At 38.5% G+C, this 72,089-nt stretch overlaps 1 protein-coding gene across 2 annotated transcripts; it reads right to left on the reverse strand.

The window, feature by feature from the left end:
• Window positions 1–24,251: 24,251 nt before the first annotated feature.
• LOC105036506 (B3 domain-containing protein Os04g0386900) lies at window positions 24,252–41,862 on the reverse strand. 2 transcript variants are annotated; one of them, XM_073247074.1, is made up of 5 exons: window positions 41,685–41,862; window positions 29,231–29,285; window positions 25,533–25,632; window positions 25,112–25,293; window positions 24,252–24,667 (listed from the first exon to the last, which is right to left on the reverse strand). In XM_073247074.1, exons 2-5 carry the CDS (start codon window positions 29,270–29,272, stop codon window positions 24,374–24,376), a joined length of 618 nt encoding a protein of 205 aa, XP_073103175.1. In that variant the 5' UTR covers window positions 29,273–29,285; window positions 41,685–41,862; the 3' UTR covers window positions 24,252–24,373. The 2 variants fall into 2 exon arrangements, with proteins under 2 accessions (XP_073103175.1, XP_073103176.1); XM_073247075.1 differs by lacking the exon at window positions 29,231–29,285 and having other exon boundaries at window positions 41,685–41,855.
• Between the last annotated feature and the right edge of the window lie 30,227 nt (window positions 41,863–72,089).

A 72,089-nucleotide genomic window follows, 5' to 3' on the forward strand; every position in this document is an offset into this window, starting at 1 on the left:
TGTAGTTGGTCAAGTCTATGTCTTTAACGAGAACTAAATGGATTTGATTCTTGGCTAAGCGATCTAGTACGAACTGTTAGGTTGATCTAATCGAAACTAATTAAACCAGTTGATGTCTAAGGTAAACCAGACCGGTGGTTTTTAATTGGGAGCCCACTTATCTGACCATTTCTGATGGTGTCTAAGGCAAGCTTTGGCCGACCTCCCACTGATCGAACTTACCTGGCCTCTTGATGAAATTATGTTTTGATCGGATGACTTGACTATTCGAGCTGACCCATGTCAGCTAGGTAAATCCGTATGACTGATTTAGGTGCTTTTAGACCAGCCCTTTTAATGGTCTCCCTTAAGCTGACTTAAGCCTACTGATTAGGTTTCTGGGGCAAAATAAAATTACTAAAAATTATTTAAAAAATAATTGATTATGAACCTATCCTTAGATGTACATGGGTTGGCCAACCAAAGTTGGACTTGTGTGCAGTCTAAGTGAATTCTAGTACCCACTAAGAAATTAGGATAATTCTTCGAATTGGAGGTAGAGGCTATCAATTCGAATAAAATATGGAGAAACCTTTTGATTAAAGTCCAAATCTTTAGATTTAATAAATCAATTACTAATTAGGTTATGATTTTCTTTGTGCAAGATATGGCCACTTCCCTATCACTCCGATCATTGTTGAACAATGATAAGTTGGTGGGACCCAACTTCGATAGCTAGTACCGAAAGTTGAAGATAGTCCTGGAGCATGAATGGATCCTATATGTGATAATGGATCCTGCACCTGAGGAGCAACTGCCAATGCATGTAGAACAGTCAGAGACACTTACCAGAAGTGGCTCAATGACCGGACCATGGTGTGCTGTATCATGCTGGTTGCCATGAGCGACAAGTTCAGTCACAGATTCGAGACGGCTCAGTCATAGGATATGCTTCAAGTGTTGAAGGATACCTTTGGCACATCCGATGATGTGGAGAGGCACAAGACTAGTTGTGCCATCTTCAATGCCAAAATGTGGGATGGTGCCTCTGGCACTGATCATGTATTGTACATGATCGAGCTGATGGAACGATTGAGTAAGCTTGGCTTTTCCTTGCATGAGCAGCTTGGAAAAGATGTAATACTGAACTCGCTGCCCAAGTCCTATCTCCTATTCCTCACTCATTATAGAATGATAAAGTCTGAAGTAAACTACCACGGGTTACTGGGGTTGCTTCAGAACTTTGAGAAGGATCACCAACTCCACAAGGAGTCGGTGAACTTAGTGGGAGGTTCATCTTCTGGTTCTCGACCCTTTGAAAAGAAAGAAGAACAAGAAGAAGAAAATGAAGAAGGTGCAAGTTCAGGCTGGGACATCAGTGCTGGCCAAACCAAAAAGATCAAGCCTGATAAGAGTCTATTCTACTGGCAAGCACCCTAGATTAGATAGTGTGTCAGATATCTACTTATGGCACTGTAGGCTAGGTCATTTAAACAAGAACAGAATAAATAGGTTGACTCAAGAGAAAATCTCAAGTTAGTGATTGTGAATCACTTCCAACCTGTGAGTCATGTTTCTTAGTAAAATGACCAAGTCACCTTTTACTGGAAAAGGTGAGAGCTACTGAGCTCTTGGGCCTAGTACATACTGATGTATGTGGGCCCATGAGCAAAGTGCTAGAGGTGGATATTTCTACTTCATAACTTTCACGGATGATCTATCCAATATGATATGTCTATCTGATGAAACATAAGTCAGATTCATTTAAAATGTTCAAACGATTCCGAAGTGAAGTAGAAAAATAAACTGAGAAGAGTATTAAAACTCTTCGATCTGACTGAAGAGAAGAATATCTTTTTAGTGAGTTTCTCACATATCTAGGAGAGAATGGATTCTCTCCAATGACTCCTCCAGGAACACCACAGCATAATGGTGTGTCTGAAAGGAGAAATCAAACTCTGTTAGACATAGTCCGATCCATGATGATTTTGCCAGCTTACCGATATCCTTCTGAGGATATCACTCGAATAGCCTGTTATCTGTTAAATAGGGTTTCAAGTAAGTCTGTAATTAAGACTCCATATGAGATATAGACAGGGCGTAAGCCAACACTTTCACACCTTAGGGTCTGGGCTGATCTATGTCAAACGATTAGTCACAGACAAACTTGGATCTAGATCTGACAAATGCACATTCATAGGATACCCCAAAAAGACCAAAGGATATTTTTTCTACCATGCTGATGAACAAAAGGTGTTCGTCAGCCTTAAGGCAATCTTTTTAGAAAAGTTTCTTGGTGAAGGAATCGTTGCCTCTAAGGTTGAACTTGATGAAGTTCAACAGGTAGAAGGACCGACACTAATAGCTGAACCTGAGTCGGATTTGATTGGATCAGATCTGGAGCTCAATGTACCTGCACCATTAAGGCGATTCGGTAGAGTACCACATCAGCCGGACAGATACTATAGTTTCTTGGTCCGGAACGGTGATCCCATCGAACTCAATGAGAACGATGAAGATCCGATCACCTATATAGATGCAATGCAGAGATCTGATTCTGAGAAATGACTTGAAGTCATGAAATCTGAAATGGAGTCCATGAAGGTCAATGATGTATGGACATTTGTTGACCCACTTGAAGGGGTTAAACCCATTGGGTGTAAATGTGTGTTCAAAAGGAAAAGGGGCACAGACGGAAATGTGGAGATCTATAAAGCCCGTCTGATTGTCAAGGGGTATCGTCAACATTATGGTATTGACTATGACGAGATGTTTTCCCTTATGGAAATGCTCAAATCTATTCAGATAATGCTTGCAATAGCTGTCCATCTGGATTATGAGATCTGGCAAATGGATGTAAAAACAGCTTTCCAGAATGGAGAGCTGACCGAAGAGGTATATATGATACAACCTGAGAGATTTACATCCACAGATGAGTCCAAGGTGTGCAAGCTTCAAAGATCTATTTATAGATTGAAGCAAGCTTCTCGAAGTTGGAATATGCGTTTTGATAAAGTGATTAAAACCTATGGCTTCATAAAGAACGGAGAAAAGCCATGCATCTATAAATGGGCAAATGATCCAGTTGTGATATTTCTTGTCTTGTACGTGGATGATATTCTCTTAATTGAGAATGACATCCTCGCACTATAGGGAATAAAAGTTTGGTTGTCATCGCAGTTCTCCATGAAGGACTTGGGTGAAGCATCCTACATCTTAGAGATGAAGATCTATAGGGATAGATCTAAAAAGATGCTTGGGTTATCCCAGTCCACGTATATAGACACTGTGCTGAAGAGATTCAGCATGAAAAATTTCAAGAAGGGCTATCTACCGATAGGCCATGAAATTTCTCTCTCTAAGAAAGATTGTCCGACAACTCCTGAAGAGAGAGAGCGTATGAGTAGAGTCCCATATGCTTCGACTGTGGGATCTATCATGTACGTCATGACATGTACAAGACCAGATGTGGCATACTCACTAGGAGTAGTGAGTAGATACCAATCTGATCCTGGAGAAAACCACTAAAAATGATTAAAGCCATCCTTAAGTATTTAAGAAATACTAAGGATCAATGGTTGGTTTATGGTGAGTCGGATCTGAAACTTGTGGGGTTCACAGACTCCAGCTTTCAATCTGACCATGATGACAGTAGAAGCGTGTCGGGTTATATCTTTACTCTGAATGGTGGAGCTATCTGCTGGAAGAGTTTCAAGCAGCATACTGTGGCAGACTTTGTTTGTGAAGTGGAGTACATCGCAGCATCGGATGCTGTGAAGGAAGCTGTATGGCTGAGAAAATTCATCACTGAGCTCGGAGTAGCACCCTCCCTCGATGGTCCGGTCCTGCTCTACTGTGACAGCACTGATGCCATAGCTCAGGTGAAGGAACCCAAAGCACACCAGCGGACGAAGCATATTTTGTGCCACTTCCACCTGATCCGGGAGATCATGGATCGAGGTTACGTCGACCTTCAGAAGATCGACAGAAAGAGGAACCTGACCAACCCCTTCACTAAAGCCCTGACGATAAAGGAGTTCGACAACCACAAGTCGAAGATGGGTATTAGATACTATGCTGAGTGGCTTTAGGACAAGTGGGAGTTGTTGGAAAATGTATCCCAAAAGTCAATCGTCAAGTTGTTGACGGTTGAGCAACCAAGTATTGTAATTAATTTGTTAATAAATAAAATATATTTTTGATATTTTCATCATAAGTTTTCATCTTCTAATGAACTCCAATGTTATGATGAAGTCTTTAGGACTATTTAAGTTCGATAAAGAGAGGATTTATCGATTAGTCCTTAAAACTGTTCACGATCAAATGATAAGCTGTTAATAAGGACGACAGCTTCTATCGAGCATAGATCACTGTAGGCCATATGGGTTGGTTATCCTCTTAACCAAAGAGTGTGGAGACACTGGTATGGCATACAGGTGAGATGTAAGGATACATCATCATTGAATGTGACCAACTCCAAAGCATTTTGCTGTCGAGAATGTCTCTGATGGGATATAGGTATAAGTGTCCTTTAGACTTGAGATCGCCTTAGTGACTTGTAAGCAACTCATTGTGCTTTGGTACTGGACTAACTGAATTTCTAATTCAGCGACGGAAAGTTTCTGGGCACAGTCAAGTACTTGCGAAGTCAGAGTGTGATTGAGATGGAATTGACCACTCCAAGAGTTAGAAAAGAATGAGTCACTGTATTTCAATTTAGCAAAACTTTGGCCAGGATAATCCATCAGATGGATTTGATATTTTGAAATATAATGTGGACAACCTGATCAATGTTGATAATTGAACTCTGAGGTGTCCTATGATCATTTTGGTCAAGGAGATGAATTATATGAAAACTATATCCGTATGGGTTCTAAGGATGTTGTTCTACACATTCGACCTATCCGATCATCAGGTACCATTGCTAGATGATCACTTCGATTGGTACAAAAATTTATTCCTATGCTACCTGCTTAGGTTCGGACCTATGAGGTCACACATATTAGAGTTTATGATCCGATCGGATGGTTGATCAATGATTAGGAATCGTTCTAGGGTTAAATGATCAATACGATTGATATTTAACCTAATGCAAGTGTTGCAGGATGATCGATTAGCAATTTGATTGCTAATTGACTTAATTTGATTAAGTCAATGAGCTGAGATTAAGTCTAATTGAATATGATTTAATTAGATTTAGTTTGAACTTGATTGGATCAAGTCCAATTGATTTATTGGATAAGCCAAGTGCAAGAAAAAATTAGTCCTAGTTCAATTAGGACTTGGATCAACCTAATTTTTAATTTGATTAAAAAATTAAATCAGATTTAAATCTAATTTAATTTGATTAAATTAGATTTTTAATTGGGTTAAGATCTATTTTAATTGGGTTGATCTAATTTTGGTTTGATTTGATTTGAGAAACCAAATTAAAACAAGTCATAAGATAGAATCCTAATAAGACTAGGATTCCATCTTGCGCCACATAAGCCCCCCCACGCTCTCTCTCTTATTCCACATCAATCGCCTCTTATTTTGTGTGACAAAAGCCCTCTCCCAGGTCTTTTCCACATCCAAAAGATTTTCTCTCTTCTTTCTTATATGGAAAGTGGTTGTGGATCAAATCAAAGTAGGAATAAGTTTAGATTTCAAATTCTATGAGATAGAGTTTTAGAAATTCAAAACTCTTTTCTTTTTGCACCGATTTTACTCAAATTTTTTTTGAAATTTTTGTGACTTTTAGGGTGCACATTGTGCACCCTTTGCTGGTGGTCCATGCATGAAAATAAGGAGGAGGCGCTCAAGAGTTGGGTGCCCCTTATCTTATCATGTTTGGATAAGCCTTGACTAGATATTTGACCTAGACAAGAATTCTATCATATCTCTCTCTATAAAATGAGTTTCTTCATGAAATTTTTGTATATTATAGATATTTGAGATATCTTTGGGGCATCCAAAAATCAGAGAGAAATACCTTTGGATCATGGATATATAATAGACACAAGACAGGGTATCTAGGAGAGAGAAAAGAGAAGAAGAAGAGGGTCTTCTTCTGGGGTTGTTAGTTTCATCTCTTTCCTTCCTCCATCTTGAGTTTTCTGAGAGCGTCTTAGATCTAAAACTTCTTCTCCTACTTTTTATCTTTGAAAGAGTTCAAATCAAAAAGAAAGAGGCACCTGATCAACCATCGAAGAAGGATCAACGTAATACTAGCATACTGTGTTGATTTCCTAAAGCAGGACTTCTGATCAAGATTCGTGGGCTCGTATGGACGACTCCCAGAGATCAGACGTATGTGCGATTTACAACATCATCATCAAGCTCGGATCAGCAAAGTTAGAACGTCTAACTTGCAAGGTAATAGATATGATCTATTGTTTAATATATATATTAGATGTAGTATAGAAACATGTTGATATGATCAACATGTAGTTCATTCTCTATATGTTTTAATTTTTGATTTAATTCTATGTAATAATCATATAATAAGATCTTAGATTTATGGATTCTCTGATTTTAGAAAATAAATTTTGATTTATTTTAGTCTTCCGTTGCCTAATCTTGAAAAAGTTTCAAGATCTAACCCTGAAATCCTAGATCTGGTTCCTACAGAAAGATCTGGGAGTACATGTGGATCTGAAAAAGTGAAGGTAGACAATGGTGGTCTGCCAGAGGTAGATGGCATGCAGTCTACATCCACTTACAAAAGTATACCTATTGAGATAGAGTTGGGTAGGAGATGTCTTACTCAGGTGGAGGACCAGCATAGAGAGTCAGCTGTTCAGATAGAGATGCAGGAGGAGCCACAGACATCAGATGGGAGGAATGCACCAGTGGGAGTGGCACTGCACAAGCCCCAGCATACTATCAGAAGATCTATCAGATATGGGATTGATGAGGCTATCTCTTATGCTCTCATCACTGCAAATAGAGATCCAAAAAACTATGTAGAGGCCATGAAGAGTGAAGATCAGGAGTCATGGATGGAGGCCATGATGGAGGAGATGGAATCACTAAGGAAAAATCAGACATGGTAGCTGGTGGATCTTCCAAGAGGTGCTCGATCGATTGGCTCAAAGTTGGTCTTTACTAGGAAAGAAGCACCTTCAGAATGAGGTGGAGTCAGATTCAAGATAAGGCTGGTAGCAAAGGGATACTCACAGAGAAAAGGGATAGACTACACTGAGATTTTCTTTCCTGTGGTGTGCCATACTTCAATTCGGATATTGCTGTCTTTGGTGGTACAGCAAAACATGGAGTTAGAGCAGATGGACGTGAAGACAGCTTTCCTTCATGGGACTTTAGAGGAAAGAATCTACATAAGGCAGCTGGATGGCTTCATGGAGGTTGGACAGGAGGAGAAGGTGTATCTTCTTAGGAGGTCATTGTATGGACTGAAGCAGTCACCTCATCAGTGGTATCACAGATCTAATAGCTTTATACTGAGTCTGTGATTTATAAGGTGTGAACATGACTGCTGGATCTACGTCAAGGATGTACAGGAGGAGGATGCCCTGTACCTGCTACTATATGTAGATGATATGCTCATAACTAACAAGAGTATAGAGGCTGTGAAAGGACTGAAAAGAGCATTATTAGTAGAATTTTAGATGAAGGATCTAGGTCTAGCAAAGAAGATCCTTGGAATAAAGATTTGCAGGGATAGAAATAAAGGAATACTCTATTTGTCATAAGGAAGATATATCCAAAAAGTTTTGAAAAAGTTTGGAATGGAGAAGGCCAAACCTGTATGGACACCATTGTCTAGCCACATATATCTCTCCAAGACTCAAAGCCCTCAGTCAGAAGAAGAGAGTATGTAGATAGAGTCCCTTATGCAAATGTTATAGGCACTGTTATGTATATCATGGTATGCTGTAGACCAGATATAGTACATGCAGTGAGCTTGGTTAGCAGGTATATGGCTAACCCTGGAAAAGAGCATTGGAAGGCATTAAAGTGCGTACTGAGATATCTGCAGGGGACAAGAAACTATGGTCTGGTATTTGGTGGGCAGCCAAGAGGATTTGAGGAAAACCCCAGGGAGTCATATGGAGGTTTGGATCCTCTAGAAGGATTTGTGGATGCAAACTATGCAGACGATCTTGATACAAGAAGGTCTACTACTGGATATTTCTTCTACATGTTTGGTAGACCAGTGTTTTAGAGATCAACCCTTCAACTTATTACAGCCTTGTCTACCACAGAGGCTGAGTATATAGATATTACAGAGGCTGCAAAGGAAGCTCTTTGACTAAAGAGGCTTGTAGTTGAGATGGGGTGGAGCAGAGCAAAATTACACTATACAGTGGCAATCAGAGTGCTCTGTAACTGGCATTGAATCCGATCTACCATGCTAGGACAAAGTATATAGACGTGCGATACCACAGGATCAGGAAGCTAGTGGAAGAAGGTGAAGTGGAGCTGGTGAAGGTCCATATCAAGAAGAACCAGTCGGATGCACTCACGAAGGTACTTCTCTGAGAATTTTTAGATGTGTATGGCATGGATGGATCTGTGGGATAAAGCTGAGTTCACAAGGACTTGGGAGCACCAAGATAGAGATTATGAGCTCAGGTGTGGTACTACCAAGTTTTGGAAACACATAGAAAGAGGCCAAAGAAAGAAGGGAGCAAGCCAGCGGAAGTATCAACCAGGATAGGAGCTGCATCAACAATTTAGTCGACTCACCCTGAGATTGGGTCAACTAAGTTCAAGGTGAGTCGACCCAGTCCAGAGATAGGTCACCTATGTCTCAGGTGGAGGGCCAGACAGAAATGGAGAGTTTTAGCATTTCAAATTGCCACACTTTTTGAGTCGACTAAGTCATCAATGAGTTGACTCAGTGACAGGTGAGTCGACTTAGTCCCAACTGAGTCGACTAAGTATCGCGGGTTCAGAACTATATGTGGATCTATTTGGGTTAGGAGTTTTTTTTGAGCTTGAGGTTGACCTTATTATATACATACATATACATGTAAAATAGGTCAAGGATTGTAAGCTGAATACAGATTGAAAGAAAGCTTTTTCTTCCAAAAACTCTCTCATTCTCTTTTCTCTCTTACAATTCTCGATCTACAAATTCTTAGCTTTTGCATCTAGGCGATCTCCTTTTGGGTTGCTAGCTGATTATCAGATTTTCACGCACGGTCTAGTGCGAATCCCAACATAGAGCTACAATTGACTTCTGTAAGAAAAAACTCGTAAATTCTAAAATTAATACATATGTAAAGTTGAGACAAAAATCTATCAAATGGTAACAAAAGCATGATATTATAGTATTAAATTTTATAAGATCTAATCAAAATCTTGTTGATTGTTTTACTAAAGACTTGAATAGCACTAAGGTCTTTGAGACATCTTAGGGGATGGGACTTTGCCCACAATGGATCTTCCAATAGTGGGAACCTAATCTCTATGATAGGATATCTCTTGAAGAAGGTTCAATATGATAACAATAAGCTAATTGGTTAGTCAAATACCACATCTTAAATTGATATAAATCCTATCCCTATAGTGTTTAGTACTCTAATGTAGTGGTTAAAGAAGAACTATAGCTCTGAATAAGATCCGAGAAGGTATTTTTCATGAGATATAACTCTACACACATTCTTCGAGAGGCTCACTTATATGAGAGTATCCGTACATAGCCACGAATATGAGATCTAAGCTATCTCTACTAACTCTCACAAAAAATTAAGATATATGTGCAGGATATCACTAATGCACAGACTTACGATGAAAAATTCTGTACTATGTGTGTGGTAGTTGAAATCAAGATCAAAGAAATATAATTCAAGATCTAGTTCACTTTGATTCCTTTAGATGAAAATTATTCATACTAAGTAAGGTTAAGTTTTGTAAAGACGTCTTACCCATTGTATAGTATAAATATCCAAAAATTTATATTTTATTTTATTTTACTATTATTTAAAAATTTTAAGTTTTGTAGAGAATTATTGAAGAAAAATTTAAATTTAAAAACTCAAAATTTTCTAAATAAGTTTCCCTCCAAATGTGCTTTTCCTTTTGACTACCTTGATTGAGATCTTTTAGTCCCACATCGAGAGTGAAAAATTTTTTTGAGCCCTTCATATGAGAAAAGGATTTGCCTAAGCCTTTAGGATTATTTGAGAAGGTTTGAAAGAAAATCTTTAATACACACACGTGCGAACTGAAATGAGCTGGGCTGAGCAGGGCGCGGGTGCGGGCTTAACACCGTGACAACCTAAAAACTTTATTTTTTTTATTTTATTTGACTGTTTAAATTTTAATTATCATTTTAATTTTTTGAATGTATGGGCTTTTAATATTTTCATTGCCCAAACAGTTAGAACTGGTTGGCTATATGAAGGCCCTCTTAGGACCTAATCTAGCAAGCCAACCAAGAGCCTTCCAAGCTTCTTCTCTATTCTCCAATCAATTATAATATTTTTTTTTCTCTTCATCTCCCTAGGTGCCAAAAGAGTCTTCATCAACCTCTTCCAAAATCGTGCTCAAAAATAGAGGATATCGATCGTATCTTAGGATGGTATTTTTGGATATTTTCTACGTGAGGGATGGAAATACATCTTAAGACAGTGCTGCACAGGGTTCCAATTTTTTTCAATTTTGGTTTTGCCATGTTCTGTAAGTCAATTTTTTTAAAAATTTTTTATAAACAAGAAAATAAATTTTGTTAGCTTTCTCATATTATATCCAGCATATTTCATAAATTGTATTCCAACAGGAACGAGGGTAGGTATCCAAGGATCTGTATACACTACTTTTGTATCATAGTTCAATACCTTAAGTCAATCCTTTAAGTCCTTGATAATTAAAATAACTTCTAAACAAAGTCAAATAATACGAAGATAGATAGATGCTCTATTTTGAAATATTTTTGAGGTGGTATTTTTGAAATAATAAAATATCCAGCACATCTTGCAGGCTATATGCAAGTTATTATATATGATTTTACTTTCACATAGGTTCACCTTATGGCTTTTTTTTTTTTTTTTTTTAAAGATGGTGCTGGGATTAAGCATCCCCGGCTTCGCTTGCGTAAGCCAAGCATGAATCTAAAAGTCTAGCATGAAAGTAGTCTAAAGCCAATTCAACTTATCTTAAAAACATAACACTTGTCCCAGGAGTGTGATAACTTCTCTCGGAATATGTGAGGGTAAAGAACGATGCTACTCAGCTCGCATCTAACCGGATACCACTAAACTACTATTTATGACATTCTGTGGAATTTGATGTTGAGTGTCACATCATGCATCTGAATATCAAAGCATAACATAAAAATTCACGATGATAACTGCATTGCAACATTCTCACAACTGCACAAGTGTATCTTTACCCCCTCAAAAAAAAAAAAACTGCACAAATGTATGCATGAGTAGAGCTTCCGTTGCCAAAATTTTCAAAAAATTTTATATCAAAGTACAGCTATCACTTTTTTCCCTTTTTTTTCTTAAGAGGGAGGCACAATCACCTGCTTTTATTATGGAAGCTTTAAACTAAATGAAAATAATATACATGATGGCTTACAAAATAAAATAAAGAGTGAAAAGGTAATGAGAACATGGTAAGCTAGGAACAAGGTAGCCTAATCTTGAATGAAGAACAGGGGATCCCGACCTCAAAGGGAAGGGATAAGCGAATGGTGTGACAGTATGGACTCAAGGATAGGCGTCGTAACGAAAAGTGCAAGAAGATTCCCACTAAAGTTATAGAAATGTTGGAAAAAACATATGGTAACCTGTTCGAACCAAGCCTTTTGTCACGGTCAAAATCGAAGATAGCTATTTTAATTTTCTCTAGAAGAAAAGAAGCATCAAAACAGCTAAGATTCGGATACAGTGGAAAGTAAAGTTTATTCTCGTCAAGATCAAGAGGCACCTCTTTTGATTTGTCAAAGATCTTATGGAAGAATGATGAGATGGCTCTTTTAATCTCTTCCCAGTTTGTAATTTCCTACCTAATCCACTCGATAGAAGAAATCCAATTTATTTTTTGAAATAATTTGTGATCCTATGAAAGAATTCAATATTGTTATTCCTCTCTTTGAACCATTTTATGTTGAATTATTGTTTCCTAATTAATCTCCTCCGAGCCTTTTTTTTTGGGAAGCGGTACAAATCTCTCTCTTTTTTAATAGAAGAAAGAGCCAATTTTCTGCTTTTCTATCAACCTCCAAAATTTTCTCTAGCAACAACAATTTCTTGTCTGGTAGATTCCTTGAATTATGTACTTCAAGATTTAAGCATCATCCTGGTTGCTCCAAGTTTCAAAATCAAATCTATAGCTACATCACTAGGAGACCTAACTGAGTTCCATGCATTGAACAACATTATTGATAAAGTCATGAGATAATCAACTTCTTTCAAATTTAAAGTAATTCTTCATCTACAGGGGCATGGTCATAGAAGGAATTGGCTAAGGCAGCTTGGAAAGAGCACGGGAGTGTGCATCCCATTATGTAGAAATAAAAAACAATCAAGTTTAGCCATAATGAGGTCGTCTCTATAGTTGCCCTATCACGTCCTCATCTCGAGATCATGAGTTAGAGATCAAGGCAACTACCGCATGCTCATAAAAATTCTTTCCATAAGTATGCAAGACATCTCATTATGATATCATAAATAGATAGTAGAATAAAATTAAATGATTAATATTCAAATCTTAACTCAAGTAACTTAATCAAAACTTTATGTCAATAAGAGGAAAATAAATATTTGACAAAGTCAACATTAAATAAAGCCTTGTATCAACTCTGATAAATCCTAAAACAAATAAAGTAGGCTAATTCTATCTCTAATCGCACTCCAAATTGAAAACACCACATCAAGCTAATTTTTTTGAATCTGTAAAAAAATTAAAAAATTTATCATGAGCCAAACAGTCCAGTAAACAGTGGATACCTTTAACTAAATAAATCAGACAATAATTATATATATATATATATATTAACCATGATAACATTATAAATATGTCAATTTCAAATTCATATCTTGATGTAACGTGGTCTCAAGCATTCATTCACAAGATTTCAATTCATATAACTTAAGTTCATAAATCTCAATTTCATCAAATTCTCAAGTTCTTCTTATCAACCTTAAACTATGACCATATTTTTTCTGTGACAAAGTTATGACACCATGTATCCTCTTACGGTGGGCCACATATCATCTTACGGTAGGCCGCATGTCAACTTACGACCGGCTACGTGTTATCTTGTAGCCTACTGTGTATCATCTTGCAGCGTGTTTATATGTCATCTTAGAGCAAATCCTTAAGAACCACGAATCTGCTGGCAGTTTGTCGCATATCTGCTGGTGATATGTCACATATCCGCTTTGTAAAATAATCTTTTATATAGCTAGTTGACAATTCATATCATCATCTAATTCTATATCTTATTCGACATTCATATCAATATCTAGTTTCATATCTTGTTTGATAATAGTATAAGCATAAAACAATAAAATATCAAATCAATTTATCAGATCATTTGTTACGATCAGACATCACAATTATTTCAAAGAAAATAGAATATTTTCAATGCCTTTCATCATATCCACATCATGAATTAATATAATTCAAAATTTATCAATTTATTTATTGATAAATTATCAGATAAATTTAATAAAGATAAAACACTATTTATCTCATACGCATTCCAACAAATCTATATAATTCTAAATTTTTTTTCAAAATCTTCAATTAACAAATTGTCATAGTATCCCACTATCGAATACCTTTTTGTCAAGACGATCACACCCCTATATAGAATCGAGTCCAATATTAGAAAGAGTACAAATAATTATGAAAGGACAGGTTAACGGTAGTCACATCCAACAGTCTAGATCAGTCCGATCATCCTTATTTCATTAATCAAGATTAGACTAGTAGATAGATGGCTCAATAAAGATCAAAGATGATCAAATCAATAGTGTTCAACAAGAACTAAGATGGAGGTCGATATGTCGTTCAGCGAACAAGGATCAATTCGATCAAGTAACATCATCTAATCAGGATCAGCCAAGATACAAGGACTTGATAAAAATCAATAAAGATTGGATTATGTGCTATTCAATGGAGACTCAAGTGGTGCCAATATATTGTCCAATCGATAATGTGATTTAGAGTCTGTTTATCAAGTCAACTCAGATTAGAAGCGATAGAGCAAGGGACCCTTCACTGGATTCATGAATCTAAAGAGATTATCAAAAGAGAGAGAAATTAATGAGGTAAACAGGATAGATCAGGAGACACAATCCAAGCTTTCGATCGGTTCGATCAAAATAATTTAATTAAATTATGATTAAACTAGGATATAAATGGCCCAATAAAGATCATAAGTAATCAAATCCAATAGTATCCGATCTTGTTAGAGTGGGTGCCGGCATATACCACCTAACAATTACGGATCAGGACCCCCTTCACTACGGTCATTTAAATGCATCATCAATCTTTTCAAAGTTTCAAAAAATCCTAGGAGAGAGAAAAGTCTAGAGAGAGAAATTTTTAGAGAAAGAAAGTAAAGAGAGAAAGTGGAGAGAGAAGAAAAAAGGAAGGGAGAGGACAGAGAAGAGGGAGAGAGAAAATCTTTTTTTTTCTTTCTTTTTTTTTCTTCTTTTTTTTTCTTCTTTTTTTCTTCTTTTTTTTCCTTTCTTTTTGTTTCTCTCTTTTTTTGTTTCTCCTTTTTTTTTCTTTTTTCTTGGCAGAATAGGGGACTCACATTCTCCTATTCCCTCTCCAGATAGGGGGCCTCCCACCCGTCGAGGCATGGTCAATGGTGATTGGGGTCATGGTGATGCAATCGGAGTTCCTTTCTAATAATCGATGGCGGCATACGGCATCAGAAAAAGGGGAAGATGATAGAGTCTATATATGAAAATAGAGGATTCTTGAATCTCCTTCTTCCTAGAGCTAAAATGGAAGCCGTGTCGAGGATGGACAATCTGGGATGCAGCCCACGACGGCGAAACTAAAAGTCACCAGTTCCATGCTGAACGGTGATGGATGATATCGAAAATCAAGAGAATGTGGACAGCAAAAATAAGGCACCATGTGATCTGATTTTTTCAAGGAATTTCTAACAAGAATTGGTTGAAATTAGAGCATAGGAGCTAAGAGGAATTGGGAAAAAGATGAGTTGAGAAATCTTACCTTGTCTTCGATGGAATTTGACGACAATTCTTCAATGAACATGATGAGACCGCCTAGAAATAAAAAGCAAAATAGAGGGAGAACGACGACAAGAGAAAAAGGGATGTTGATGAAGGACGGTTGTGGAAGAGAAGGGCATCTCCTTTTATAAAGAGGAGCCCTAGAATTTGGGTCCAATTTGATATCCATTAGAGAAGAAGACTCCTATCAGGAGTCTTCTTCCTCCCATTCTTTTTTTTTTTTTTTGGATGCTTTAAGATTCATATGCAGCCTTATTGGGTGTTTTTCTTTGATGGTTGGATTGGGGTATCACATTCTTTCCCCTTAAAAAAAAATTTCATCCCGAAATTTCCTACCAAAGATTTTTCAAATTTTAAGGTTTCACAATCATGATCTCATTCTCAAGTTTCAATATATTCTACTTATAAATTTTTTTTCAGAATTAGATCTTATCATAAGAATAAGGTTTAATACCTCATAACTTGATTCTTCTTATAGATGATTTAAATCGAATCAATCTCTTATAAATAAAAGAAAGTCAACATCTTAATTCTAAATAAGAATATTAAGTTTTTCTGTCAAAACATCAACTGCTCTTAATTAATCGATCCATCATATGATTAGATTATAAATGACTCCAATCTACCCTTGTAGAACAATCTTCAATATCCATAGATAACCTCAAACTTTTTCAATCAGATAGAGAAATAATATTGATCAAAAGAGTACAACCTTCAGATTTAGGAGAAAAAAGATCTACGTCAAAATATTTTATATTCATGATTGAGAATCGATGACCCACTAATTTTAGACTCACATGCTAAAATTTAACTCAACACAAAATAGGAGAACATAGTAATATGAATTACAAGATGATATCCAAATCAATCAGGAATCGAGAATATTTTTTTTTCTCATCTGTTCTTTCAAAAGTTGAAAATTCACCATTCTAATCTTATCTTCAAACTTTTTGATATTTTAATTTTTAATATAATTTCATCATTAAATCATCTTATAAGAGAAAGACTAATACCGCAAATATTGATTAAAACCAAAACCATTATTTCTCAGAATCAATATCTTAATTTCAAACAGAAATATTAGTTTTCTTGTCAAAAAATATCAACTATTTATGATTTAATTGATCTATCATAAGATCATGAATAAACTTTACTATGCTCTCAATAGATAAACATTCGAAGATAAAAATCTAAGATTGATAAACAATCTCCAATTCTTTCTAATAGATAGAGAAGTATAAGCTTCAATTTTAGGAGAAAAAAATCTATCATTAAATATTTCAAATCCAAGATCAAGAATCAATGGTCCACTCATCCAAAATGCTAAAAAAAATTTCTTAGCATGGTAGATAAAAGGCTTACTTGTGAAAGTCACATAGCGATACCCAAAGTAATCCCGAATCAAAAATATTATTATTTTCCTTATCAATGAATTTTCTCTACAAGAAGTATCAAATCATATTATCTATCATAAATTTTTTAACTCAAAAAATCAATATTATTGACTAGTTCAAAGTAATCCACATCACCATGCTTTCGCTGTGCATTCTAATTTAAATCATCAAATTTTTCTGAATACAATAAATAACTTTCAATCAAAATATGACTTTGTATTGAAAAGATTCCAAATTTAACTTCAAAATAGGTTAAAAAAAACTTTTATATCTCGTCCTCAATATGCATCGAGCACATCCATCTAAATCAATCTTTTAGTCAATTGACATATTCAAAACCACCATATAAGTTTATTATAATCCAATATTAATCAAATCTTAATTCTTATATCAATTCAATTAAACAATCCCAAATCAAAATTTTATAAATAAAATCAGTAAAAAATCTTCTAATATTCTACCAAGTTACAACTTGAATCAAAACATATAGGTTGAGTCGACTCAATGATTTTTTTTTGAAATTTTTTTTTCCATTAAGATCTTTGATATCTATCAAAATTTTTCTATAACAATCATGTAAGCCTTTTAAAATCAAATCCTTCGTGCCATACCAGATTTTATCAAGGATCTCAATAACAACAATAAAAGAATTTCAGATTAGTTTACAAACACAAAATTTTAAATTACAATTTCACATATATCCCAAAATCTTAAATAGAGATCCTTTATCTTAATCCAAAGGTGACAATCAAAAAATTCACTAGCAACCTCAACTATGATAGTAGAGAATCTCTCGTTCAACTTATATACATAATCTTTGAATTGAAATTTCATATATATCAGATAGTCTTCAATAGACATGAATAAGATCTATCATTTGCCTTCAAAGATGATAATTAAAATTATTAATGATTCCACCGAGATGAATACTCTATAATCTCAATACAAAATTAATTTCTTCCATCAAAAACTAACTTATTTGTAATATTCCTAAATATATATTCCTCCTAACATGCCAATTTATATATGATTCACATATTAAGTTCAACTTTGAAAAATATTCTAATCAGATATCATAAAAGATTTTCTTTTAGTCAAAATCATAAGCAACTCTCCAAGAATGTATACTTTTCTTGCCATTAAGTAATTAACTTCAAAATTAGGAGCAATATCATAGTATTCCTCTCATATCAAATTTGAGCTTATAATTCACTTGAACAACTAATGATCAAATAAATAATTACAATGCATAATAAAATTTTATGATCAATCCTTTTGTAATTACTTCAAATTAAAATCTAACTAATCATAATATAATCCGTAGATTATCCATCAAATATCAAACCTTCAAGTCATTATTCCTAAGTGATCTTTTCATTCATAATCACAGGATTTAGTAAAAAATCATGATGACAACTTATACCATAATCATCGTAGATCCATATCTCGATGTTCCTAATATCTACCCGCCTATACTCATATGAGGGGATCTTATGCATCATAATTTTTTACTTATGCTCTGATACTATATTAATTATTACGCTCCCATTTCAAGATCATGAGTCAGGGATCATAGCAACCGTCATATACTCATAAGAAACTTTTTTCATAAGCATGCAAAATATTTCATCATGATATCATAAATAGACAGTGGAATAAAATTAAACGATTAATGTTCAAACCTTAATTCAAGTAATTGAATCAAAACTCAATGTCAACAAGAAGGAAATAAATGTTTGACAAAGTCAACATTAAACAAAACCTTGTATCAACTTTGTAAACCCTAAAACAAATAAAGTAGACTAACTCCATCTCTAATCGCACTCCCAATTGAAAGCTCTGCATCAAGCTAATTTTTTTGAATCTGTAAAAAAATTAAAAAATTCGTCATGAGCTAAACAGTCTAGTAAGCAATGAATATTTTTAACTAAATAAATCAAGCAATAATTATATATATATATATATATACACACACACATAAATATATATCAATTAACCAAGATAACATCATAAGTATGTCAATTTCAAATTCATATCTTGATGTAATGTAGTATCAAGGATTCATTCATCAGATTTCAATTCATATAACTTAAGTTCATAAATTTCAATTCCATCAAATTCTCAAGTTTTTCTGGTCAAGCTTAAGCTATGACCATATTTTTTCTATGGTAGGGTTATGACACTACGTTTCCTCTTGCAATGGACTACGTTTCATCTTATGATAGGATGCATTTCAACTTACGGTGGGCTACATATCATCTTACAATGTGCTACGTATTATCTTACAGCGTGATCCATAGAAACCGCAAATCTGCTGGCGGTTTGTCGTGAATCTGCTGGTGACAAGTCGTATATCTTCATTGCGACATAGTCCTTTACATAGCGAGGTTGACAATTCATATTATTATCTAATTTCATAACTTATTTGACATTCATATCATCATCTAGTTTTGTATCTTGTTCGATAATTGTATAAGTATAAAATATTAAATCAATCCATCAGATCATTCGTTATGATCACACATCACAATTATTTCAAAGAAAATAGAATATGTTCGATGCCTTTCATCATATCCACATCATGAATTAATATAATTCAAAATTCATCAATTTATTTATTGATAAATTATCAGATAAATTTAATAAATATAAAATATTATTTAATTCATATGCATTCCAACAAATTCACATAATTCTAATTTTTTTTTTTAATCTTTAATTAACAAATTGTCACAGTATCCTACTATCGAATACTTTCTTGTTAAGACAATCACATCCCTATACAGAATTGAGTCCAATATTAGAAAGGATACAAATAATTGTAAAAGGACAGGTTAATAGTAGTCGCATTCAATGGTCTGGGTCGGTCCGATCATCCTTATTTCATCAATTAAAATTAGACTAGTAGATAGATAGTTCAACAAAGATCAAAGATAATCAAATCAAGTGTTCAACAAGAACCAAGATAGAGGTTGATATACCGTTCGACGAACAAGGATCAATTCGATCAAGTAACTTCATCTAATCAAAGTCAGTCAAGATATAAGGATTTGATAAAGATGAATAAAAATTGGATTCTGCGATGTTCAATGTTTAATAGAGACTCAGGTGATGCCAATATGTTGTCCAACCAACAATGTGATTCAGAGTCTATCTATCAAGTTAACTCGGATTAGAAGCGATACAGCAAGGGATTCTTTATTGGGTTCATAAATCTTGAGAGATTATCAAAGGAGAGAGAGATTAACGAGGTAAACAGAATTGAACAGACGACACAGCCTGATCTTTCGATCGATCTCATTAAGATAATTTAATCAAATCATGATTGAACTAGTACACATATGGCCCAATAAAGGTCATAAGTAATTAAATCCAATGATATCTAATCGTGTCAAAATGGGTGCCAACATACCGCCTGGCGATCACAAATTAGGACCCCCTTCACTAGGGTTATTCAAATGCACATCAATTTTCTCAAAGTTCCTGAAAATTTTAGGAGAGAAAAACAATCTAAAGAGAGAAACTATTAAAAAGAAACTAAAGAGAAAGTGGAGAAAGAAGAAAAAGGGAAGGGAGAGGTGAGAGGGGAGGGAGGGAGAATTTTTTCTTCTTCTTCTTCTTCTTTTTCTTTTCTTGTCGTTTCCCTCTTTTTTTCGTCTCTCCTTTTTTTTTTTTAACTTTATTTCTTTCTTTTTCTCCCTTTCTTCATGGCGGAACAGGGGACTCACGTTTCCCTGTTCCCTCTGAAGATAGGGGACCTGCCGCCGGTCGAGGCCATGGCCGGCGGTGACTAGGGCCATGGTGATTCGGCCGGAGTTCCTTCTGACGATCGGTGGCGGCATACGGCGCCAGAAAAAGGGTAAGACTATAGAGTTCTAGAGCTGAAAACAGAGGATTCTTGAATCTCCTTCATCCCCGAGCTAAAAGGGAAGCGGTGCCGACGATAGACAATTGGGGATGCGGCCCATGGCGGCGAAACCAAAAGTCGCCGGTCTGGTGCTCAACGGCGACGGACGGCGCCTGTAATCAAGAGAATGTGGACGGCAAAAACAGGGCACCATGAGATCCTATTTTTCCAAGGAATTTCCAGCAAGAATTGGTTGAAATCAGAGCATAGGAGCTAAGACAAATTGGGAGGAAGATGACCTGAGAAATCTTACCTTGTCTTCGGTGGGCTTTGGCGATGATTCTTCAACGAATACGATGAGACCGCCTGGAAATAAAAAGCAAAATAGAGGGAGAACGACGGCGAGAGAAAAAGGGATGTTGACGGAGGAAGGTCGTGGAAGAGAAGGGCATCTCCTCTCATAAGGAGGAGCCCTAGAATATGGCTCCAATTCGATAGGAGTCTTCTTCCTCTTGTTCTTCTTTTTTCCTTCTTTTTTTTTGTGCTTTAAGATTCGTGCGTTGCCTTGTTGTGTGTTTTTCTTTGGTGGCTGGGTTGGGGTATCGCTTGCTCCATTTAAAATCTTTCCCTTTCAAAGGAAGATCAATAAATTCCAAGGATATGATAAAAGAGAGAGAGGTCAGAGTGACTGATCTTGCTTGGGGATTGCCATGTCTTTTATAGGATTCGTAAGTAGCATCAAAGTTCCTCCCACAATCCATGGTCCACTAAATAAGCATCTGATGTCTCTCAATTCCTCCTAGAAGACGTTCTTCGGATCAATAAGTCCCTCATCCCTCAATACAAGATCAATCAGGCCACAAACTACCAAGAAGGACCAGCAAGCATTCATATACCCGTATCTTCAGAAGAATTGAAAAGGACCACGTATCTTTCCTGAGCAATTCAAACCTAGAAGTGTTCTAATGGAGAAGAATCCCCTTGAAAGAACCTCTTGTATCACAGGCAATCCAGGAGTCCATTTGTGTATCCCAAAGAGATCAGAGAATATTTGGAGGGGATTAATAATGCTTCAATGCTTGGAGCCTGATAACACAACACGTTAGGGAGATAATCATATCCATGATTGATCTCCTTTTGATTGGTTCTTCCTACCATCGAGCCTTCTAACTCAGCAGAGACATGGATACTTTAGCAAGAGATGAAGCCAGACATCCAGAATGACCTCTAGCCAGAGAGAGAAGACCATGAGTTGGTTATCTCACATGCATTGACACCATAGATCACTGGATTCAGAGAGCAAAAATGGAGTCAAAAGTTGCCTGAGGAGGGCCTGCTTCCAAGCCAACATTTCAAACCACGAAACCAACAAGTGGACATAAAGACCAACAAAATAGGGAAGAAAAATAATAGCAAGGGACTATAACAACTTAACATTTTCTTTTTCACTAAAAAACCACATGCAAAAGGACAACAAGTAGATAATATAGATGTAATACATTGATGCCCGCAATTTAGAATACAACTAAAGATCTTTCAGTTTAATTCCTTGGTAGGGCAGCCCTTTCTTTGTCCAAGCAGAGGAGGAGATGCACCACATGGTCAGCATCACTATTGAGAGGATGCCACTTTGCCAACCCTATTCCATTAGATTATCATTGCAAAAAAGAATGCAAAGGTAGGTTATCATCTTCTAGGTGAGATTTAGATTGCCTAGGATCAGCATTCAACATCTCTAGCTCAATTAGGGGTGGCAATCAAGTTTGATGAAGTATATGTCAAAAATTTTTCAACTTGAGCCTGATTATTTTATTAGGTGGGTCAAAATCATAACCCAAACCTAGTCATTTTATTAAATAGGTAACATAATACAATCTATAATAGGTTGAATCAAGTTAAACTGAGTGAACAGATTATGCATTGCCACCACTAGGCTCAACAAATATCACCCTTTTTTCCTAGAAGAGAGAAGCTTGGAAGTATTCTCTTTGATTGATAGTTATGTCTTGATTTTTTGAGTTTTCTTCATACTTTCAGATGATATGGAAGCCATGTTGGAGGAGGGTAAATCTTCTACGTCTCAAGCTAGGTTCAAGAATGAGAGCCTCGAGTACAATAACTGAAGCTAGATGGAGTTTATCTTATTAGATGAGTTGGTAGGACCCTTCTCAGCCAACTCTAATTCTATTGAGATGGTCTTAAAATTGCTTATGTTGAATCCCAATCTAACTCTATTACCCGAGCTAAACTAAAGATAGGAGGAATTCGATGGACTTTTGAATTCACCAAAAAAAAAAAGATAAGATCCTGAGCACTGACGAATCGGGCTGCATGTAGGGGAGTGGATCATTTCCATAACAGCATCAAATTTTGTTGTTTGAATCAAGTTTCGGTATGCCGAGTTCGACTCACTGGAGCAAGTTCTAAGCTGCGTTTACTCGAATAGAGTTCAAGTTGGAGGATGCTGACAACCTCTTATCTTATCGACTCCAGCACATAATGCACCCAGATCTAGTAGAGGCAGGGAGTTGAGGCAACGTTCATGATTTCTATTTCATCAAGTCAACAAAGACACCACATGCCACGTCTATGGTTCACAATTCCTATTTTCATCCAAGCAAAGACACCAGACGCCACATCTATGGTTTTTGGAATGATGGAAATATGCTTACAAAAAATCACAATGTTGAAGGATTCTTGATTAAATTCTATAAATGTAGATGGACGTGATGTTGGAGGCAATGATATCTTCCACCATCCTTGATAGACCAAGAGGAGACCGAGAAAGAGCAATCCTCACTTTAATGATTCCTCTCATCTGCACTTTAATGACCTCTCTTCTATTAGGGAAGGTGATCAAGAAGCAATTTGTCCTAGAGTCAAACCTAGATAAAAGTTTCTGCAACTCTAGAGCAAGCTAGGAGCTCGAGATTTGTTGGCCATGCCTAGTGGTAAAGCTTAACTACTCTAGTGCATAGGGCTTTGTTGAAACAAGCCCTAGCTTGCTTCAACATCATGGGGGGTAGATGAATGTTCTAGTCCATCTTCCCCGGGCTTCCATTTTCCCTTTTGAAGGTGGCTGTAGGGCTGATTTACAAGCACGAGAAGAGAAGCCAACTCCTTTGCAACAGAAGCACATAATCTCATTCCTACAAGAGTCTGATGGGGCCTAACTCACTGCAAAGATAACAGGCTCCCTTCTTAAAAGGGAACATCTTTCCTTGAAATAGGAGAACGAAAACAGCTCTGTTGGTATAGTAATAATGAGTAGAAGCTCTGCCGAAGAGTAGTTGTTGCAGATAGATGAACTGCTCGATGGACTAAAGACCGCACTATCTCTCTAGTGCTTTCCGCTTTTTTATGTCCCAGTGGGAATGGATGGCATTTGGCACCTAAAAGAACAACCTTGGGCTTCTTTTTCGCCAGATGTCCGACAGCAACCAAAGATTCTATCCTCCTTCCTCTGAAGACTTCTCTATTAACCCGAAAAAAGCTCTCACCTTTTCTGCCTCTAAGGTCTCCCACCATTGAGTCCTCCAAAACCAACATCGAAACCACCTCTTCTACCTCCCATCGATGATGCCAATATCTTGAATCGCTTGGAGTCTGATCTTTCAGAGTTTCTTTTCCATATGATAGGGAGGAAAAAAAAAAGAACAAGGACTTAGGATCCACCAGTGGCTGCATCATGTGTGAATTACAGTTCCTTAATCACCAACTCCATTGGCTAAGCTCAAAAGATGATGCATCCATAGAGGAAACCCGTCCATGCATCAAGCCCTTTACCAGTAAATCTATCACATAGAAAGATGGCCAAATTGCTACCACACTTTTTAATCAACATGATCAACAAAATTAAGCACATAAATGTAAGATATTTTTATAAGATAGGAGATCCAAAACGTACGTGTTTTATTTACAAGCACACAACGGTAGTACCTGAAATTCAAGACTTGCATATTCTCAAGCTAATGATCCTATTCAATCATGATAGGAGTGTCAAAACTGCAGCCACTTTCCACAATTTCTCTCGGGATGTCTCCTCGGAGAATTTGAACTTGAAACTTCAAGTGCTGATCGTCCATTAGTTCAAGAACGCAAGCATCTCCAATCTTTAGATTGTTGTCGACCGCGAAATGTTTCCATCCACTATCAAATCTTCTCAAGTTTCGATCACCATAGTATCTCATCTCCCAAGTCTTGTTTCGGTAAGAGAGGACCGCAGGAACACAGGCAGATGGAAGTAGCATCCAAATGTTCTTTGGAATCGTCTATTCAACAAAACCAAAGAAGAAGATGTGATGTACTGAATCTAATTGGCACTCAAAGAAATAGCTCATTATAAAGTATGCCAGATAGCTGGGAACCATCATTCCAAGATATGGGTTCTGTCAAGTCAGATCCAGTGTCCTTGGGCTGGTTCGTGGTTTGGCTTGATATTAAACACATCAATCAATATTGCAATAAAGGTTGTCTCAATTTGTTCTATAATTTTTCATAATTAAAAATCACAAGAGCACCTGATGATATTAATAGCTTGTTCAAAGTCATTTGTCATAACCATTTTTCTTCCAACAGTTGATATCAAACAAGTGCCAAATATATCAAGTTCAATCATCTATAGAAAACTTGCAGCAAGATATTAAAGAAATGTTGGAAGGCAAAGGTTTAAAATAATTTTGATATGATGGTTGTAAGATATCAAAAGTAATTACCAGTTGAAAGGGGGCCTGCACTTGAGACTTTGTCATAACACATGCGAAATAGGGCTTTCCTGAAAGTGGAACAATTTCATCCTTTTCATCAACTGTAGCAGAATCTGATGGACTCGAGAAGGGGGCACAATGTTCGACTTTGTTATCTCCATTCTTGCTGCTTTTGGATGGTAGGCATAGATCTGCATTGTCATTTTTCAGATAATAAATGTGCGGAAAAAACTCTTCAAAAATGGATCAGTCGAACTGTTACAGCCAAATTAATAAGCAGAAAGATATATAAGCCCATCTCAAATTCTTAAATATACTTTCTAGTTAATGTTCTCTTTCTTAAGAAGAATCATTTCATGTGCTTCACTGGAGATACAACTAACAAATCAGAAATCAGTACAAGATATCAAGTGAAGATAGGGATGTTTACTAGCACGATTAGTTGATTCTTGGGAGGAGAGGCTACGTGCTGCCACAGGGGCTTTGCAGTGTCTGCGGTGAGTATTGGAACTGCATACTGAATGGTCTGTCTGAAAAGAGTGGTTGAAGTGTCAAGCATTAGAAACAATTTGATGGGGATATTGATTGCCCTCTGAATAACTTAATAGATAATTAATGCCATGCCTCCTAATTGCCTAGTAAAACTAATTTACAAGAAACATTACAGATCACCATTTAAACATGGTTCAGATGAAATGCCATAATAGATAGTGATCTCAAATTCAGAAAATGTTGCGGCAAAAACAATTAGTGCCAGCCTACAATCTCAAACATATAATTGCTAATATCACTTTTTGTCTCTCTAATAATAAGTATTAGAAAGTATATTTGTAATTATGAAGTCCATGTCCACACTTATGTTCAACTTCTTAAAGGGGATGAATTTATAGATATGTGTAATATGGACATGTGCAGAAGTTTCTTTTACTTAAATCAGACATGCTAGCTTTTTGAAATTTGTTCTAGTAGAACATCAGAGATACTGATCTTAAAAATCTCTTCTCTCTCACACACCTCCCCCACCAACCCCCTCTCATGCATGTACACAACCACACAATCTCCATGTATTATAAAAATTGCCTATTTCCTCTTTGAACTAAATCTCACTAAATCCTACTTGCCGAGTGTATCAGAATATCTGATGGTGCTAAGAATCCTGTATGTAAAGAATACTAGCAGCGTTATAAAAGAATGCTAACAGCATTATAAGAGTATATCCTGTACTTGCACTAGTTGTAATAAATGCTTATTGGTTATTAGAATGTTTGAATCAAAAACTATCACATGTCAAACAAAACGATGGTAAAAGATTACAAGATGAATCAAAAATCAAATATTCGTTGCTGCTGCCAATTTTTTCCAACATGATTATGATTTACTGGATAATCTATTTCAGTAAATTTACATTCTGAAATATGATGTAAATTGCAGTCTTCAGTCAATGATTCAAACAAGTTGCTTCCATGCCTATGCATTAGATTTCCTACATTTTTGTTGTATATAGAATCCATGATATATGTAAGGCAATGTATTGTATTTATTTTCTGAAACGGTATCATTTAGGCCTCTTAAGAAATGCATATCAGCCTTAGCATGCTACATACCGCATAGGAAATGGTTTATCAAGTTCTAATTGCATTTCAAGGAGAATATGTATTTGCAAAAAAGAAGAAACTTCAAACAAAAAAAAAAAAAAAAAACATATTGCTAGGTTAAGGTCATTTGGAGAAATTTCACAAAGAAATTTTTAAATACATCAACAGTGTAAAGTTGTTAAATAATTTATCTGAATAGAACATATAACAACAAAAATTAATGCTTTTCCAACATCTAAGCAATGCAATTGTTCATCTATTGTCTTTCTCAATGAGGAAATTGAAACCGCTGACAAGTCTGCATCTTACTATTAGATCTTTCCTCCAGAGTTTGCAGTTGCAATGTAAAGACTTGTCCCTCAGGGTGCTCGTACAATTTATAAAATTGCCACTAAGAGCTTCTATAAGAAACAGCAGCATTCTCAATTTTCCTTCAATATGCTTTAAAAACTGAAGTGTGAAAGGGTTTTGACAGGGGAACGACCTAAACAGAGAGGTTTCTAAGACTCTGCAGAGGAGAGGAATGTTACAATATGCATGGTTGAACCAATAAACTGTATTGCATGTTCGACGAAATCATGAACTGTAACCAGCTATTTATTACCAAAAATAGCAGTGTTCTATGTTAACATTAACCCTAAACTTAATTACTCAACCTCCACATAAATAAATAAGAATCCGACGAGCCTTCTCCCTAATCAGAATAAGCCTTATTCCATCTAAATAAGGACTTTCTGAAGTGAGGTATGATTCATCAAAGTTCAAGGCATCTTATAACAGGTTCTCAACTTGATATCAACTCTAAGCAGTGCCAAGTTTGCATGAAGTTGGGGAGGGAAAGAGAAGGTGATGCAATGAAATTTAAAGGTCATTTTCCTAATAAGTAACCTTCCATATGATTTGCACACTTCAAGCACCTAGAACAGGGAACCAACCACCTAAGATATTTGAAGTGTCCAAATGAAGAGAGGATGGAAGGTTGGATATAGTAAAGTGCATGATCTCGGAGGTACAACATAAATGCCAATGAGTCATGCTGATCTACAGTCCCCCAAATCTCATGCATATTAACAAAAAGATAAAGCTTAAATGATTAATCCACATAAGTTAGACCACAAATTAACTAATAGGTTATTCATGAACTTGTATTCTTTAACATCTAATAGCTCTTTGAGAAATAAAAATTTTCAAAAGTTTAATAAGTAAACACTTCTAATATCAATAAACACTTTTTTCTTGAGATGACTCGGTAGTCAGTTTTAAATTCTTAATTCCTGTATACATAATGCATGCTTCCATACGAATGTATACATATTTGTCTATGTACCACATGCACAATAAATCCCACCTTACACTTGCATAGGTCAAACATAGGCTTGTGCTTCTAGTTTTATATGTAGAATGACCCTAAAACTATCCAGGTATCTTAAAGCTAATAAAAATATTAAACTAGAAGTTGTAACAGACCTCCATGTCTTGCCTCCCCCCCCCCCCCCCCACCCCACCCCACCCCAAAAGAAAAAAAAAAAAGAAAAGAAATAGCTATCCCATTTCCCTTCACATCCACCCTCTCCCAATAGTAAAACAGAGGCAACAGATCCCAAGGCTACAACTTCAATAGTGCGTTGATGAGATTTAAGTTTCTTTCTGAATAGTACATAATCAGGTCTAGTGATTTTACTTAGTCGGGTCTACATTTATCAACCAACACAGAAATAACTATACTCTTTTTAACCAGGCCTTTAGTAATTAATAATAAATCCTGTAACAAATGCCAGACTTGTTTTGAGATTGGGCTATAGGTTTAGGACCATAAGTCGACCATGAGTCTGGAATTTTGATTCAGGACATGGAAATCAGACCACATCCCATCACCGTTTACAATTTGTGCATTATGTCTCAAACCAAAGCACTAAATAACAAATTTTGTTTCAGTGATTGGCTTAATGAAAATAATAACCTCTAACAATTAGCATATTTTTCTTTCCACCTTGATTATAAGTCATCAAAGAGTTCTGCATAAGAATCCAAATAACTGCTCTGATAATTGAGGAAGAGACCTTCCAGCAAGAATATCATATAAACAGTAACTCCTCATTGAAGTGTATTACAGCAATGAAGATATCAATGGCTTTACAATGTCTTATAGCAAGAGGCCTAGTAAAGCCAGAGTGCATCCTATTTTAACCAAGTGACAATATTGATACTGTTTACTATAACAAGACTTGCAGCTACTAGTCCTTTATATGAAGTTATGCATCACAAAATAACTCTTAGGCATATTAACCATGATTAAACATAAAAGGTGATCCATCATACTGTTAATCAGATTTACATGAAGCTAACAGTTTCACATGCCTTCTCCAAGCAATCAAAACATTCTGCAAATGCACCGTTTTAGGTTGTATCTTTTGTTGCATTGGTAGATAATTTAAAGCATTCCAATTTTGTCGACAACTTGTGTTGACCACATGAATGGAAACAGTTTTCAGTACCACGTATCTACATAAAGTACCAAACAAGAGTTCAAAACCTTCTGTTTGGCCAGTGAAAGAGCATCTTTTGATTGCCACATATTTGCAAAATTCCTGAAAAATGTAAAATTGATGGTTTCAAATGGAAATGAGAAATCGAGAAATTTATATTGCTGTTGAGTTCAAGTAAAAAATGTATATCCATGTTTAGTTTTCTAATGCCATTGTCACTATGCCGGGAAGTCAATGCTTGTTACAAGATGATAACCTCATTCTTTAGCCATAACTTGAAGGAAAGAAAATTCATGTACATGTGAAATCAAAAGAAATATATATACAAGGAGGTAGAATCCAGCAACACAAAGGTAGATTAACATTAGTATGATCTTCTCATTTGTCAGGTCATCTGTGTTGCTCCAAGAATTGATTTAGATGATCACAAACCATTTTGGGGGACTACTAATGAGTTTTCTATTTTTGAAGATCATTTTTATGATGTTTCAGATAGTTCAAGAGATTGAGTTTTAAAAGCTTCATCAAATATGCCAAAAATTGAAGTTTCAGCAAGTTAGTGAAATTTTGAAGGCTTTTGAGAGTGTACAAACTGATTTGAATTCATTTGAGAGCGTTTGGATGAGTTTTGATAAGTTTCGAACCTTAAATGTATGAAAAACTAGGTTAGAACATGATGGGACGACCCACCTGGGTCATCTCCTTCTGTTAGACAGCCAACATGCAGCGTTTTGGATCATGGCACGCTGTGGGACGACCCACCTGGGACGTCCCATGTAATTGGGACGCCTCCCTGAGACCTGAGACCAAAACAGAAAGAAGGATTTTTTGTCTGGCCAATTGGGACGCCCCAATGCCAGTGGGACGTCCCATTTCTGCGAGCATGCGTAACGACTAGTTTTCAGCCTGTTTTTGATGCATTTAATGCTCATTAAACGCTCTCCAACAACTCTAAACCAACTCTAAGATATTCTCAAGGGTGAATGGCAACTATAAATACTCTATTCAAATGAGAAATCATAAGATTCTTGAAAGCTCAAAGATTAAATCTGAAAAAAGCCATTTTCAACTCTAAAAGAGAGATTGAAGCATTTAAGCATCTCACCAACCACTCTCCAATAGCAATCAAGTGTGAAATTCATTGAGAGTGTACAGCAAAGGCTTCCATCCCTTAAGTATTGTATTTCTATTGCTTTTATTGTGTATATTTAAAGGGTTTGTGTGCTGAAATTTGTATACTCTGTTTTTCTCAAATAGTTTTTGGGTGTTTGAGTTTTGGGGAGTTCCAAAACTCGTTTAAGTTGATCTAAACCCTGAATCGGAGTGTTGAGAATTGGTTTGTGCCCGAAAAATAAGTGTTCTTGCTTGAAAAGCAAGGGTCGGAGGTGTCCGACGTGGTGTAATCCATTGTTATCCATTTAATAGATTGAATTCCCAAATAGAGATTTGGAGAGTGGATAAAGGTACAAGGTTGACACCAAACCACTATAAATCCTTTGTGCTTGTTGTGCTTGCCTATCTTTTCTTGTTCTTTGTGCTCATTACTTGCTTACTTCTTATTTGTGTTTGATTTTATTTCTATTGCAAGTTGATACACTTCACTCTTCATCTTGGCACATTGCTTAAGTAGTTCAATCTTTAAAATTTCAAAAAGACCCAATTCATCCCTCTCTTGGACTCCATATCTGGATAATAAGTGATATCAGAGCCCGGGTATCTAGTTCTTGCTTGATTTAACCATCAAGAGCTAAAAATCCATGGTAGTCCAATTTGGCACATCCCTATTCGAGGGACAATCCACAAATCGACCTCCATTTTTCAATGGGTCAAACTACACCTATTGAAAAGCTCGAATGAGAATTTTCATTCAAGCATTTGACTATGACATGGGAAGTGTCATAATAAATGGACCACACACACCCATCAAATTGATTGATGGCATGTCTATTCCTAAGTCGGAAGGTGAATGGGATGATTTTGATAAGAAAATGGCTCAGCTCAATGCTAAAACTATGAGTATTTTATATTGTGCTTTGGATACTAATGAATTTAATCATATTTTCACATGCATGTCTGCTAAAGAAATTTGAGATAGGCTAGAAGTCACACACGAAAGTACAAACCAAATAAAAAAATCTAAAATCAATATACTTGTGTACAACTATGAACTGTTTAAAATGAAATCTGAAGAATTAATAACTCAAATATTCACTCGATTCACTGATATCATAAATGGCTTAAAAAGTCTTGACAAATATTACTCTAACAGTGATCTTGTAAGAAAAGTGCTCAGATCATTACTAAGATCATGGGAAGCGAAAATCACTGCAATCTAAGAGGCCAAGGACTTGAATGTTCTACCATTGGAGAAACTACTTGGATCCCTCATGACCCATGAACTGGCCATGAAGCAGCACATTGAGGAGGAAACCAGAAGAAAAAAGACCATAGCCCTTAAGTCAATAGCTCAAGAAGAAGATGACTCAAAAAAAATCAGACAACAGCGAAGAAGATGAAGACTTGACCCTAATCACTAGAAAATTCAGATGGTTCATGAAAAGGAAAAGACAAGGGACCAAGAGAAGGCCACCAGCTAAGAGGGAGCCAAGTAAAGAGAAAGAAAAGGAGCAACCCATAGCCACTTCAGATCAAAATACCCTCAACTCAAGAAAGGTCAAAAGAAGTTCAAGAAGAAGAAGGCCATGATGACTATGTGGAGTGACAGTGACGACTCCACCACTGATGAAAAAATCAAGGAAGAAGCCAACCTGTGCCTTATGGCACATGAAAATGAGGTATCATCTGAAACTCAATCTGAATTTACTTATGATGAATTATTAGAAGCTTTTCCTGAGCTCTTAAATGACCTAAAAGAATTAGGAATTAAAAATAAAAATCTAAAATCAAGAAACCATAAATTAAGTAAGAAAAAAGAAGAAATTGATAAGAAAAATAAAGAATTAGATCTAAAGAATTAATCATCAATAAAAGAAAAAGATAAACTCTCTAGTCAAAATAAAACTCTTATAAAAAAAAATCAAAAACTAAAGGAAGGAATATCAAAGTTAAAACCTATAGTTGACAAATTTACTTTAAGTTCAAACAAACTTCAGATGATTATTGACAGTCAAAAGATTGTATATGATAAAGCAGGACTTGGCTACAACACTCTAAGAAAATAAAAGTCCTTCAAAAATATTTTTGTCAATGAATCCATAAGAAATTTGCCAAATGTTACTTATTTTAGATGTGGTATGGTAGGACATAAAGCATATACATGTTCATCAAACAAATTTAATGGTAGAAAAATTAAGAAAACATGGGTTTCAAAAAAAATCATTGTGACTAACCCCAAAGGATCCAAGTTAGCTTGGGTACCTAAAGTTAAAATTTGATCTCATGTGTGCAGGTATGTCTTGCATCCCAAGCAACAAAAAGGAAGTGGTATCTTAATAGTGGATGCTCAAGACACATGACAGGTGATGAATCACAATTCATCACATTAGAAGCCAAGAATGGAGGGATGGTCACCTTTGGAGACAATGGCAAAGGAAAAATCATCGATATCGGTAACATTGATATCACTCCCTCCACTTGCATTGAAAATATTTTACTTGTAGATGATCTTAAACATAACCTATTAAGTATTAGTCAATTGTGTGATAAAGGTTATAAAATAGTATTTGAATCATCTATGTGCATTGTAACTAGTTCCACTGATGCTAGCACTAGATTCATTGGACATAGACATGGCAATGTATACATGGTTGATTTGGATAATCTCTCTTTACAAAGCATGCAATGTCTTATGGCCATGAATGCTAAAATTAATGAGACTAGTTGACTTTGACACCGTAGGCTTGCACATATTAGTATGCACACACTTTCTAAAATCATCAAAAAAGATTTGATTTTTGGTTTGCCAAAAATTAGTTTTAATAAAGATAAAATATGTGATGCATGTCAATTAGGTAAACAAACAAGAATTTTTTTCAAATCTAAAAATATTGTTTCAACTTCTAAACCTCTAGAACTCTTGCATATGGATTTATTTGGCCCATCAAGAATAACTGGTCTAGGAGGAAAAAGATATGGTTTTGTAATCATTGATGATTTTTCGTGTTTTGCTTGAGTTTTATTTTTAGCTTCTAAGAATGAAGTATTTTCTGCATTATCTAAGTTTTGCCAAAAAATTTCAAATGAAAAAGGTTTACCAATCATTTATATTCGAAGTGATCATGAAATTGAATTTGAAAATAAAGATTTTGAAGAATTTTGTGATGAAAAAGATATAGATCATAATTTTTCAGCACCTAGAACACCTCAACAAAACGAAGTAGTTGAAAGAAAAAATAGAACACTAGAAGAAATGACACGTACTATGCTATGTGAAAGCAAGCTTCCAAAGTACTTTTGGACAGAAGCAATTAACACAGTATGTTATATTTTAAACCATACCTTAATAAGATCAATTTTAAAGAAAACACTTTATAAACTATGGAATGGTAGAAAACCAAATATAGGTTATTTTCATATTTTTGGTTGTCGGTGTTTTGTTTTGAACAATGGCAAAGATAGCTTAAGTAAATTTGATGCTAAATCTGATGAAGCTATCTTTCTTGGCTATTTCACTCCTAGTAAAGCCTTTAGAGTATTTAATAAAAGATCACTAGTAGTGGAAGAGTCAATTCATGTTGTTTTTGATGAAACTAATGACTTTCCATCAAGAAAGAGAGAGGATGCTGATGATGCAGGTATCATAGAAGATGGAATGAAGGAGCTCACCCTAAATGACTCGGATCAACAAAACAAGGATCAGATAGATGAAAAATATGATGATGAAAATATCAATGATCAGAATATTCAAGAGCAACCTTAAGACACAGGTAATCTTCCAAAAGAATGGACGTATGTCCACAATCATCCTAAAGAATTAATAATTGGTGATCCGACACAAGATGTAAGAACTAGATCTTCACTTAAAGATGTTTGCAATTATGTAGCTTTTGTTTCTCACTTAGAACATAAAACAATAGATGAAGCTGAAAAAGATAATAACTGGATAATTGCTATGTAAAAAGAATTAAATCAATTTGAAAGAAATAATGTTTGGACACTAGTTACAAGATCTAAAAATCACCCAATAATAGGAACCAAATGGGTATATAGAAACAAATTAGATGAAGATGAAAATGTTATAAAAAATAAAGCAACATTAGTTGATAAAGGATATAATCAACAACAAGAAATTTATTTTAATGAAACTTTTGGTTATATTGCTGAAGAAATTTATGTTGAACAATCCTCTGATTTTAAAAACCATAAATTTTCAGATCATATATTTAAATTAAACAAAGCATTATATAGATTAAAACAAGCTCCTAGAGCTTGGTATGAAAGATTAAGTTTCTATTAGAAAATAATTTTTCAAGAAAAAAAATTGACATTACTCTTTTTATAAAAAGAAAAGATAAAAAAAATTCTAGTCATACAAATATATGTTGATGACATTATATTTGGGTCTACTAATGAAAATTTGTGCCAAAAATTTGCCAAACTTATGCAGGAAGAATTCGAGATGAGCATGATGGGAGAACTCACATTCTTCTTCGGACTCCAGATCAAACAAATGAAAAGATCTCCATCATCCAAAGTAAGTCCACAAGAGAACTATTAAAAAAATTTGGAATAGAGAGCTAAAAAATTTAGTACCCCTATGACCCCTTCCTGTAAATTAGAAAAGAATGAGCATGATAAAAGTATTGATACAAAATTTTATAGAGGCATGATAAGATTTTTATTATATCTGACTGCAAATAGACCTGATATAATATTCAATATATGTATGTGTGCTAGATATCAATCAAATCCTAAAGAATCACACTTAAATGCTGTTAAAATTTTTTTTAAATACTTAAAAGGAACACAAAACTTAGATTTTTGATTTTCAAAACAATCATCTATGGACTTAATAGGTTTTTCAGATGCTGACTTTGCTGGTTGTAAACTTGATAGAAAAAGTATTAATGAAACTTATCAATTTTTAGGAGTAAACTTAATCTCCTGATTTAGCAAAAAGCAAAATTCAGTGGCTTTGTCCACGGCCGAGACCGAATACATTGAAGCTGGAAGTTGCTATACTCAAATCTTATGGATTAAGCAATAACTCATGAATTTTGGTATTGAACTTAAAAACATTCCCATAAAATGTGATAACATTAGTGCCATCAATTTGATCAAAAATTCAATTCAACACTCTAGGTTAAAACACATTGAAATTAGACATCATTTCATAAGAGAACATGTTCAAAATAATGACATAATACTTGAATATATAAATACTGAAAATTAATTAGCTGAAATTTTCACTAAAGCCCTTAATGAAAATAAATTTTGTGAAATTAGGAGAGAATTGGGCATCTTAGATCCTTCTATTTGAATTTCTATCATAATTTCGCTCTCAAAATTCTTCTAAAAATTTTTAATTTCATTATCCTAATTTTGGGAGCCATCTACCATTTTTTAAGAATTTTTAAAGTCATTTAAAAATTTTTCAATACTATTCAGATACCTTCTTGGATTTTTACCCGTTAAAATTTTCTATCAAAAATCACATCAAAATTTACATAGACCCTCCATGACCTTCTCAACTCGATGTGACCATTTTTTGATTTTTTCTTTTGATTTTTTTCTTTATTTAAATCATTTTCCCTATCACCTGAAAGAGCCCTGAATGGGGTATCCTATGGGACATCCCATTCATGCGGGTAGGTCACTTATAGGTGAGCCCATCCGATCATTTTTCAATAGAACAGAGAGTTGGGATGCCTCAAATCCCAAGTCTTCTCCTCTCCCTCTCGTCCTACTCAAGAATCCACATCCTTGCTCTCCCAAAAACCTCAAAATTCCTCCAAACCAAGATTCGTTCTTCTCAAATCCTTGGTTCTCACGGCTCATTTTCGGTTTTCCCTAAATTTTCAAACCCTAGCCATCAAATCCATGGGAAACCTCTCAAAAACTGACTTCTCCTCCTTGATTTCAGTTCGATCCAACCCTTCTCCGCTCTTAAGATCATTTTCCATCTTTCTCTTGCATCATGGCCCCCAAGATGAGGATGCCACAAAGGAGAAAGTCCGTGAGATCCCTGGAGGCAGAGGAAAGAAAGAAGAAAATTGCTCAAGAGCCAGCCCATGCTTCACCTCCTGTGACACCAAGTAAGATCCCCTTGTCTGCTAGAAAAGTTGCATTGGATAGTATTGTTAATTTCAAGTTTTTAAGGCAAGATGGATTTTTTATTGGGGAGAAGATGGTTAGGTAAAGTTAGAAATTCTTTTTGAGCTTATCTGAACCAGTTTACATAGATTTGGTGAAGGAATTTTATTCCAATCTGTTTTTCTCTGAGGGAGTTTTAAAATTTACTGTCAAGGGTGTTCCGATCATTTTAAATGCTCTAAGACTAAGTAGATTACTTCAAATGCCCTGTGAAGGTAGTTGTTTGGATAAGCTACCTAAGAAAGAAATTGGACTTAGGACCATACTTGGGAGGGATAATGTGGAAGGTTTTCTAAAAATTGAAGCTAAAGATTTGAGTGCGGAGATGAGACTACACCATATGGTTTTCAGGATTTTTTTTCCTAGAGGGAGAAGATATGATCTGATGACAGGGGGAGACATATGTCTCATGCACCATGTTGTTTCAGAATCTCCCCTGAACCTTCCATTTCTGATGATTGATGCTATGAGGAAAGCTTTGAACAGGTCCAAGGCTCCCTTGCCCTATGGTATGGCCCTCACAGTTATCTTTAGAGAGGATGGAGTCAGTTTTAATGGAGAGACTGTTTGTAGGCTGTCATACACTGACACTTACAACAACCACTCAGGAGGATGGGCTTTATGAGAGTTGATGGCCGGTGGGCCAAGAGTCGTGCTACAGAGGAGGATAGTGATGAGGATGAGGAGCATGCTGAGGGGAAGGGTCCTTCATCTCCTGTGCCTAGGCCGAGCCCAGCAGATCATCATGTTTCGGAGCCTGAGGCAGGATCCTCAGTTAGACTACCTCCACCTAGTCATACCATACCTACTCTCAGTTTGGGGGATATCAACATGGGACAGCTTGCTGAGAGGGTAGCAGACATATTATCAATCCAGCAATAGCAATTCCAGGAGCAGCTCAAGGATCAGGTTATGCAGCAGTTCCACCAGTTTCAGCTGTACCAAGAGCGGATCCTTCAGCAGCTACAGCAGCAGCAGACACAGCAGCCACAGCAGTATCAGCCAGCTTCTTCCACTGCCTTCCCTGCTTCATCATTGGATTCATCTATTGTTCCACACATTTCTTCATTGATGGAGCTGTTATCGGATTTGAGTGTCAGATTGAAGGGTGTGGAGAGCTCACTTTGGAGATTCAGTGGCAGGATTTTTGACTTGGAAAGAGAGATCAGACGGATTGTAGACTCTCTTTCTGCTGGAGTGGGCACATCGACTTCTTCTGCACCATAGATGGATGACCTGGCTCGAGAGATAGACAGACTTCAGTCACAGCTTCGCTCTTCTCTCGAGGTGCTCAGGACAGATATCCCAGACTCCAGGGATTTTCTGACATCTGATCTGGATAGTCTCCGATTGACTGTGAGGGATATCCTGTCTCAGCTTGATGCCATTAGGATCCAGATTCAGTCTAGACCTTCTGCATCTAGTGAGCCAGCCTTTATTCAGCCTATTGCCTTTCATCCTCCAGCTTCTTCTTCTCGGACCAGACCTTTCCATCGAGGATGGGGCTGATCATGTCTTCACCTATCTGGATCTTGTGCTCAATGCCCTATCTTCCTGACTTTATTTTGTATTGGATTACTTAGTTATATTTTATAGATTGGATGTATGAGAGCTTTATGCTCTTTATGGCTCTTATAACCTCTATTTTGGTGTATATGAATGAGGTTGTTTCCTTTCTACTGATGTCTCTTTGGATGAATGTTTATTATCATATCCCTTTGGTTGTATGAATGTTTATTATTATGTCTCTTTGGATGAATGAATGCTTAGTATCATTTCTTGTTGGATGGATGAATGTGGTATCATACTCTATTTTCTTGATACTTGACTTAACATTATAAATATCCTACTCTTCTAGTTTATTCTTTTTGATGATGTCAAAAAGGGAGAGAAATAATAGAGAAATAAAAAATAATGATAAAGGGGGAGAAATAAAAGTAAATGGAGAAAATAATGCATTTGGAGGAGAAATAATGATATAATGATAAAGTGTGAAATGGTGTAGTTCTTAAAATCTTTTGAAAATCTTTTAAAGCTTTTTAACAATTTTTGCTCTGATACAGTATTTTATACTAAATTGTAAAAGCTCTGATATTGTTACACCTATTTTTTTTAACAGCTCTGATGCTGATTCACAAATTTTTTAAACTTTGATACGTCTATTTTTACATTCATTTTGATACTATTTGAAAACTTACTCTGATCAACCTATTTATCTTAAATGCTCTACTAATCTTATTTTTGCACTGATACCAAATTGACTCGATACATTCGTTTTTGATTCTTACTAAAACTGTCTCTCTCTTGCTTTAACATCAAGACAAGAAAAAGAAAGAGATATCCCTTCTCATATCTATTGCTTCGATACTAGAATCCAAGAAATTTTTATGATACACTCTTTATATAAGGGAGAGATTTGTTTTCAAATGACCAAAATAATCTAATCCATTCAAGAAAGAAGAGGATTTTGATTGAATAAGGACAATCTTTAGAAATTATCTAATTCATTCATAAATTGTTTGAGCTAAATGAGTTAATTCATTAAAGTTTGTATATCATGACTCTCTATGATTGAACTCTTGGCATAGTTCTTCTAATGCTTCACAAATCCAAATTACTTGAGCTTTAAAGATACTTTTTATGAATACTCAAATGTTTTGTCATCATCAAAAAGGGGAAGATTATTGCTCCAAAAATTGATTTTGATGATCACAAATAATTTTGGAGACTACTAATGAGTTTTCTATCTTTGAAAATTATTTTTATGATGTTTCAGATAGTCCAAGAGATTGAGTTTGAAAAACTTCATCAAATATGTCAAAAGTTGAAGTTTCTGCAAGTTGATGAAGTTTTGAAGGCTTTTAAGAGTGTCGAAACTGATTTGAATTCATTTGAGAGCATTTGGATGAGTTCTGATAAGTTTCGAACCTTAAATACATGATGGGATGACCCACCTGGGTCATCTCCTTCTGTTAGGCAGCTGGCACGCAGTATTTTGGATCATGACACGTTGTGGGACGACCCACCTGAGATGTCCCATATAATTGGGATGCCCCATGGGACGCCCCCTGAGACCTGAGACCAAAACAGAAAGCAGGATTTTTCTGTCTGACCAATTGGGACGCCCCAATGCCAGTGGGACGCCCCATTTCTGCGAGCACGCGTAATGGCTAGTTTTCAGCCCATTTTTTATGCATTTAATGCTCATTAAATACTCTCCAATGGCTCTAAACCAACTCTAAGATATTCTCAAGGGTGAATGACAACTATAAATGCTCTATTCAAGTGGAAAATCACAAGATTCTTGAAAGCTCAAAGATTAAATCCGAGAAAAGCCTTTTTCAGCCCTAAGAGAGAGATTGAAACATTTAAGCACCTCACCAACCACTCTCCAGCAGCAATCAAGTGTGTACATTAAGAGTGTACAACAAAGGCTTCCACCCCTTAAGTATTGTATTTATATTGCTTTTATCGTATGTATTTAAGGGATTTGTGTGCTGAAATTTGTATACTCTGTTTTTCTCAAATAGTTTTTGGGTGTTTGAGTTTTGAGAGATTTCAAAACTCGTTTGAGTTGATCCGAATCCTGAATCGGAGTGTTGAAGGTTGGTTTGTACCCGAAAAATAAGTATTCTTGCTTGAAAGGCAAGGGTCGGAAGTGTCCGACGTGGTGTAATCCATTGTTATCCATTTAGTGGATTGGTATCGAACTACTATAAATCCTTTGTGTTTGTTGTGCTTGCCTATCTTCTTTTGTTCTTTGTGCTCATTACTTGCTTACTTCTTATTTGTATTTGATTTTATTTCTATTGCAAGTTGATACACTTCACTCTTCATCTTGGCACATTGCTTAAGTAATTCAATTTTTAAAATTTTAAAAAGACCTAATTCACCCCCCTTCTTGGGCTCCATATCTGGACAACAATCTGAATTCATACTCTTTCCAGATTTTCCTCTGGGTTGAATAATCGGCCACCACCTATTTGAAGAATTGGGAAAGCGAGAACAACTTTACCATTCTCTCCTAACATATGGTAATACGCTTTTGGCTAGAAGTAACAAGAGGATGACAAAATGTGACAAAGTGCTGGTCGAACTCAAGAATTGGAATGAAGAGCATAGCCACATTGTTGAAACTTCAATTCTTCTATTGCTAAAGAAAATTAAAGAAAAAAATTATACCTTTGTGTCAAGGTAAAATAAAAGAAACCAAGATGATACTTAATATATATCAATTTTTTTTTAAAAAGAAAAAAGAAAATCCAAAGCAAGTTCAGTAAGTATTGGTGAAGAACAAAATAAACTATATCCATGTGTCCACCAAATAGTAAAGAAACAAATAAGATAAATATCATCCCTCCTGCTCAAGCCGTTGGAATTAAAAGTTACAATGTGCAAATGTTCAACTTGAGTTATGCTATTGAGCGCTAAGCCGGCTTTGTTCTTCTAAAGGGATCACCTGTTGACAATTTCGGCATGAAGCAAAGAGAATTTGGTCCTCATGTTGATAGTTTAAAAGTGAATTAATAATTTCATCTGGATATCGAAATCATAAAGACAGAAATAGCACTGCTTTGTTTAGCCTTCTGTTTCGAAGAATAACTGCAGTTTAAGAGCTAAAACTATAATATGTTGCTAGATACACCATAGAAGTGGGACATATGGCAAAGAACTTGATAGCAACTTAGGATGTCCGGATCACTCGGTAAATACACCATGGAAGTGAGATACAAAATTGTATACTAAATAAGGGTAATTTGAGAGCTAAGAAACAAGAATATGTTGCTAGATACGCCATAGAAGTGGGACATATAGCAAAGAACTTGATAGCAACTTAGGATGTCTGGATTACTCAGCAAATATACCATGGAAGTGAGATATAAGCTGTATACCATCGTATCCAAGATGCAACACCAAAGTAAGAAGCGAACATACAAACATTCTTAACTTTGACTCCTTTGGCTTCTTCTTTGGGGCCTTAATTTTAGCTTAATATCTCCAAGGTTTTCAAATCCAAGTCTGAAGTTCAGCCATTGCCTCAAAAAATTGGGGTTAAGAAAACATGTCTTGCAAGAAAAACAAAAACATAGTCCCAAAACATCACCCATTCCCCTAAAAAACAAAATCAATTCAAAAAAAAAAAAAGAAACTTCCCCTAACATGAAATAACGGCAAGAAATTAACGTGAGATGGAAAAAGCCTTGGACACTCATCAAGAGCAGAGCTCACCATTGGGATCGAAAAAGAAGCACGGCGCCACAAATTGCGAGTGCCTGTGGCTCCGGGCTCGGCGACGCAAACAAGTGCTAGTTTCTCGCGTACTCTCGGCACAGAGGAATTTCTCTCCCGGTGGATTCGACCGTATAGGGTTTATTTAGAAACAAACGCCTGCTTTATAGTGGGTCATAATTGGTTTGCTAAAATGGGAATATGGAATGATATGAATTTTCCTTTTAGATCCATTTAATAAAACATTTACATATGAGATGTGTTTGGTTAGTTGCTGTATGGGAATTGGAATTGAAATCTATATTAACTGGAATTAAAATCAGAACGGCATATCTTATGCTCTACAGATGATAAAATTTTAATCAATTCATCGGATATCTGATTCGATCAAATAGATTTTATCCGATTTGATTAGGACCTGAAATGAATATAAGTTCTAGAAAAACACATAAAGTAGATTCTGATCGGATATAGATAATGATATGTCCCATCCCAAACTCGATCCAATATAATCTTAATATAAATCTTTCTTTTAAAATTATAATTATTTTATAACACTTGCATTATAAGTTTCTTATTCGATCCAATCCGAGATGGATACGGGACATGTATGGATATGAAATTGATGGATATGGATATTGTCCAACCTGATTCGTATCCATTCCTACTCTATTTATAATGAAACTCAGAATTAGAATGAAATTTAAGTACGAAAAAAGTGGGGATTGGACTTTGAAGGACTAGAGCTATTACTGCGCCTCTCCGACTAGGTGATGTGGAGTAGCTAGATCGGACAGCTCGAATTGAGCACAACACTAGAGTCGGCAGGCACCAAATCAGAACTTCGGTCACCTACAAAAAAATTCCGCACACCAAAAAAGAAGGTGGGGGTTCTTTATATTGAGATTGTGTCCTAAAGCCAATTATCTAATGGTAAACAATTATATATTTGTATATGAATTAAATTAATAAATATTATTTGGCTATTCATCGTATGTTTTGCATCTTTCTTGTAGAACTCTTATTAAAATAATGAAGTCCTTAGAACTATAAGCACTTGATAAAGACGATGAGGATTTATCCAATAGTTTTTAAATTATATTTGTAATCAAATGATATGTTATTAATAGGACGATAACATTTATCAAGTTTAAGTCATTGTATGCTATATGGGTTAGTTGTCCTCGTAATCAAGGAGTGTGGAGACACTAATATGGTATGCAGGTGATATGTAGAAGTACATTATCACTAAATGTGACTCAGTTGCAGAGCACTCTACTATCAAGAGCATTTCGCAAAAAATATGGGTATAAGTATCTCTCCGATCTGAGATTACCAAGTGACTTGCAAGAAACTCATTGTGTTTTGATGCTGGACTATCTATATTTTCAATACAGTGACGGAAAGTTTCTGGACACCGTCAAGTATTTGTAAAGTCTGTGTATGAGTCAAGATAGAATTGACCATTCCAGATTATAGGAGATAATACTTTACTATATTTTAATTCAATAAAATCTTAACCAGGGTAATCCATGTGATCAGTCACAAGATTTATAAGGTTGAAATACAATATAGAAGACTGATAAAGAGTTTGACAATTTACCCTGATGTCATCCTAAGCATTGAGGATTAAAGGGGTAAATTATGCAGTAACCATATATCAAGATTCTTGAATATTACTTTGCATTTATTTGACCTATTCGGATGTCGAGTATCATGACTAGATGGTCACTTCGATTAGTACTGAAATTAGTTCTTATATTATCAACTTAGTGTTCGAATCTATGAAGTCACGCATATTGTCGAGCGATGTGGAAAAGGACTTGACTTAGATCTATATGTTCAATTTGAAAGTAGATGACTTGATTGAATAAATAGACTTAATTAAGAATTAAGGTTCTAGGTCATACGAAATTAAATATAGGATATGTCCAGCTAGCACTGGATATTTGCTGTAGAATTAATTCTGAGGATGAACTTGAATTAATCTGTAATCCAAAAAATGTGAAGAGATGGGGTTCGAGTCCAAATTTGGTTGGGACCCGAACTTTTGATCATTGTTTGATCTGAATTTAAAGGAGATTAGGTTCGAGTCCTAAATTGATTAGGATCCAAATTTCTAATTAAAACCATCTTCTGGTCAGGAGGTATTTTTATATATTTGAATTATGAATTTAAATAAAAAAAGAAGAATAAGAAAGAAATTTAGTGAACAGAATTTCTGTTCGTGGGACCAAAAAATTGGGTTCATGCTGAATTTTTTCTTTCTATTCACGTTGATCGTCGGCATTGGGTTTTGAATCACGCTGTTCATCGGTCTTTGGAGTTTGAATTCAAATCAAAAAAAAAAAAATTTCTATTCATACGTTGAGAGTAGAAATCTGATCTTAGCATGCAAACAGATTTCTATTCTCACGCTAAGAACAGATATAAAGCCGACACACGCTCCTCCCTGAAAGAGAGACTGAAAATTTTGAAAAAAAATCAGAAAAAGGTCCCCTTTGAAGCAGAGAATCTCATGGCTTCATCCCCCCATTTTTGAGTTGCTGGGCATACATGCAAAGTAGAGGAGCTGCATCTACTGCTCTCGCAAAGTTTTTTCAGCAACCTTGATCTATTTTTCCACTGCATATCAAGGTATAACTCATAACTTGTTGAACAAAATTTTGAAACATGTTCTTCCTTTCTTGGGGATCCGACTTTAATCCTATTTTTGTTGGATATTTTTGCTTCAACTGGTATCAGAGCCAGGTTTTAGATCTAAATACAAATAGAGTCTGGTCAGAAAAATCTAGTTCTGTTCATATTTTTTTTAGAATTTTAGATTTGGATTTTGACCAATTTTTTTTTATATGAAATCAAATCAGGTTCCATCCTGATTTCTAACAAATTTTGATCTGATTTTGACCAGATTTTCATGTATAAAATCGTGATATGATGCTGTCCAGATTCATGTGAAAATTCAAATCTATTTTGATAGAGTTTTCATGGGAATTCAAATCTGTTTTTGGATTAGAGTTTTCTATGAATATTCAGATCTATTTTTGAGCAAATTTCTGTGGATATTCAGATCAAGTATTAACCAGATTTTGATGTGTATTCAGATCTGATTTTGAGCAGGTTGCTCAGGATATTCAGATCTGAATCTGATGATTTATATCTTGTGTAAAAGTTAGATTCAAATCTGAAGTTTATGTAAAGTAATTTTTGATCTAATATGATTAGATATAAATTTCTGTTTCTGTATTTGTACTTGTGCATGCCCAAAACTTATTCCACTGCACATGCTATCATGATTGGATCTGATATCAAATAATTCAGAACTAAAACTAATTGATTAAAGATTACATGTACTGCAAAGGTTGTCCTAGTACATGCTGATCAGTTTTGGAAAGGTATTTTTAAAACTATTTTAATCATTATATTTAAATCCAAATTTTTGATCATGAATGGGTTGAGATTAGATCTAAAAAAAGGGTTTTATGATTTAATTTATTGACATTTCTCATGCAATTTGGATCTGAAATTCAGATTTAATATTTGATAGGATCTATTTTTACATTAGATATAATTAATCTAGTTATGTATGTGTAATATATGTAATTATTAGTAGCCTAGTACTCTTTGAAATTCATAGTAAAGGCTGTCCTGCTATAGAGGACCATGGTGAAAGGAGTACATGTATGAATCAAGAAGAAGAATTGCAAAAATAATTTATTTTATCTTGCATTAAATGTATGTTAATAAATCTGAATTTTTTTGTTACATATGATGTTCTTCGTTTAGATCTAAATTTATCATTATATATGAGATGTATGGATGTTATTTAGACCTGATTTATTCATGTTTAATTGTTGGATTTTGATCTAAAAAATTAGTTTTAAGATCTGTTATTTATGCTTAAACATTAATTTTTGGCAATGGGTTAACTCGAATCCGATCTTTTTGACTAGGTTAGACTTGGGGTCTAAAATCAAATACATAATAGAAAAAACCTTGTGAGCAATTGATCAAATCTATCTAAGAGTTGATTAAGATTAGGTCAAAATTACTCTACATCAAACATAATAGTTATAGTTGATTAAGTTCATATTTTTTGATTATACTAAATGGACCTAATTATGGCTCAATGGTTGAGCCCGAATCCTTAGGCTGACCAAATCAAAATTAATAAACCAATAGGTGTCTAAGACAAATAGTTGAAAGGAGTTTTTAATTGGGACTGTTCTCTTTCGTGATCAGTGATGGTGTCTAAGGAAAGAAATGAGGACCCTCCCGTCGATCTTCACTTACCTGATCAATATGGTCAATCAATTTTCAATTAGGTCGCTTAGTGATTTGAGTTCACCCATGCTATCTAGATTAGTTAGTCAGACTAATTAAGGTGTCCTTGGACTAGCTTAGTCTCTTGTCCTCTTCAAAGACTTAGTGAAGTCGGTGGGAGCATTTTTTAATTGCTGGTTGATTTCATGATTCTTTTGTATATAAATGATCATCATCATATCTTAAATCTTCTAAATTATTAGGTCTTTAAAATGACATAGTTATGGAGATAGCAAGTTCATAGCCTCCCATTAAGGTAGATGATAATAGATTCTGTTGGTGCAAAAATTCGCCTGCGTCGGAGAAGCTGGAGTCGAGGGAGTCGCGGTCGCCGCTGAGACCTGCAAAAGAAGTCTAAACCGGAGGTGGGGTTGCTCCGGCAAGACCCTCCGATGCTCAAGTCAGTTCTCTGCCTCAACAAGAATGGAGTGCTCGAACGAAAATTTTAGCAGAGTTTCTAGGTAAAAATGAGAGCTTAGAGAATAACGTATCTGGGGTCCCCCTTTTATAGGCGGAGGGAGCAACAGACTGATAGCGATATTTGTAACCGTCCGGTAGTGGGCTGCCCACAGTCAGGAGGAGTTTGTTGCGAAGAGTAGTGGAGTGGAATCATGGCTATCATCGGGACATGCCACGTGGAGTCTGTCGCGGGGAGTGGAGCGGCGTCCGTTGTCGCGACTTGCCAGAGGATAGAGGAATCGCACAGTATCCGTCGCAGGAAGTGGAGCAGGATCGTAGCCATTATTGCAGTCTGCCAGGGAGTGATGGAGCCACGTGAAATCCATCGTAGGAACTGGAGCAGAGTCGTGGCCGTTGCTGTGGCCTGCTAGAGGGTCCAGGCCTGTCGGTCGAAGTCCGGCTGGAGTGTCTGGCGGAGGGGGGTGGCTAGTTGCCCGTCTGAGAGGAGCTCGGAGTCTGGCTCTCGTGGGAGTCTGGGTGAAGTTCGCCTGCAGCCGAAGTCGGGAATGAAGTCCGGCTCCCGTAGGAGTCCGGGCGGAGTCTTTCCGCAACTGGAGTCGGAGATGAGATCTGACTCCCGTAGGAGCCCGGGCGAAGTCTGCCTGCAATCAAAGTCAAGGGCGAAGTCCGGCTCCCTTAGGAGTCCGGGCAGAGTCTTCCTGCAGCTGGAGTCCGAGACGAAATCTGGCTCCCGTAGGAGCCCGGGTGAAGTCCACCTGCAATCAAAGTCAGGGGCGAAGTCCGGCTCCCTTAGGAGTCCGGACGAAGTTTACCAGTAGTTGGGATCGAGAACGGAGCCCGACTCCCGTAGGAGTCCGGACGAAGCCTTCCAGCAGTCGAGATCGGGGACGAAGTCCGGACGGAGTCTTCCTTCGACCAGAGTCAGAGACGAGATCCGGCTCCCGTAGGAGTCCGGGCTGAGTCTTCCTGCAATTGGAGTTGTGGGTGAAGTCCGGCTCCCGTAGGAGTCCGGATGAAGTTTACTTGTAAGTGAAGTCGTGGGCGGAGCCCGGCTCCCGTAGGAGTCCAGGCGAAGTCCGCCTGCAGCCGGAGTCGGGAATGAGGTCCGACTCCCGTAGGAGTCCGGACGGAGTCTTCCCGCAGCTGGAGTCGGAGACGAGATCTGGCTCCCGTAGGAGCCCGGGCGAAGTCCACCTGCAATCAAAGTCAGGGGCGAAGTCCGGCTCCCTTAGGAGTTCGGACGAAGTTTACCAGCAGTCGGGGTCGAGGATGGAGCCCGACTCCCGTAGGAGTCCGGGCGAAGCCTTCGAGCAGTCGAGATCGGGGATGAAGTCCGGACGGAGTCTTCCTTCGACCGAAGTCGGAGACGAGATCCGGCTCCCGTAGGAGTCCGGGCTGAGTCTTCCTGCAATTGGAGTTGTGGGTGAAGTCCGGCTCCCGTAGGAGTCCGGACAAAGTTTACCTGTAAGTGAAGTCGTGGGTGGAGCCCGGCTCCTGTAGGAGTCTGGGCGAAGTTCGCCTGCAGCCGGAGTCGGGAAGGAGGTCCCGCTCCCGTAGGAGTCCGAGCGGAGTCTTCCTGCAGCTAGAGTCGAAGACAAGATCTGGCTCCCATAGGAGTCCGGGCGAAGTCCACCTGCAATCAAAGTTAAGGGCGAAGTCCGGACGGAGTCTTCCTTCGATCGGAGTCGGAGACGAGATCCAGCTCCCGTAGGAGTTCGGGCTAAGTCTTCCTACAATTGAAGTTGTGGGTGAAGTCCGGCTCCCGTAGGAGTCCGGACAAAGTTTACCTGTAAGTGAAGTCGTGGGCGGAGCCCGGCTCCCGTAGGAGTCCGGGTGAAGTCCGCCTGCAGTCGGAGTCGGGAACGAGGTCCGACTCCCATAGGAGTCCGGGCGAAGTCTTCCCACAGCTGGAGTCGGAGACGAGATCTGGCTCCCGTAGGAGCCCGGGTGAAGTCCACCTGCAATCAAAGTCAGGGGCGAAGTTCGGCTCCCTTAGGAGTCTGGGCGGAGTCTTCCCGCAGCTGGAGTCGGAGATGAGATCTGGCTCCCGTAGAAGCCCGGGCGAAGTCCACCTGCAGTAGGAGTTGGGGACGAAGTTCGGCTCCCGTAGGAGTCTGGATGAAATCTGGTAGTTGTAGGAATCTACCGTTGGAGAAGTTCAGCCATTGACGAAGTCTGGGGTAGTTCGAATTGGAGTTGAACCTGGCTGGAAGAAGTCTGGAAGGGATTCGGAGAACAGCTGATAGTCGTAGAAGGTCGGCTGGCGGCGGAGTTCAGTAAGCACTTGGGGCGGCTTAATAGATGCCTGGGGGAACTCATGTTGAAGGAGCTCGGGTGGTGCAGTGGGAGTTCATCCGTCGGGGGAATTCAGTCAGCACTGTGGAAATCTGGCTGTTGGAGAAGTCCGGAGAGATACCATCTGCAGTCGAAAGCGGGAGGAGTCCTGGGAGGGTCAATCCCGTCAAGAACTTCGACTGAGGGTATTTTATACCCAACACCAGTCCCCCTACTTTCGAGTTTGAATTTTGAATGAAGAAAGTACAGAGAGATTGTCACAGCCGAAGTTGCTCTCTTGATGTCCGCGCGCAATCGTCCTCAGATATTTTGACATTCAATGTGCATGCGCTGGAGTCTTTTCAAATCGAGGCGATCCGAAGAGGCTCTTTTGGAACCTGCAGCGGAACGGTGCTCAAGTCATGGTGCAATAAAGGCTCTGTCAGCCGTTTACCACTTTTTAATCGTCCGCTGTGGTGAGTGGGACACGCGGCGAAAAGAGACCGGTTAGAGGGGATTCGCAATCATCATTATGCCAGATCTCGGGGCCTATTTAAACCCGCACTCCTCCTCCAAGAGTCCCGCTCTATCCGACAGTCTCGTTCTGGCGCCCTTCTTCTCCCTGAGAACTCCGATTTTTCTCAGCGTCCTTTCTAGCCTTAGGCGTTCCTCGAGCCGTCTCCATTTTCGCACCTTCGCACCTCTCTGAATCGCTTAGGTTAGTCTCGGAACTTCTTCCTCTTTTTGTTCTTCCTTTTGCCATTCGATCTTTCTTCCTCTTGCTCTGCACATCAGTCCCCCGAGACCTTGTCCGCGATTTTCCCCAATTTTTAGGGATTTCGCCTCTGTAAGTGGTCTCCATGTGATTCTAGATGTCTTCCAGGGCTTCTTCTTCTAGCGGCTCTAGGAGTTTGTCTGTCTCGGTCTCCCAGAGTCCTCAGGCGGTAGATGAACCGGTAGCTAGAGCCGAACCTCATCCGATTTTTGTACCGGACGCCATTCATTGTTCTCTGACTTCGGACGAATTCCAACTGATAAGAGTTCAGTATGGGGTTCCTCCAGAGTACGAACTGGAACTTCCTGGCCCGTCCGATCGAGCTAGTGCCCCTCCCCCCGGTTGCTTCTGCCTGTACTAGGAGGCCTTCCGTATCGGACTTCGGCTTCCTCTTCCGCCTTTTGTCATTGCTCTTTTCTAGTTTCTGGACATTTCTCTGGCTTCGGTTGCACCGAACTCCTTTAGGTTTTTGATAGGGTTCCTCTCTCTTTGTCATATAGTCGAAGTCCAGCCCACCCTTTCCTTGTTTAGATACTTCTACACCTTCAAGCGTCATCCCACGGTGAAGGACTGGTGGTACTTCTCTCCATAGTTCGGTAGAAAGGGGTTGCTGAAAGGTGCCCCCTCTTCTATCCATAACTGGAAGGGAAAGTTTCTTTATGTTCGATGTCCGACCTTGAGGCTAGGGTTGCCCCCTTGGGGCTCTCCGAGGGACTCCGTCCATCGGACGCCCAGCCTGGGGGGGGACGATCATCAAACCTCCCAGAAACTCCTCAAATATCCAACTCTTTGTCTCCCCAACCTCCTGAAGGAGCAGTTTCTGTTCAACATCGGCTTGAGCCCCCTGGATCCCGCCAGTATTTCATCTCTCCTTTTCTTTTCTTCTTTTCCTTTCCTTTCCTCTCTCTCTCCTACTTCTCTTCTTTTCTTCTTTTTCACCCCCTCTTTCTCTTTTTTTTTTTTTTTTTAGGCATGAACGTCGAAGAAGCACAGATGCTTGCCAGGGGCCTGAAGGCTCTCAAAAGAAAGGGCGCCGCGGCCTCCGGACTGGCGAAGAAGACCAGAGTGGAGGGGATGAGTTCGGCCGCGCCCGCCCAAGCGACCTCAGCCGCCGACGTCCTTGCAGACACTGAGCTTCCAGCCACCCGGGCTTCCTCGAGGGGTTTGAGTTCTCCTACCGAGGTCCCCGCTTCGGAGACCCGTCCTGAGGAGGTGCCAGGGGGTGAGAGGAGGAAGACCTTGGCCCGCAGGGTTGGCAGTCACCGGGCTACCATCGAAGAATCCCACGGATCTGAAGAGGAGCAGGGGGATGATGCCTTTAGTGACAGGGACCTAATAAAAAAGCTGGTAGATGGGTGCTCACTGCCCGAAGTCATCCAGAGGATCGTCCGCATCGATCCTGCACAACGAGTCTGGGACTCGCTGGGGGCCTTTCTTGAGGTAAGCAGATTCATCTTCCTTTCTTCCTTTCGCTTCTTCATTTAATTAACTTCTCAGCTCCTATTCTGACCCTCCGGTCATCCTTGCAGCTCAGATACCAACTCCTCGCCAACATCGAGATGACAAACAAGATGGTGGAAGGTTAGCAGGCCGAGGCTGCCAGCCTCAAGGAAATGGCCCTCGAGGTGGCCGATCTTCGAGAAGCATTTGAGAGAGAGAGACAGACCTCGGCAGAACAGAAGGCCGCCTTGGAGGAGATGGTGAGGAGGGCGGAGGTCGAGGTTGCCAACATGGTGGAACATATCCCGACCCTGGTCTCGGAGGTCAGGGGTCAAGCGGTGGAGGAGTTCAAGGCTTCTATCAAAATGAAGAAGTTGAAGGTTGAGTTTGGCCAAGCCACATTCAATAAAGGGTTCGAGCTCTGCCAGGAGAAGATGGTCGTGAAATTCTCCGAGCTCGACCTCAGCTTCTTGGACGAGGCATCCGAGGATGAAGCCGGACCCTCCATCGCCATCGCAGCTACCGTGGACCACCCCCCAGAGGTGCCGAGTCCCCCCGTTGATCCAGAGGTCCAAGACTTCTAACCTTGTATTCTTCCTTTATTGCAATTTTTCTTCTTTCTTTTATCTTCAAGAAACGTTCAGTCAATAAAATTGGTCTCCTCCTTATGGGAGACTTTTCTTCTCTTCTTTTTCTTTCTTTCTTTCTTCTTCTTTGTAATAAGCTGTGTCTTAACGCGTTGACCTCCCGATGGCAGTGCCCTACCGAAGCGCTCTCCTTGCCCTAGGGGATTCTGCTAAAGTCCACGATCCAGCGCCTGAAGAAGAAAGTTCTTCATTTGACAAAAAGGTCGAAGAAGATGGAAGGCGAGCTCCGCAGGTTGAGGGAGGGTCACTCCAAAGCCACCGCAGAAGCCATCCGCTTTCAAAACCTCCACGTGAAGGGGATCATGGAGTACAGCCGGAGAAAGGCGAACTTCGAGAGGGAGCTCGAGGAACACAGAAAGTGCGCTAGTGATCGAATTTGGGCTCAAGCTGCCAAGATCAGTTTCCTCCGAGTGGAGCTGTCGGTCGCTCAGGAGAGGATTAGCCAGTTGGAAGGAAGCTCATCCTGGCTTTTGACTCGGGCCGACAGTGACTGGAAATAGTCAAAGAAGGTCTCCGTCCTCCAGCAACAGCTCCAGGATGCCGAGGCGAGCTATGATGCGTACCGGACCGGCTGGCGCAAGCAGGTGGATGAATACAAAGGGAGGCTCAGGATGGCGACCGACGAAGTTGCCCGCCTTCAAGGATAGCTAGCTGGAGGGGCTCAGCTTGCTTCCATTAGAGATTCCAGTGAACTCCAATCCCTGAGAAGAACCGCAGAAGAGCTATCTGTCGTCCTTGGGGAGGGGAAGGCCGAGCTGCAGTAATTGAAGATCCAGCAGGCCGTCAAGGATGCGGAGGCAGAATCCGAGGTCCTGAGAAAAAGGCATCGAGAGGTGGAGAACGAAAGCCAATGATTTCATCGTAGATACATGGAGATATTAATGAGAGAGAGGGAATTGGAAGCAGAAGTCGAAAGTTTAAGGCACTTCCTGACGAGGGTCGAAGCCGAAAGTTCGAGGTCGGAGGAAGCCAGGCCCCCGTAGGGCTCTTTTTGCCTTCCGTCTTCCCATGTATATATTTTTTCTCTTATTGCTTTGTCTTGTTCTTGTTATTTTGCTTTTCTTCCTTTAGCCTGCTGGGCTTTGTAGTGTATATTTTGTGAATGAAATGAAAAGGAGATTTTGTGTTACCTCGTCTATGCATTGCATTAAATTATCGTCCGCCGAACTTCTTTTGTCTCTTGACTTGTTCGACGTTGGTGTCGTTCGGAGGTGCCCAGTCGTCGCCATGTTGATTTGCTTTTCTTGTCGTCCATGACCGTAGGCTCGAGCTCGTGGTCTGAACTTTGCATTACCTTGAAGGAGTCATTATTTTCTTGACCCATGTCGAGAGCCTTCTTAGAGACCGGGGATGTTCGGTAGGAGCTTCCGTCTTTGTTGAGACGAAGTTCCCTATATTTTTGGTGTAGTTTATTTTTTATCTGTTGTCGATGTAGTTCGTCGCTTTTCTTTTTAATTTTCCTTTTCTTTTCTGAGTGAGGGTCCTCCCCTTGCTTTTCGTGGGGTCGCGTAGAGGTGTAGAGGTGCTGTTGAGGAGACTTTTCCCTTTATCCGATCATGTTGGGCGATCGGATTTTTATCATCATCAGGACGAGGTTCTCCTTCTGTTCTTGACGTAGTCGATCTCAGCTCAGATTAGGATGAGGTTCTCCTTTTGTTCTTGACGTAGTCGATCTTAGCTCAGGTTAGGACGAGATTCTCCTCCTATTCCCAACGGGACTGTGGGGGCACATAAAGGTTGTTAGAAGGGCCTCTCCCCCCATCCGGTCTAAAAGAACTGGGTCTTCGACTTTGCTCATGTCAGGATGAGGTTCTCCTCCTGTTTCTAACATGGCTGTGGGGGCACATTAGGGCATTGTAGGGCCTCTCCCCCCATCCGATCTAAAAGAACCGAGCCTTTGACTTTGCTCATGTTAGGGCGAGGTTCTCCTCCTGTCCCTAACATGGCTGTGGGGGCGCATAAGGGTGTTGTAGGGCCTCTCCCTCTATCCGATCTAATAGAATCGGGCCTTTGACTTTGCTCATGTTAGGGCGAGGTTCTCCTCCTGTCCCTAACATGGCTGTGGGGGCGCATAAGGGCGTTGTAGGGCCTCTCCCCCCATCCGATCTAAAAAAATCGGGCCTTTGACTTTGCTCATGTTAGGGCAAAGTTCTCCTCCTGTCCCTAACATGGCTGTGGGGGCACTTAAGGGTCGTTATATGGGCCTCTCCCCTGATCCGATCTTAAAATAATCGAACTTTCATTTTGCTCATGTTAGGATGAGATTCTCCTCCTGTTCCTAACATGACCATGGGGGCACTTAAGGGCCGTTATATGGGCCTCTCTCCTGATCCGATCTTAAAATAATCGGACTTTCATTTTGCTCATGTTAGGATGAGATTCTCCTCCTGTTCCTAACATGACCATGGAGGTACTTAAGGGCCATTATATGGGTCTCTCCCTCGATCCGATCTTAAAATAATCGAACTTTCATTTCGCTCATGTTAGGACGAGGTTCTCCTCCTGTTCCTAACATGACCTTGTTTTGATTGTTTGAAGGAGTTATCCCCAGTCGTAACAAGTCCATGCCAAAAGAGAAAGACATGCAAAGTCGAAAAGAATTTTGATTCAAAGCAAAGTCGTTAGTAGTACATTTACAGGTTTCTCGAGTCCCATGGTCGTGGAAGGTTTGCTCCTCCTTGAGGTCCTCCGGTGATGGAGTTGATGGTCCCGATTGGAGGCTGATCTTCGGGCTGCTCTTCCCTCCTCGACGGTTCAGGTTACGGCAGGGCCCTTGGTCGATCCTCTCTGCCTTCAGGTCGGCGTCGAATGAATCTGTCGAGCCGACCTCGTCTGATGAGCTCCTCGATCTCGTCCCGAAGCTGAATGCACTCCTTTGTATCGTGGCCGTAGTCACGATGGTAGAGGCAGAACTTGTTAGGATTGCACTTCCCAGGGTGTGTGCGCATCCTTTCCGACCTTGGCAGTTGCTCCCTGACCTCCATCAGCACTTGGGTTTTTGAGGCATTGAGGGGGGCATAGTTGCAGAATCTTCCTAGTGGAGAACCCCATCGAACTCCACAGTTCGGACTTCTCTACCTGCGTACCCGAGGAGGAGTATGGACACGCTTGTGCCCGGGAGGAGTTCGAGAATGTGGTCGAGCTTCTCTCGGCTCTTTTTCGACTACGGGCTTACTCGAGTCTCCCACCTGCCGCTCTCTCGCAGTCTCCTCATCCTTCATTTTGAAGGCTTCTTCTGCTCGGGCGTACCCTTCGGCCTGAGCCAACAGATAAGCAAAATCCCTGGGGTACTTCTTCTCCAAGAAGAACAAAAGGTCATTCTTCTGTAGGCCGCCCTTCAGAGCGGCCATCGCTACCGACTGGTCCAAGTTCCGGACCTCCAGCGCGGCGACATTGAAACGGTTGATGTAGACCCGAATGGACTCTCTCTCCCTCTGTTTGATATTGATGAGGGACTCCGAACCCTTCCGGGGGCACCGACTGCTGACAAAATGGGCCATAAATTGGTGGCTCATCTGATCGAAAGAAAAGATGGTACCCGACTTTAGCACCGAGTACCAGTTTCTCGTCGCTCTCTTCAAGGTGGATGGAAAGGCTCGGCATAGAATGGCATCGGGTGTGCCATGAAGCAGCATCATCGTCCGGAAGGCCTCCAGGTGATCAATCGGGTCCGAAGTCCCGTCGTAGCTTTCAAATTGGAGGAGTTTGAAGTTTGGCGGGATCGGTTCCTGCATGATCATTTGAGAGAAGGGAGGGTCAGTACAAATATCCTCACCATAAGCGGGGGGAGCATGGCGGAGTTCTTCGATCCATCGGTCATCTTCTGGAGCCTCCGGTCCAGGAAATCCTCTCGATTACGGATCTCGAGGGTCCTCTGGTAGAATGGAGGTAGAGATCTTCCAGGGGTGGAATCGTGATCCGACTGAGGGCTCTCCACCCTCGAATTCATCTTTTCAGGAAAGATGGGGCGGCTGGCCCAAGTGGCCCGCCCTACCGTTGGATTCTGGTGTTCCGGTGATGCTCTTTCCAGGCGTACTGATGCCTGCGGCTGCTGCTGCTGCTGTATGGCCTGCACAGCTTTAGTAAGGCCTCTAACCTGCTGCGCCAGCAGGTCAAATTGCTCCATGCCAACCATCATTTCTGGAGGAGGAGGAGGAGGCTGAAAAACTGGAGGTGAGGTCGGAGCCTGAGATCTGGCCGCGGAGGCTGTGGATCTTCGCGTGGACGCCTTGTGGAGAGGCATCAGGCAAAGATCTAGTGGAGGAAGGAGGAGAGGATGCTGGAAAAATTGCCCGGGGGCGGTCCCGTTGAGCGCTCCTTTAAGAACAAGGGTACTGCGAAGACACGGGGCCCTTCCTCTAGTGCCAATCCTGTTGGTGCAAAAATCCACCTACGTCAGAGAAGCTGGAGTCGAGGGAGTCACGGTCGCCGCTGGGACCTGCAAAAGAAGTCTAAACCGGAGGTGGGGTTGCTCCGGCAAGACCTTTCGATGCTTAAGTCAGTTCTCTGCCTCAACAAGAATGGAGTGCTCGAACGAAAATTTTAGCAGAGTTTTTAGGTAAAAATGAGAGCTTAGAGAATAACGTATCTGGGGTCCCCCTTTTATAGACAGAGGGAGCAACAGACTGATAGCGATGTTTGTAACCGTCCGGTAGTGGGCTACCCACAGTCAGGAGGAGTTTGTTGCGAAGAGTAGTGGAGTGGAATCGTGGCTATCACTGGGACATGCCATGTGGAGTCTGTCGCGGAGAGTGGAGCGGCGTCCGTTGTCACGACTTGCTAGAGGATGGAGGAATCACGCGGTATCCATTGCAGGAAGTGGAGCAGGATCGTGGCCATTATTGCGGTCTGTCAGGGAGTGATGGAGCCGCGCGAAATTCGTCGCAGGAAGTGGAGCAAAGTCGTGGCCGTTGTTGTGGCCTGCTAGAGGGTCCAGGCCTGTCGGTCGAAGTTCGGCTGGAGTGTTTGGCAGAGGGGGGTGGCTAGTTGCCCGTCTGAGAGGAGCTCAGAGTCTGGCTTTCATGGGAGTCCGAGCGAAGTCCGCCTGCAGCCGGAGTCGGGAACGAAGTCTGGCTCCCGTAGGAGTCCGGGCGGAGTCTTCCCGCAGCTGGAGTCAGAGACGAGATCTGGCTCCCGTAGGAGCCCGGGCGAAGTCCGCCTGCAATCAAAGTCAGGGGCGAAGTCTGGCTCCCTTAGGAGTCTGGGCGGAGTCTTCCCGCAGCTGGAGTCGGAGACGAGATCTGGCTCCCATAGGAGCCCGGGCGAAGTCCACCTGCAATCAAAGTCAGGGGCGAAGTCTGGCTCCCTTAGGAGTCCGGACGAAGTTTACCAGCAGTCTGGGTCGAGGACGGAGCCCGGCTCCCGTAGGAGTCCGGGTGAAGCCTTCCAGTAGTCGAGATCGGGGATGAAGTCCGGACGGAGTCTTTCTTCGGTCGAAGTCGGAGATGAGATCCGGCTCCCGTAGGAGTCCGGACTGAGTCTTCCTGCAATTGGAGTTGTGGGTGAAGTCCGGCTCCCGTAGGAGTCCGAATGAAGTTTACCTGTAAGTGAAGTCGTGGGCAGAGTCCGGCTCCCGTAGGAGTTCGGGCGAAGTCTGCCTGCAGCCGGAGTCGGGAACGAGGTCCGGCTCCCGTAGGAGTCCGGGCGGAGTCTTCCCGCAGCTGGAGTCGGAGACGAGATCTGACTCCCGTAGGAGCTCGGACGAAGTCCACCTGCAATCAAAGTCAGGGGCGAAGTCCGGCTCTTTTAGGAGTCCGGACGAAGTTTACCAGCAGCCGGGGTTGAGGATGGAGCCCGGCTCCCGTAGGAGTTTGGGCGAAGCCTTCGAGCAGTCGAGATTGGGGACGAAGTTCGGATGGAGTCTTCCTTCGGTCTGTGTCGGAGACGAGATCCGGCTCCCGTAGGAGTCCGGGCTGAGTCTTCCTGCAATTGGAGTTGTGGGTGAAGTCCGGCTCCCGTAGGAGTCCGGACGAAGTTTACCTGTAAGTGAAGTCATGGGTGGAGCCTGGCTCCCGTAGGAGTCCGGGCGAAGTCCGCCTGCAGCTGGAGTCGGGAACGAGGTCCGACTCCCGTAGGAGTCTGGGCGGAGTCTTCCTGCAGCTGGAGTTAGAGACGAGATCTGGCTCTTGTAGGAGCCCGAGCGAAGTCCACCTGCAATCAAAGTCAGGGGTGAAGTCCGGACGGAGTCTTCCTTCGACCGGAGTCAGAGACGAGATCCGGCTCCCATAGGAGTCCGGGCTGAGTCTTCCTGCAATTGGAGTTGTGGGTGAAGTCCGGTTCCCGTAGGAGTCCAGATGAAGTTTACCTGTAAGTGAAGTCGTGGGCGGAGCCCGGCTCCCGTAGGAGTCCGGGCGAAGTCCGCCTGCAGTCGGAGTCGGGAACGAGGTCCGGCTCCCGTAGGAGTTCGGGCGGAGTCTTCCTGCAGTTGGAGTCGGAGACGAGATCTGGCTCCCGTAGGAGCCCGGGCGAAGTCCACCTGCAATCAAAGTCAGGGGCGAAGTCCGGCTCCCTTAGGAGTTCGGGCGGAGTCTTCCCGCAGCTAGAGTCGAAGACGAGATCTGGCTCCCGTAGAAGCTCGGGCGAAGTCCACCTGCAGTAGGAGTCGGGGACGAAGTCCGGCTCCCGTAGGAGTCCGGATGAAATCTGGTAGTTGTAGGAATCTACCGTTGGAGAAGTTCAGCCGTTGATGAAGTCCGGGGTAGTTTAGATTGGAGTTGAACCTGGCTGGAAGAAGTCTGGAAGGGATTCGGGGAACAGCTGATAGTCGTAGAAGGTCGGCTGGCGGCGGAGCTCAGTGTGCACTTGGGGCGGCTTAATAGATGACTGGGGGAACTCATGTTGAAGGAGCTCGGGTGGTGCAGTGGGAGTTCGTCCGTCGGGGGAATTCAGTCAGCACTATAGAAATCCGGCTGTTGGAGAAGTCCGGAGAGATACCATCTGCAGTCGAAAGTCAGAGGAGTCCTGGGAGGGTCAATCCCGTCAAGAACTTCGGCTGAGGGTATTTTATACCCAACATATTCAATAGTCTAGACAAACATTGGAAGCACTACATACCTGGTGTTTATCTGGATATTAGAATTGTCATCCATGATATGATGACCTTGTTGTGCCTTTCAGATGGGTGGTTAGGTTGGCCGAGCCACACTCGAGCCTGATCATTCATTAGTTAGATGCACTGGATATGGTCATGTTAATGCTTAGATCTAACCAGAACTTTTAGTGGAGGCACCACACACCTGCTGAAGAGAAGCCCAGGGCAAAATATTTTACTAAAAATTATTTGAAGAAATAATTGATTAAGAACCTATCCATAGATGCACATGATTTGATCGAGCCACACTCGGGCCTATATGCAGTCTATGTGGATTCTAGTACCTACTAAGGAATTAAAAAAAAAATTTAAATTAGAGGTAGAGGCTACCAATTCATATAAAATAATGAGAAGAACTTTTAGACTAAAGTCCAAGTCTTTAGGATTATATAATTCATATACTTAATGGTTTTCGTGTTTTCTTTTATAGTAATGGTTAATACTCTATCGCTCTGCTCATTGTTAGACAATGATAAGCTAACGGGATCTAACTTCGATAGCTAGTATCGAAAGTTAAAAATTATTTTAAAACATGAAAGGATTCTATATATCCTTATGGATTCTACACCTGAAGAACCTACTACGAACGCATGTGGTACGGTCAGAGATGCTTATCAGAAGTAGCTCAATGATCGTACGATAGTATGTTGCATTATGAGGACAGCAATAAATGATGAATTTAGTCATAAATTTGAGGACGCACAATCAGAGAAAATGCTTTAATTATTGAATGAGTCCTTCGGTATCCCTGAAGATGCTGAGAGACACAAAATCTCTTGTGCAGTGTTGAATGTCCGGATGTGAGAAGGGGCATCGGTTATGGATCATGTATTATACATGATTGAATAGATTGAACGTCTGAGCAAACTTGACTTTCTATTGTATGAATAGTTAGGCAAGGATGCTATTCTGAACTCATTCCCCAAATCCTATCTTCCCTTCTTCAGTCATTATAGAATGATCAAGTCTGCTGTGAATTATCATGGTTTGCTGGGATTACTGCAGACTTTTGAGAAGAACAATCAGCTCTACAAGGAGTTGGTCAATGTGGTAGGTAGGTCCTCTACAGGGCGTCAATCTTCTAAAAGAGGAAAAAAGAAAAAGGTGCAGAAGTCTCGTGCTGTAGCTCCTAAGCCTAAGCAGACCAAGAAGTCCAAGGCAAACCAGAGTCAGACAAAATGCTTCTTTTGTAAGAAGCTAGGTCATTGGAAGAGGGATTGTCTTGAATATCTTGCTTTCCTTGACCTCAATAGGCCTAAAAAGAGAAATAAGCAATTGGTTGCTGTCAAGGCACCTATATGATAACTCCTGAAATTTCTCTATTTTTGATATTACTATCTGAGTATAAGATACTGAAAATCCAACTAATATTTGTAATTCATTGCAGAGACTTTAGATCAGTAGGAAGTTCCAAAATGACGAGCAATTTCTGACTGTTGGAGATGAAAGTTTTGTTCTAGTACTAGCCTTAAGAATAGTTTGGCTCATTTTCAATTCAAAAATTATCATTTTAAATGATTGTCATGAAGGGAAAGAAATCTATTTCTTGCAGATAACCAGGGTTGCATATAAAATTTTTTTAAAAATTATATGAAAAAGAATCAAATCCTTACCTGGATTGTAGTAGAGTTGAGGATCAAATCTTCAGAATCTGGATTCAACCTTCGCATAGGCCTGGAACTGCAGGCCCTCTACTTCGTGCGCACGTCAGGCAACACAGGAAAGTAGGATGAATCTCTTGATCAAAGCACCTTTGCAAAGCAACTAAAGGAGGGAGAAAAGATGCTTGTGTGACGCCTCACACCAGCAAAGGGGACGCCCAAGGATGGCCCAAACCAAGAGGAAGAGGGGGCGGCAAGGTGGAGAAGACACCAAGAATGGGACTCCCACAAGCCATGTCTCTTTCTCTCTTCTCTCTTCTCTCAATCTGATTTCTTTGCTATCTCTTAGCATCCATAGGTAGAGACCCTCTCTATTTATAGATGATTTTTATGATCCAATAAGTATAGGACTCCTAATTCAAACAAGCTTTGAATCAGTCCACTACTTATGAAAGAAGGATTCCTACATGAGAAAGGATTGCCACCATATATGGCGCCCACAATGCATCCACTCCCACACTCATATGGGATGCCCACAACCAGCATCATATCAGGTGCTGGTCGGCCAAGGAGTAAGGGAGTCCCAATGTTAGTAGGACTCCAAGGATCTTATCCAAAAAAGATCCAATTCGAATCCAATTCGAAGCTGGTTCGAAATAATTTTAAAAGGCTGTCAATCCTAAACTCTTTAGGACTTTGGGACCAAGTCTAACTTAAAATTTTGAACCCAATTAAGTTTAATTAATTCAAATCTAATCTAAAATTAATTAGCACTTAAATCCAATCTCTTATAGATTTTTTGGATCATAGATCAAGAACTGTTCATCTTCGGGATTGAACCTGAACCTCATGTGTAGTGCTAGCTAGACATAGTCAACTCTTCAATCCTGTTTGATCCATAACTTAATTTTCAATCTAGTTAATTTATATATTCAATCAAGTCAAGTACTTCCAAATTAGACGTATAAATATAGGTCAATACTTTTCTATATTGTCTGATTTATGTGTGTGACTCCATAGGTTCAAATACTAAGTCGGTAGCATAGGAATCGATTTCTATACTAATCAAAGCTGTCATCTAGCAATGATTTTCAATGTCCAAATAAGTCAAATTATTGTAAAGAAATATTTTAAAATTTATGCATATGGTTACCGCATAATTCATCCCTTTGACCCTGAATGCTCTAGGATGATCTCAGATTAACTGTCAACCCAGAGTATTTCATCCATATTGTATTTCAACCTTTCAAATCTATTTTATGAATTATCCTAACTAAGATTTTATTAAATTAAAATACAGTGATACATCAGCTCCTATAATTTGGAGGGGTCAATCTCATCTTGATCCACACACAGACTTCGTAAGTACTTGATTGTACCTCATAGCCTTCTGTCACTGCATTAAAAATTCAGATAATCCAACACCAAAGTACAGTGAATTGCTTGCAAGTCACTATGGTGATCTCAGATCTGAGAGACACTTATGCCCATACGCTTCGCAAACAGCTCTTGATAGTAGAATGCTCAGCAGGTGAGTCACCTATTCAGTGACAATGTACTCCTACATCTCATCTGTATGCCATACCAGTGTCACCACACTCTTTGGTTAAGAGGATAACCAACTCATATGGCATACAACGATCTTCACTCGATAAACATCATCATCCTGTAATGATGTATCATTTGATGGCGAATATATTTAAGAACTATACGATAAATTCTTTCTTTATCGTTCATTAACATAGTTCTAAGGATTTCATCACAACACAAGTTCTATAAGAAAAATGTAACATTATGATAAAAAATATCAAAATAATTTTTATTTATTTATCAATAATTCATATACAAAGAGGAACTCAATCATCACACGATTGATTTTAGGATAATTTCCAACAACTTCTACTTGGACTAAAGTCAATCGGGACAGTATCTTATACCCATTTTTCATTTAAAGTCATCGAACTCTTTGATCCTGAGAGCTTTAGTAAAAGGGTCAGCTAGGTTCTCCTTTTCATTGATCTTCTGAAGCTCGACGTCACCTCGATTGACGATCTCTCGTATCAGATGATAGTTGTGCAGAATATGCTTGATGCACTGGTGTGACTTTGGTTCTTTCACCTCAGCTATGGCACTAGAGCTGTCATAATACAGCAGGATAGGACCATCAATAAAAGGTGTAACTCCCAGCTCGGTGATGAATTTTTGCAACCACATCGCCTCCTTTGCAGCATCCGATGCATCATTGTATTCCACTTTGCATACAGAATCAGTCATAGTATGTTGCTTAAAACTCTTCCAGTAAATAGCTCTTTCATTCAAGGTAAATACGTAGCCCGACACACTTCTGCTGTAATCATAATCTGACTAAAAATTAAAATTAGTATATCCCACAAGTTTTAGATCAGTGTCTCCATAGATAAGCATTGGTCTTTAGTATTTCTTAAATACTTAAGGATTGCCTTCACAACCTTTCCATGGTTCTCACCCAGATCAGACGGTACTTACTCACTATCCCTAGTGAATAGATCACATCCGATCTCATATACGTCATGGCATACATGATAGATCTCCTTATCGAAACATATGGTATTCTACTCATATGCTCTCTCTCCTTAGGGGTTGTCGGATAATCTTTCTTGGAGAGAATAATTTTATGGCCTATCGAAAGATAGCCTCTCTTAAAATTATCTATGTTGAACTGCTTCAACATGGTATCGATATATGTGGATTGGGACAATCCAAGCAACCTTCTAAATCTATCGCTATAGACCTTCATCCCTATAATGTAGGATGCTTCTCCCAAATTCTTCATGGAGAACTGTGATGATAACCACAGCTTCACACTCTATAAAATCAAAATATCATTTTCTAATAATAGTACATCATCCACATACAGTACAAGAAAGATAATAATAAAATCGATAGCTCACTTGTAGACGCAAGATTTTTCTCTGTTCCTAACGAAGTCATATATTTTGATCACCTTATCAAAATACTTGTTCCAATACCTAGACGCCTGCTTAAGTCTATAAATAGACCTATTTAGCTTGCATACTTTTGACTTGTTTGTGGATGTGAATCCTTCAGGCTGTATCATATATACCTCTTCTTTCAGCTCCTGGTTAAAGAAAGCAGTTTTGACATTCATTTGTCAGATTTCATAATCTAAATATGCAACTATAGCAAGCATAATTCGAATGGACTTGAGCATTGCCACAGGAGAGAACATCTTATCATAGTCAATACCATAATGTTGACAGTAATCCTTGGCAACTAAATGGGCTTTATAGGTCTCTACCTTCCCATCCGCTCCTCTTTTCCTCTTAAAAATCTATTTACACCCTATGGATTTTATCTCTTCGGATGGATCAACTAGTGTCCATACACCATTGATCTCTATGGACTCCATCTCAAACTTTATAGCCTCAAGCCATTTTTGAGAGTCAGACCTTTGTATGGCTTCCATATAGGTGATCGGATCCTCATCATTCTCATCAAGTTCAATAGGATCACCGTCCTGGATCAAAAAATCATTGTATTTGTCTAGCTGATGCAGTATTCTACCGGGTCTCCTTAATAGTGCCTCTACTGGCTCTGGATTCGATTCTCAAATTAAATTCAATTCTATGTATGTTGGTCTTTCACCTCTTAAACTTCATCAAGTTCAATTTTACAGGTATTAGCTCCTTCTCTAAGAAACTCCTTTTTCAAAAAGACTGTCCTACTATTGATAAATACCTTTTGTTCTGCAACGAGATAGAAGTAGTACCCTTTAGTTTCCTTTGGGTATCCTATGAATAAGCATCTATCGGACTTAGGGTCAAGCTTATCTGTCTTTAAATACTTGACATAAGCTGGACACCCCCAGATTCTAAGGTGTGAGAGCATCGGTTTATGCTCATTTCATATCTTATATGGAGTTTTATCGATAGATTTACTCGATACCTTATTCAAAATGGAGCAGACAGTTTCTAGAACATATCTTCAAAAAGAGATTGGCTGTCTTGTAAAGCCCATCATGGATCGGATCATATCTAACAAGATTGGATTCCTCTTTTCAGACACCCCGTTATGTTGTGGTGTTCCATGAGGAGTCCACTGTGAGAGAATCCCATTCTCTTCTCGCTATGTCAGAAAGTCACTGATGAGGTATTCACCTCTTTGATCTAACCGAAGGGACTTAATACTCTTCTCAATCTATTTCTCTACTTCATTATGAAATCGTTTGAATATTTCAAATGATTCTAACTTATGCTTCATAAGATAGACATACCCATACCTCGATAGGTCATCTGTAAATATAATGAAGTAGTAGTATCATTCTCTGGCACTTATGTTCATAGATTCACATACATCAGTATGTATCAGACCTAGAACATCATTGGCTCTTTCATCTTTTTTCTTAAAAAGTGACTTAGTCATCTTACCAAGTAGACAGGATTCATAGATAGGCAATGATTCACAATTATCTATTTTAAGGACATATTTCTTGATCCACCTGTCAATCCTACTCTTATTCACATGACCAAGCCTACAATGCCAAAGGTAGGATTCACTGACATTATCTAATTTAGAGCATTTACTAACTATGTACATTATACTAACAGGCCGTGATATTATGTATATGCCATATTTTAATTATCCATACATAATTACAGTATCATTTATAATGATATTATAAAAATCATCCTTTATTATAAACTTGAAATCAAGTTTAACCAAAAGATCTACAAAAATGATATTCATCGAAAAGAAAGGACAATAATGATAATCATCTAACACGACACTGTTGGATTCGAAGACAAACTGCAAGGTTCTCAAGGTCAGAACTGGAACAAGACTTTCATCTTCAATATTCAAGAGCTACTCATCCTCTCAAAACTTTCTACTTACCTACAGTCCCTACAATGAATTATATATATTAATTAAACTTTTGATATCCAATATCCAGATAGTAGTATCACAAATAGAAAAATTATAAGGAGTTATCATATAAGTACCTTGTGAAGCAACCGTTTGCTTCTTTCTCTTGTTCTTTGACCTATTCGAGTCAAGAGTGGCTATGTAAGCAGGATAATTTCTTTTTCAATGATTCAGCTTCTTACAAAAGAAGCATTCTGTCTGGCTCTTGTCAACTTCTGACGTTTTGCTCTACTTAGGATCGGTGGTATGGAATTTCTACATCTTCTTCTTCTTTCCTCTCCTAGAGGATCGACGACCTATAAATGTACCTCCCACTATATTCACCAGCTTCTTCTAGAGCTAGTGGTTCTTCTCAAAAGTTTGCAGTAATCCTAGCAAATCATGGTAGTTCACCATAGGCTTCATCATTCTGTAATGACTAAGAAAAGATAGGTAGAATTTTGGTAGCGAATTGAGGATAGCATCCTTGCTTAACTGTTTATGTAACGGAAAGTCAAGTTTGCTCAGACATTCAATCTGTTGGAAATTATGTATTAAAATCAATCATATGACGATTGAGTTCTTCTTTGTATATGAATTATTGATTATTGAATAGAAGTTATTCTGACATTTTTCATCATAAAGTAACATCTTTTTTGAACTCTTGTATTGTGATGAAGTCCTTAGAACTATGCTAGTGTGCGATAAAGAGATGATTTATCGTATAGTTCTTAAACATATTCACGATCAAATGATACATCATTATAGGATAATGATGTTTATCGAGTGGAGATCGTTGTGTGCCATATAGATTGGTTGTTCTCTTAATCAAAGAGTGTAGTAACACTAGAATGACATACAAGTGAGATGTAGGAGTACATCATCACTAAACAAGTGACTCACCTATTGAGCATTCTGCTATCAAGAGCTGCTCGTAAAGTACATGGGTATAAGTGTCCTTCAGACCTAAGATCACCATAATGACTTGCAAGCAACTCACTGTGCTTTGGTACTGGATTATCTGAATTTCTAATGCAGTGATGGAAGGCTATTAGGTACAGTCAAGTACTTGCGAAGTCTGTGTGTGGATCAAAATTGGATTGACCCCTCCGGATTATTGGAGTTGATGTATCGCTGTATTTTAATTTAACAAAGCCTTGGCTAGGATAATCTATGAGATGAATTTGAAAGGTTGAAATATAATGTGGATGAAGCAATCTCGGTTGACAGTTAACCTGAGACCATCCTAGAACATCCAAGGTCAAAAGGATATATTATGCGATAACCATATGTATGGATTTTAAAATATTCTTTTGTGATAATTCGACCTATCTAAACATCGAAAATCATCGCTAGATGATCTCTCGATTAGTGTAGAAATTGGTTCCTATGCTACCGACTTAGTATTTGAACCTATGGAGTCACGCACATAAGTCAGACAAAGTAGGAAGAAATTGATCTATATTTATATGTCTAATTTAGAAGTACTTGACTTAATTGAATATATAAGCTAACTTGATTGAGAATTAAGTTATGGGTCAAATAGAATTGAAGAGTTGACTATGTATAGCTAGTAGTACATATGAGGTTCAGGTTCGATCTTAGGGATAAACAGTTTCTGATCTATGATCTATGAAGTGTATGAAAGATTAGATATATATGCTGATTAATTTTGGATTAGATCTAAATTAATTAAGATTAATTGGATCCAAAAGTCTAAGTTAGATTTGGTACAAAAGTTCTAAAGAGTTTGGGATTGATAGCCTTTCAAAATTATTTCGAACCAGCTTCGAATTAGATTCAAATCAGATTCATTTTAATGAGATATGAGAATTTTCACTTGCACTGATATTTTTCTCTTATGTGGGCCAACTAACACCTAGAATAGTTCTGGTTTGGGGCATCCCATGTGGGTGAGAGAGTGGGTGTAAATTGGTTGTCATATGTGATGGTAATTTTATCTCATGTAGAAATCCTTCTTTCGTAAGTATTAGACTGATTCAAATTAGATTTGAGTTTAGGACTCTTATACTTATTGGGTCATGGGAATCATCTATAAATAAAGAGAGACTTTACCTATGGATGCATAGCAAATAAATTAGATTGAGAGAAGAGAGAAAGAGAGAGAGAGGCATGAGAATTGAGAGAGGTCCCTTCTCTCCTTGGCCTCTCCCCTTGTTGCCGCCCCTTCTCCCTTGGGCATGGGCTCTCTTTGGGCATTCCACCTGCTAGTGTCAGGTGTCATACTAGTATATCTCCTCTCTCATTTGATTGGGTTGCGAAGCTGATTGGATCGGAGTTCATCCCACTTTCCTACAGCGTCTGACGTGCATGCGAAGTAGATGGTCTGCACATCCAAACCTCCGTGAAGGTTTAATTCAGATTAATTAAGATTTAATTTTTGATTTTGCTACTAATCAAATAAAGATTTGATCCTTATTCATGTAGATTAATAGAAAAAATTTTAGATGTAACCTGAGCCTTCCGAAGAGAAATAGTTTTCCTTCTAATCAATTGGTATCATAGCAGGTCTGAAATATATGCATGCATAACTAAATTTTTTGAGATTAATTACATAAGATGTAATTAAATTTTTTTGTGATATATTAAATTTGATTTAAATTTATTTATATAAAATTTTTAATCTAATTTTGATTGGATTAGATGAATCTAATCAATGGTTGTTTGAGGTTGTTATAAGTTTGTTATAACAGAATTCTGCTGTTGCTAAATTTTTAATGGAATAATAATATAAATTAAAATATATTTTAAATTTATTTTAATAAAATTTTAATATTATTATTTTTTTTATGAAGTAAAATTTATTTTAGATCTGAATTGGATCTATTTCGATGGATATTTAGATCTGAATCCTATCGAAATTCAGTACTGCACGAAAATTGATTTTATCATAAATTTATTTCTTATGCATTCATATTTGTATCTAATTAATTTTCTAGATGATATCAAATCTGAAATTGATATTTTATAATCAGTATAAGATATATTTCAGATCTGATATAATGTATATGATATATCAAATCTAATTAGATTAGATAAAGAACATAATTGATAAGATCAAGGATATATTCATGACATAAAATAGTTTTGTCAATAATTGCATGTTGATGTAATTATGTATGAAATTAAATTTTAAATCTTAGTAGCCTAGTACTTGGATTGTTGAGATCATCAGACCGTCCGATCATAAAAGATTGAAGAGATTAATCTCTTTTTTACCTATTTGATGGGTTTTCTTATGACGTGTAGGGGTGTCATTATGATCCGATTTCATGAAGAAGAAAAGTGGATAGATTTTTATATATTATTTTGATCATAAATATATTTAAATTAGATCTAAAATAATTTATGATTTATTACAATAGGATAAAATTCAGATATAAATTATTTTAGATCTGAATTGCATATTACATAAGATGTAATTGGTATAGATTTAAAAGTTATCATACTGTATGAGATGTATGTATGAAGTTTAGATCATATCTATATATGTGTAATTGTTAAACATATTATGAAAATTTATTTTCATGGATTGAAATATATGGTATGCTTCACCTGAAATTTTTGTAGAATAGTTCTACAGACTGAAACACACGTTTCACATACTTAATTTTGAATTAAGTTTTGAATGATCTAGATTTGAGAATTGAAGATCATTAAGACATCACATAAATCGATGGGCAAAGGGTTAGCTTGAATCGATTTTCCTAATGGGTTAGACCAAGGGTTAGAAATACATATAGATCAAGTAGAAAAATTGACTAAATCTAATCAAGTGTTGAATTAGATTAGGTCAGTATTTCTTTAAATCTATCTCAATAGTTGAAGTTTGATCAAGTCCATGTGTTTGACCCTAATAAATGGACTATGATCATGGCTCCATGGTTGAGCCCGAATCTTCTGGTGGACCAAATTAAAATTAATTAATCAGTTGGTGTCTAAAGTAAGTTTGGTAGATTCGATCAAGTGGTTTTTAATTAGGAGCTATTCACCTAGATGCATCTACGATGAATTAAGGATACATCCCTCCCACTGATCTCACTTATCTGGCCAATATGATAGATTGTATTTTGATTAGGTCACTAGTCGATTCGTGCAGACCCATGCTATTAAGGTGAATCAGTATGACTGATTTAGGTATCTTTAGACCAGCTTGTGTCTAATCCTTTACATGATCGGTGAAGTCAGTAGGAGGATTTGTAACTTGCAGGTCGACTTCTTCTCTTATTCTCAGATCAATAAAATCAAATCTTCTAAGTTATTAGGTCCATAAAGTGATAAAGTTATGAGATAACTTGATCATAGCCTTCCATTAAGATGCGTGATAACGAGTCCAATATTCTAAATAGGCATTGGAGGTGCCATATGCTTGGCATCTATTATGTATTGAAATTGTCATTCATTATATGACCATCATGATGTACTTTCAGATCAATGCTCAGGTTGGTCGAGCCACACTCAAGCCTGGACATCCATTTGTTGGATGTATTTGGTGTCTCATGTTAATAGTTGGACTTAATCAAAATTTTCAGTGGAGGTGCCACATGCCTGCTGAAGGGATGCTCGGGGCGAAACTTAATTGCTAGAAGTTGTTTAAAGAAACAATTGATTATGAACCTACCCATAGATGTACTAGGGTTGGCCGAACCATACTCGGGCCCGAATGCAGTCCATGTGGATTCTAGTACCCGCTAAGGAATTAATGTAATTTCTCAAGTTAGAGGTAGAGGCTACCAATTCATAAAAATAGTGAGAGGACCTTTAGACTAAAGTTCATATCTTCAGAATTAAAAAATATATATATTAATAGGCTAATTTTTTTTTTCAATTATGGCCAACACACTATCTCTCCGTATGCTTTTGGACAGCGACAAGCTCATCAGACCCAACTTCGATAGCTGATATCGAAAGTTAAAGATCATCTTGGAGCATGAGAGAATTTTATATGTTCTTACGGATGAGGCACCTGAAGAACCTGCAGTCAATGCTCCTCATGTCGCGTGAGACACTTACATGAAGTGGCTCAATTACCACATGACTGTACGTTGTGTGATGGGAAAACTATGAACGACGAACTTAGTCATAAGTTCGAGGATGCACAGCCAGAGGAGATCATTCAAATGTTGAATGAATCCCTCGGCACCCTTGAGGATGCAGAGAGACATAAAACCTCCTGTGCAGTATTCAATGTCCGTATGCGAGAGAGAGCTTCAATCACCGATCATGTATTATATATGATTGAGCAGATTGAACGCCTTAGCAAACTTGACTTTCTGTTGCATAAAGAATTAGGCAAGGATGTTATCCTTAATTCACTATTGAAATCCTATCTATCCTTTCTCAGTCATTATAGAATGATGAAGCCTGTGGTAAATTACCATGGTTTACTAGGATTACTGCAGACTTTTGAGAAGGATCACCAGCTCCAAAAGGAGCCAGTGAATTTAGTGGGAGATTCATTTGCAGGACGTCGATCCTTTAGGAGAGAAAAGAAGAAAAACGTACAGAAATTTCGTACTGCCAATCATAAGTAGAGCAAACCATCAAAAATTGATAAGAGCAAGACAAAGTGCTTCTTCTGCAAGAAGTTGGGTCATTGAAAAAGAAATTGTCCTGCTTATATAGTTATCCTTGACCTAAACAGGCCTAAGAATAGAGAAAGAAGTAATCGATTGCTTCACAAGATACTTATATGATAACTGATCACTATCGTAGTGGTTAAGAATAAAAACCAACTCAAACTATATAAATAAGATGAGTCGGGATTGTTTCCACGGAGATCTAGGATGATTATCTTTTTTTTATATATATATGAAGAAGAAATAAAAGAGAATTGATTGTAAAAGGATTAAAAAGAAATAGAATAAAAAAAATTAAATTAAAAGTATAAATTAATTTATAAAAAAAATAATTCAGAGAAATAATTCAAAAATTTTGAATCCACCATGTAAATTAGATTTATTTTCTTTTTTTTATGTTGCAATATTAATTCTTGTGATTAAGGTATTAGTATAGCTTATCTCTAAGGGGTACGGACTGTATCAGTAGATCATAGCTCGTTCTGTCAGAGTATAAACTATCTAAATTCAATAACAAGATATAAGATTTAATCTAACATACCACGATCTATCTCTCCTAAGCACGTACCGTATTCAGGGATCACGGTATGTCACTGGAGGGTATAGGACGTGTAGGCTAGATCAATACCTCAAAAAAATAAAAAGATATAAAATAAAAATATAATTTTATTGCATAAAAATTAAATATAAAAAAAATAAAAACTCATTTACAGGCTTCATCGTATTCCTAGATTGAAGGATTTAGCCACGCATCAAGATCTCTAGCTTCATATTCTCTCAATTTTTGATCCCTAAAGCTCCTTGATTCTTTTTTCTATTTTTTTATTTTTTCTCTGATTTTTTCTTCTCTCTATACTTATTCTCAGATCTCCTATTTATAGGTGAATTTGTCACCTTTTTTGATAGCAAAAGGAGTTCCAAAACCCTTACAATTCGTATTATAACCGTAGAAATTAATTCTGGCTGTCGGATCATGTTTTGACCATCCAGATCTATCCAAAAATCAACGTTTAAATCTTTATCAGGGTCGGATGCATTCTCATCCATCCGATCACATTCAGATTGAATTCTGGCCGTTGGATCGTGCAGTTTATCTCCTTAACACAGTTGGGATCGATGCTAGCTGTTGGATCAAAGTCCAGATCGATTTCCAGTCATCAGATCGTGCAAAGAAGCTTTCACCCACTGTGGACTGCATCGTGGATCGTGAAACTATTTTGTGAACCGTGCCCCTAAATCTGTGGACTGAGTAGCCGGTCCACCATGCACTGAAGATAATAAAATTATTTTTTAAGTATTTTCACTTGATTTTTGCTCTGATTTTTATCTGAAA

This window comes from Elaeis guineensis, chromosome 12 (assembly GCF_000442705.2).
Source record: "Elaeis guineensis isolate ETL-2024a chromosome 12, EG11, whole genome shotgun sequence".
Taxonomy (NCBI): Eukaryota; Viridiplantae; Streptophyta; class Magnoliopsida; order Arecales; family Arecaceae; genus Elaeis; species Elaeis guineensis.

What these genes read in the sequence shown, in the direction of transcription:
- LOC105036506 (XM_073247074.1), bottom strand. Translation starts at nt 29,272, where the DNA reads ATGTGGCAATCAAAAGATGCTCTTTCACTGGCCAAACAGAAG. An exon ending in TTTCACTGGCCAAACAGAAG is followed by an intron (nt 25,633 to 29,230) that starts GTTTTGAACTCT and finishes CACTCTTTTCAG; the next exon opens with ACAGACCATTCAGTATGCAG. An exon ending in TGCAGGCCCCCTTTCAACTG is followed by an intron (nt 24,668 to 25,111) that starts GTAATTACTTTT and finishes TTTGTTGAATAG; the next exon opens with ACGATTCCAAAGAACATTTG.